The 72,089-nt window shown below is 41.1% G+C and overlaps 2 protein-coding genes across 2 annotated transcripts in view; both read left to right on the top strand.

Annotated features, from left to right (window-relative positions):
• LOC134573149 (red-sensitive opsin) overlaps window positions 1–9,009 on the top strand; it is a 9,892-nt gene extending 883 nt beyond the window's left edge. Inside the window, exons 2-6 of the mRNA XM_063432677.1 lie at window positions 2,180–2,476; window positions 4,181–4,349; window positions 5,925–6,090; window positions 6,554–6,793; window positions 8,020–9,009. Coding sequence (XP_063288747.1) covers window positions 2,180–2,476; window positions 4,181–4,349; window positions 5,925–6,090; window positions 6,554–6,793; window positions 8,020–8,136 — 989 coding nt within the window. The 3' untranslated portion in view covers window positions 8,137–9,009. The remainder of the gene's footprint in view (window positions 1–2,179; window positions 2,477–4,180; window positions 4,350–5,924; window positions 6,091–6,553; window positions 6,794–8,019) is intronic.
• Window positions 9,010–38,873: 29,864 nt separating this feature from the next.
• TKTL1 (transketolase like 1) lies at window positions 38,874–53,484 on the top strand. The gene is made up of 14 exons (XM_063432676.1): window positions 38,874–39,050; window positions 42,471–42,588; window positions 44,753–44,866; window positions 44,951–45,048; window positions 45,981–46,172; window positions 46,463–46,590; window positions 46,688–46,881; window positions 46,970–47,134; window positions 47,935–48,091; window positions 48,389–48,519; window positions 48,605–48,688; window positions 50,332–50,428; window positions 50,572–50,691; window positions 53,114–53,484. The coding sequence occupies exons 1-14, from the start codon at window positions 38,944–38,946 to the stop codon at window positions 53,284–53,286; spliced, it is 1,878 nt and encodes a 625-aa protein (XP_063288746.1). The 5' UTR covers window positions 38,874–38,943; the 3' UTR covers window positions 53,287–53,484.
• Window positions 53,485–72,089: the final 18,605 nt, after the last annotated feature.

Below are 72,089 nucleotides of genomic sequence, written 5' to 3'. Positions count from 1 at the left end.
GACAGTTCAGAGCAGACATTGCCTTACAGATCGATCTTGACAGTAAGTCAGTCGACATAATGTAATTGTGTATAATTATATCAAGTATTAATCTGGAGGAGGGTTTAATATATGGTAGCACTATAAAAATCAACATTTGTGAGCAACAAAGTGCGACTCTCTTAATAATATTTTCTCTCCAGATAATCATGGGAGAATCGGAGCAATTAGATACCACCATCATAACGACGTTGAAACGCATATATTTTACTGTTTAAGCAAAATGGGATAAATACAATGTATTTGAAAGGAGTTGGTTATCTTTACATAGATATTAAAATAATTACATTTAATAAGAATGAAAAAAATATCACTTGATAAATATACTTTTTTGTTATTTTCTGAAAGTTTTTTGATAATTTAATAAATTATAAATAAATGTTTTTTTTATATTGTATAATAAATAAAAGATTTTTAGTGAAAAATTATATATTTGAGGCTGTGTAGCTCAAATAAACTATATTTACACCGTGTTCTATGAATAGTTCCTCCAGTGATACGGTTTCATTTTGCCTGTAGAAATCAGCATGGACTAGAATATGCTCATAATCCGCACATAATATATACAATTATTGTAAGGAATATGAACATCAGAGCATCAGATGCGATAAGATAACATATAAAAGTTTTAGAAAAAAAAAGGAATGTATACAGAGACTGATCCCTGCTGCTCTCCACTGGACCCCAGGGATTAGGTACCACTCCAGATCTCTTCAAGGTAGGAAAAGGGAGGGTAGGTGGACCTCACTGTTAAAAAAAAATAAAAAAATAACAATCATAAAATAGAAATTAAGTGTGTATGTATGTATGTGTCGGTATGAGTCAGTGTGTGTATATGTGTGTATATGAGCCTGTATGTCTGTATATATGAATGTGTGTGTATGAATTTCCCTATTTACATGAATATGTGTTTGTGTAGACTATGTGTGTGTATGAGTCTGTGTGTGTGTACATGTACGTGTATGAATGTGTGTGTCTGTGTGTGTTTGTGTTTGTGTATATTTGAATGTATTTGCGTACACAAATGTAAGTGCATGTGAAAAAGAATGTGTATGTATGCGAATGTGTATGTGAATACCAGTATGGGTAATGAATTTTCCTAAATTAGCCCAGTGGGAGCTGGTGGATATAGAAAGACAGTTTTCTTCTACAGTTCTGGGGAAAGTTGCCAAAATACATCTGAGCACTGAGGCCATTCCTTCACTGCGTCAAATACAGTTATTGCTAATTTATAGTGAGTTCATTGTATAATTGTCAACATTTCAGTCCCATACTTTGACTTTTTTAAAAACAATTGAAAAAATGATAACATCCATTTAAATATCAAATAGTACACACAAGAATACTGGTGAATGAAAGTACAAAAAGTACCCAACACTCCTCTTCCCACTTAATATATATTAATGTATGTATGTACTGTATATGTGTATATACATATTCCTTTGAATTCACTAATGATTAAAAAAATTAATAAATTCATTTACCAGCAACATGTTACTGTGGGTTACTGTTCAAGGTACCATAAAGTGGTGTTCTCCAGTCTTTTAATGTGAATCTCATAAGTTATATTAGGTTTGGGGAGAGGACTCCATCAAATTAACACACCGTGTAGGTCAACCCTTCAGTATTACATGAAAGCCTTCGTGATTTAGGGGAAATATACCTTAGGCTTTTCATGGAAAATGGCGAGAAACCCCTTGTTGGCTCCATTAACCTATCAAGTAGGACCAGTAAGTGTAAATATCTGTAATTGAATTGTGAATTTTACTTTATGTTTAATTTTTAAAATGTGAAATCAAAGTGTCTTTCGAATCATAGGCTAAAATATCGAAAAACATAGCTTACTTTAATTTTTTTCCCCCATTTGTGTATTTTGATGTATAATTTGATCATTCACTTTGAATTCCTAACAAGTCACACTTTATTAAATAACAATTTGACAAACGGCAATGCTATGAGTTTTCTGTGTAGAATATGTTTCAATTGGAAAAATCGGATTCCATAAAATAACGTTACCACTTAATATAGTTACCCAAAGTCTTCACTATATTTATATAGTACACATCGGTTCATCTCCATTTTGGATTTCTTTTTGCGGGCACTGCTTGCAATATTGTAAATGTCTGTTTCTCAACCTCAGGTCCCTTTGATGGTCCAAATTACCACATCGCACCTCGATGGGTCTACAACCTCACTACACTATGGATGATCTTTGTGGTCATGGCCTCTGTTTTCACCAATGGCCTAGTCTTGGTTGCCACCTATAGATTTAAGAAGCTTCGACATCCTCTGAACTGGATCTTGGTCAACCTAGCAATCGCTGACATTGGAGAGACACTTATTGCCAGTGTCATCAGTGTCATTAACCAAATTTCTGGTTACTTTATCCTCGGCCATCCACTTTGTGTTCTGGAGGGTTTCACAGTTGCAACATGTGGTAAGATATTATAATAGTTATTATCAATTAAATGAAAACCTGACAAGTGACATAATCAAAGGGCTCACTTATAGAAATTTCAACTGGGTAACTCATATGGTAAAATAAAAGAAAACCAAGAAACTAAACAGAAACACCTGCTGTTTTTTTTTAATTCAACATTTTTTGTATTTTTTATTATTAATTTGTGCAGAATAGTTTACAAAATGGCAGATGTTTTTTGTAGAAAACATCTGATTACCTGCTGTTTTTTTATATAGATACTCTGGGCGAGTTAGCCTGTTTTGAAAGTTTGACCTTCTGATTGCTAGAACATTTCTCTTGGCCTAGACACGCAAAGCTCAGAGTAAATGTAACTCTACAGTAGAAGTGATGTTATCAGAAAACTACGCTATTAAATGATCAGACGGTTAAGGTTTTGTTTTAGGATTATTTAACCTTCAGGTCTCAAAAAGATCTCAGAACAGTACATTCCGTGCTTTTTAATGGTCAAATGAATCAAAATCTAATTTTTTACTTACTTCCGTTATTTGCATTTTACAATGTAAATCTTTGAGAGAAATTCTGAATAGCTCCTGTCATTGAGACTACTTTGTCTCAGTATTTTTCCAACACTTGACACTACTTGACACTCGGTAGAGCTACTAACCTCAAGAAATGTCCATTCCCCAGCCATCACGGCTGCAGGGAATTGGCTCTATCTATGGTGGATCCTGCGGTTTCGCCATATCCTCCATAGGCTTCAATGCTGTACACTCATGCATGTGCGAGAGTACAGCAGTGATGTCAGCTCCTGACGCTGAATAGCCAGATGCAGAGGAAGACCATCCAACAGAAGATGGGGGGCACCCATGAGGGACAGGTTCAGGTATGTTAAACTCACATTTGCCTGCCGCACTGGGCCACCGGTCTCCCAGCGGCCATGTTACCATCGGAGGTCTTTGCAAATTATACAAGGTCCCCAGATAGTGAAAGTTCTGCTTTAAACAGAACACGATTTATTCTACAAAGCACTAGTTTTTTTTCAAGGTACTTTTTACTTGATTGGTAGGAAAAGGCTAATCATGTTGATTAATCCCCAGGTAACACATAGCAAGTTATTTACTGCAACGGCATTGCTGTCCCCAATGCAACAAGGAAACCTTGGAAATTGTAAAAAGTCTAATTATGGTATTCTCCAGATTTTATTTTAAAATTAATTAATAAATTATACAATTTGATTTTCCAAAATTATAGGTTACTGAGAAAGTAACATTTTTGGTCCCTGACTATATATCAATCTACAAGACACATGCCACCAGTATCTAAGGATATAAGGCACGTATTGAATACAAATATATCCAACTAAACTGAATAACCTGACGAGGCAGACGTCATTCTGCATCATTGCGCATGTCATCACGGCTTCATTATGCAGTTCAAACAGTGCATTTTCCGCTTTGCTGCACATTGGAATGCTGGGAGCTAAAATCTAATGCAATTCAATGTTCAACCCCACCACGAAAAACTGTCAGCTCTTCAAATATAAATAACACTGTCACATGAATATTGTTTTAAACTGAATGAGGTTAAGAATCAAATATGTTGCAACTTTAAGACGTATCATCAAAATAAGCTACCCTACACATGTATGTGTATGTGTTCACTTTATGACTTTGTAGACCTTACTTCACAACAGTTACATTGTTTTATCTGTTTTGTCAGGAATCACTGCTCTTTGGTCTTTAACCGTCATTGCCTGGGAACGATGGTTTGTAGTCTGCAAGCCTTTTGGAAACATAAAGTTTGATGGAAAATTGGCAATTGGGGGCATAATATTTTCGTGGGTTTGGTCAGCTGGCTGGTGTGCACCTCCAATTTTTGGTTGGAGCAGGTAAGTTCCTTTGAATTTGTAATCCTTCTATGAAGTCAAACACTTTGAAACAGGGGTCGTCTAGGCTACTTTATTAGATAATCCCCAATATGCGTACTCACATAGTTTACAAATGTCAAAGATGTTTAAACCCATTGAAAACAGATATCACGTTATTAAACTGAGCCTACAAATTGCTATCCAGGGTTATTTTCTAAAACAACAATTGTTGGCAAATGATGAGATAATTGCAAATTGTATCCCAATTTAGCTGCGCTTGAAAAATAGCTGATCTGGAGAAATCTCTCAGTTTGGTTATTTTGATTCAAATTTTTGTCAATTCATAACAATGGTCAGATTCAGTGATTAACTGATTAACTCTTTATGGTTAAAATAGCAGAGGACTTGAATGTAACTCACAGGTGCGTGCAAGGCTTCGTGAAGTCACCATTCTCAGAGTAGGCTGGGGTTTTTTGAAGTTGCCCCCAGGGTATTTAGTTTGGGAGCACTGGTAACACTAAGATAGAGCAGTTTGGTCCCTTAAGAAGATACCCCACACATGTCACTTGTATGCACAAATTAGGTTACTTTTGGTTATGATAGGTGAATGTTTCTTTTTTTGTAAACTTATTTTTTTATTTTATATATTCTTTAAATTATAAATAATTTTAGTGTAAAGAGCTCTTGTGAGATATGGCATATATTCAACAATGCCGCAGAAATATATGGTATCCATAAGCCTGACCGAGCCCTATCCTGGTCTAGAGAGAACGTATTACATAAGTAGGAATTCCTAGGGATTTGCAGCAAATGTAGGTACGTCAGTTGTTGGTATTTTGGTTAATGCTTTTCGGGATCAATGACATGTAAAGGCCATCATAATTATTTGAGAGTTAACAAACATTACTTTATAATGTATGTATTTTAAAGGGAGCATGCAACCGCATCATCACCTGCATTAATAGCCTGCTAGAGCCTCTATATAATGCAGGAGAAAAGAGTGTGTGAACTCCAGACTGGAGTGTCCCTTAATGTATTTTAAAAGATCAGGGAATCCTTTTAAATGTACATATCAAGTATATAAAGAATTAAATGACAGCCAGTAAGAAAATGTCAGCAAATGCCAGCATTCTGAATCTATAGCTATCAGGAGCGTTCTATTCAAAATACTATGAATCCCCAACAAAGCAATGCTTTCAGGCATGGCAGAGTTCATATCGTTTGCATTACCTGCTGACTATATGAGTGTGCTGAGTGTGCTGATGCCATAGTGGCCCCCTAGAGCCCGTATCAAAATTATAAGGCACGGGTAGTTTATGATAAAAGGGCGCTGTGTAATAGCATCAAGCATTAGACTTGAGGTTTAAAAAAAATGCTGAGTAGGCAGAACAGAGCAGGTGTGCATAGGTACCTTCACATCACCTCAATACTTGCTCCACACTAGCTAGCCAGAAGAAGATCTGAAGTAAGGGCGGTACATCCATTATAATCTGTCCAGATATTCTGTTTTTGGGGGATAAAGTGACAAAAAACCATTCCATTTAACATCGTAACCTCAGAAATAAGACCTGCAAACACACTGATCTTCTCCTGCAGATATTGGCCTCATGGTTTGAAGACCTCCTGTGGTCCAGATGTGTTTAGTGGAAGCACGGACCCTGGCATTCAGTCTTACATGATGGTACTCATGGTTACGTGCTGTATAATTCCTCTGGGTATCATTGTCCTCTGTTATATTGCCGTTTGGTGGGCCATCCGGAAGGTGAGCGATGTTTTTTAAAATGCTACATTCATGGTTAAAGGGTTACCCTAACCACCACGACGACCTCTGCTTTTAGAAGTGGTAGGAAATGTGTGCGTAAAATACATCTTATTATTATTTGAAAAAGATTAGACTAACTCTTTAAGCAAATGGTTGGCTTAGTTCTGGCACTAAATGTAACAGTACACACAAAAAAAATCTTTACCTAAATCACTATAAAAAGTATAAAGCAATGTGCTTCGCTAAAAGGACACACAGTGCGCACTCTGGGCATCAACACAACTTAAATGAATTTGATAGAATTTTTCCATAGAAAATATTAGTCTTTCCGCATTTAAGGGTCTTACTTTTTAGCTCTGTGTCCGTTTTACTGTGTCTCTAACCCTGCTACAACTAACTAGATATATTTTTTTCTTATTGTGAATGTCCTACGAATTCTTTTGCTACTCTTTGAATCCCTCAGGTTGCCCAGCAGCAGAAAGAGTCAGAATCCACTCAGAAAGCCGAGAGAGAAGTGTCCAGGATGGTGGTAGTCATGATCTGTGCATATATATTTTGCTGGGGACCATATACATTTTTCGCTTGCTTTGCCTCTGCCAACCCAGGATACAGTTTCCACCCTCTGGCTGCCTCATTGCCCGCGTACTTTGCCAAGAGTGCTACCATTTACAATCCGATTATCTATGTGTTCATGAACAGACAGGTGAGCAATGCAATGAACACCGTGATGTCATACTTAAGGTTTGTAGGAATGCAAGGTTTAAAAACACTACTTTAAAGGGATTCTATAGTCACCAAGACCACTTTGTCTCAATGAATTGGTCTGGGTGCAATATAATCAATTGCAGTCTTTAGTTTTTTTTTAGAAATGGCAGTTTAACAGGAGATATGATAACATTATACAAATATATTCGGGGCCAGTACAAACCTTTATCTGGAAATCTATTCATAAACATACATAGGACAGAGGTCACACATTTAGGCTGGAAGAAAGGAGATTTCATCTAAGGCAAAGAAAAGTTTTTTTTACAGTAAGAGCAATAAGGATATGGAATTCTCTGCCTGAAGAGGTGGTTTTATCAGAGTCCATACAGATGTTTAAACTGCAATTGGATGAATACTTGCAAAAACATACAGGGATATAATTTCTAATTAGTGGGGTAATAGCTGTTTGATCCAAGGAGACATCTGACTGCTATTTTGGGATCAAGAGGGAATTTTTTCCTAGTTTGTTGCAAAATTAGAAGCGCTTCAGACTGAGTTTTTTGCCTTCTTTTGGATCAACAGCAAAAAACATATGTGAGGAAGGCTGAACTTGATGGACGCAAGTCTCTTTTCAGCTATGTAACTAATACAAAATCCAACTTTAGTGGCTGTCATGCTGATAACAACTAGAGGTGCTAAACAAATAAAACTTGTCACGTGATACAGAAGTCCATAAGGAAACTTGAATGTGTTCGTTGGATTGGACCATCATGGAGGAGGTGAGCAGAGCTGGGGGAGCTACGGCGCTGGAAAAAGATAAGTAAATCATTTGTTATATAAAATTTTTTTACAAACCTCGGCGCTGGAGAAAGTTAAGAAAAACATTTATTTTATTAATTTTTATGACAAACAATACAACTATGGACAGGGACACTATAACATTAAAAATATAGGTTGTGTATACCTAATTCTATAGTGTTCCTTTAATTGGAATTTGGGACATCGAAAAAACTAGACATAAGAACTATTTTTGTGCTGATACTGATTGTAGAAAGGTAAAAACAATGTATCAACTCATTCTCCTAACATATAAAATATATAATTATAGTATAATTTATGACATTTGTATTTGTGTATTTCATGGTTTTTACTTCTTATTCTTGGTTAGACTTTAAAGCCGATGTATTTATTAATGCATTTTTGTTTATTAAATTTCTCCCATAGTTCCGGAACTGCATTTATCAACTTTTTGGAAAAAAGGTCGATGATGGATCTGAGTTGTCCACTACTTCAAGGACTGAAGTGTCTTCCGTTTCGAATTCGTCAGTGTCGCCTGCCTAAGATACCCACGGCTCTTAAATTTTGTCCTTAATCTATTATCTTGTATTTATTTCTCTGTTTATTCTGTATATATTTGATTCCCGGGGCAGTTATAGACAGTTAATCACAACGTAAAATACTTTCTCTCTTACGTGTCCAGCCACAAGTGACATGAGGCTATGACGGCACTAATAACACATTATTTGGCAGTGTCAAAAGCACATTTTGCTTATTAATGACCTAATATCAAACATGCACCTACAACTAAATATTATTATATGGGCAGCCGGACTGTCCTGTTCTTAACATGCTAAATGCAACAATATAGCAATCTTTCAAATGTAGCTGGAACAAAGTGGACAGAAATTACCAAGAGTGGATGAATCTTGGTTTAATGTGTCCAAGCTATCACCAAGTCAAGACCTCTCGACTTGCACAAATAGCTTAGTCCGCCATGTTTGAAATCCGACTCTGCCTTCAGCAGGCTCTTCAGCTATTGGTGAATGAATGGCATATGATATGAAACAAGCCTGCACTTGGATGGGAATAAGCTGGGTGAGCACACTAAGAGTTGTAGCTCAACAAGTGCAAGAGAGTTACCTGTTACTTGTAGCCCCGTCCTAAAACATAACTTCAACACAGCATTGGGCTGTGATGCATTCACTTAAAAACACGAATGAAGGTTACAACACAGCATTGGGCTGTGACGCATTCACTTAAAAACACGAATGAAGGTTACAACACAGCATTGGGCTGTGACGCATTCACTTAAAAACACGAATGAAGGTTACAAATGTAAGAACTCACTTGATGCATGCCCCTCTTTTAAAATTGTATTGAAGGTGTAAAAATATGAATGTTAAAATGCAGAATACATATATGCTTGAGTCTTGTTTTGATTGCAGTGAGAGTTTTATTTTTATTTCGCTCTTGCAGTATTGAAATTGTCAGCATTCTATCATCACAGAACGATTAATATAAACCTGGTGGGTTGATCGATAGACAGGAACCACTAGTATTAACCATTTGGCCACTGCCAACTCCATACCAAATAAAAGGGGCTAGGGTCCAGAAACATCTTGGGTTTGAGCCCAAAGGAAAACTTGATGACCCGTACACTAACACAAAAACAGGTCATGACATACTCTATGATCTCAATCAAGGCATAGCCAAGTATTCAATGTGATCATATCAAGAGAAACATAAAAACAAAGAATGTGATGGCAGATAAGAACCATTTGGCCCATCTAGTCTGACCAATTTTCTAAATACTTTCATTATTCCCTGGCCTTATCTTATAGTTTGGATAGCCTTATGCCTATCCCACGCATGCTGAAACTCACTCACTGTGTTAACCTCTACTACTTCAGAAGGAGGGCTATTCCATGCATCCACTACCCTCTCAGTAAAGTAATACTTCCTGATATTATTTTTAAACCTTTGCCCCTCTAATTTAAGACTATGTCATCTTGTTGAGATAATTTTTCTTCTTTTAAAATATAGTCTCTTCCTTTACTGTGTTGATTCCCTTTATGTATTTAAATGTTTCTATCATTTCCCCCCGTCTCGTCTTTCCTCCAAGCTATACATGTTAAGATCCTTTAACCTTTCCTGGTAAGTTTTATCCTGCAATCCATGAACCAGTTTATTAGCCCTTCTCTGAACTCTCTCTAAGGTATCAATATCCTTCTGGAGATACGGTCTCCAGTACTGTGTACAATACTCCAAGTGAGGTCTCACCAGTGTTCTGTACAATGGCATGAGCACTTCCCTCTTTCTACTGCTAATACCTCTCCCTATACAACCAAGCATTCTGCTAGCATTTCCTGCTGCTCTATTACATTGTCTTCCTACCTTTAAGTCATCTGAAATAATTACTCCTAAATCCCTTTCCTCAGATGTTGAGGTTAGTAGGGTTTCAAATATTCTGTACTCTGCCCTTGGGTTTTTACGTCCAAGATGCATTATCTTGCACTTATCCACATAAAATGTCAGTTGCCACAGCTCTGACCATTTTTCCAAAATCATCTTGAGAGTTCCCCAGCACCCCTTCTTAGCAGCCACCGGAGGGGGCACCACCCTCTGCCCTTAAGTAGTCTGGAGGCACTATCTTCCTTCTTAGCAGCCACCTGAGGGGGCACCACCCTCTGCCCTTAAGTAGTCTGGAGGCACTATCTTACTGATCTTAAAAAAATAAAAATATAAAAATATAATGGGTGGCTGCTTTGACAAGCTGCTGCTTAATGTTACATGAAACAAAAAATGAATATCCACGTGCCCTCCTCCCCCCCCCCACCTACAACTGCCATATTTACTTAAAATAGGATTTATTGTGAAGATGACAATAGATAGTATTAATCAGTGATCATACAACTGTAACACAAAACATGCTTTAAAACATATCAGATTATAATTGCTATATCAAATCGAACAGTATAATCCTGATAATTAACAATTATGTTCCTGAGTCAAAGAATTTATAACCAACAACTATGCAACAAATTAGTAAAGAATATTGCATTAACATGAACTATTCTTCATGATGATATGATAGGGTATCACATTACAATATCTCCTGTAATAAAGAAGCATTAACCATTGTATTCTATGAGTTCAGAAGGAACATTAAGTTTGTGTTACTAGAGATTGATATCAAATCCCCCTCAAAAAACATTTATCGGTTGTGTAATAACAGAACAATAATTGATGTTAATTAAAGTGAAATATCCTGGTAAATCAGAGGTGTATTCACAGTATATGAATAGCATTTGCACATGCAGCTAGCATACATTTAAGGATGGGTTACAGCCAGGGGTGAAACTAAAGAAGACAGGGCCTTGGTGCAAGAATTTTGAACCCCCCCCAATCTGCGCCCCATCGCAAGGATGAACAAAAGGTAGTTTCCCATCTGTCGTGTTGTGTATTTCTCTGTACTGTTGTAAAAGTTTAGTAAAAGATACACAGATGCAGAAATTCACACACTGACACACATACAAATACTCAGACACACACACTAACACACATACAGATACACAGATACATACACTGACGCACATGTAGATACACACACACACACTCTGACGCCCATACAAATATGCACACACACACTAACACATACACAGATACAGATATACACACACTGACTCTAATGCAGATACAGAGACACACAGAATGACACACAGATACAAACACTGACACACATACTGATACACATACAGACACACCTATAGATATACAGACACACACACACACAGATTTATACACAGGCACACAAAAACAGACAGACACACACACACACACACACATATATACACAGACACACAGATACACACACTAACTCTAATGCAGACACACAGACTGACACACAGATACACAGAATGACACACAGATACAAACACTGACACACATACTGAAACACATACATACACACAGATAGATACACAGACACACAGATATATTCACAGACACACACATACAGACACACAGAGACACACAAACAAACACACAAAGAGATACACAGACACACACATACAGACACACATACAGACACACTTTTATATACACAGACACACACATACAGACACACACACAGATAGATACACAGACAGACAGACACACAGATACGCACAAACAGGCACACATGCAAAATGTAAATATTTTAGCCATCCTCCTGTTTCCTACCTTTAAGGTGCAGCAGGGGGCTTCCCAGGAGAGCAGTTAACTGCCTGAGGCTGTTGGGAGTCGCTCCCTCCTCTCTGCCTCTCCAATGTGTTGCTCTGTGTTAGCTGGCAGGAAGTGACCGGATGTTGCTTCCTTCTAGCGCTGACATCACTAAAGGGGCTCAATCAGCACTGCAGATATCACGCATAGCTGAGGAGGCCCCTGAAGACACATTGCCATCTGGTGGCCCTTTACTGAATGGCAGCCAAAATTCTTGTAAGCTTGATGATCTCAGCCATAGAGTCAGGGCTAGTCGAAGGGAGACCAGCACGCCGTGGGGGGGGGGGGGGGGGAAGGTGAGTAAAAACACACATACACACACACATACCATGACAGACACACACCATGACACAGACAGACTGTGACACAGACACACACCGTGACACAGACAGAAACACACACACCGTGACACAGACAGAAACACACACACCATGACAGACACACCATGACACAGACAGACACACACTCATACCATAAAAGACACACGCCTTAAAAAACACACACACACCTTGACACACACACACACCATAACACAGACAGACCGTGACAGACATACACCGTGACACAGACAGATACACATTACATGACACAGACAGGCACACACACCATGACACACAGACACACACACACACCACGACACAGAGAGACCGTGACACAGACACAGACAGACCGTGACACAGACACACATTACATGACACAGACAGACACACACACACACACACACCATGACAAACACACACACACCATGACACAGACAGACCGTGACATAGACAGACACACATTACATGACAGACACACGCACACAATGACACAGACACACATTGCATGACACAGACAGACAGACACACACACACACACCATGACACAGACAGATACACCATGACAGACAGACACACACACACACACAATGGCACAGACAGACACACACAATGACACAGACAGACACACCATGACAGACAGAGACACATACACACAATGACACAGACAGACACACACACCATGATACAGACACACACACATACACTCACACTGACACACACTGTGTGCTGGCGGCCGCATGGGTAGCTCAGTCTGATGGCGGCCTCATGGGGGAGCTGGCTCTTCTGGCGGCCACAGAGGGAGCTCTTTTGGCGGCCGCAGGGGGAGCTGGCTGTTCTGTCCCTGCTCCCCCGCCCCAGCGCGCTGCTTACTGAGACCGAGGCCGGTCTAGCGTGCGAGGGGGGGGAAAGCAGAGACAGAACAGCCAGCTCCCCCTGCAGCCACCAAAAGAGCTCCCTCTGCGGCCGCCAGAAGAGCCAGCTACCTGCTCGGCCCCAGGTGCCGACAGCCCACTGGGAAATTTCCAGGTATCCCGGTGGGCCAGTCCGGCCCTGGTATCAACTCAAATTAACTTTCTCCAATCCTCTCAGCAACCAAAAACATCTCATCTTGGAATTGCAAACTGACAATGTGCAAGCTAAACTATGAGATGGTCTGACCATTATATAGAGCATAGAGCAGAGACATTTTTCATCACAAAATCTGGCACGTTAGTATCACATTCTTTTTATCTACATCCACCCATGATTTTGGTTAAAAGAAGAAACACTTTTAGTTGAGGGCCAGGTTGTATGAAAATGTTATATTTCGAGGGCCACAATTTTTACTTTACACAATTGCACAATAAACAATGGAAATGTACTAAATGCAGTGTCAAGAATAGTCCTCCCAATCTAGGGGTCAGGACTCAGTAGTAGTTGCAGAAATTTTGGGGCCCCTAACACTGCTCAAGGCCTGGGCCCCCGGGGACCTGCCTCCAAGCCCGGCCCCAAATCCTGCCCCAGGGCCCGCCTCCAGAGCCCGCCAACAGGAAAATACACACACAGACACAAACACATGCACTGATACAAAAAGGACACAGATATACACACACACACACAAAGATACACACACACTGACAAACACACATACATACTAACAGAGACATCCTGAAACAGACACACACATACACATACACAGACAGAGACATATACAATATACATACACATACTGACATACATATACATACACATACTGACATACATACATACTGAAATACATACACATACATACATACATACACACACATACATAGACATATATACACACACACAGAGCTAATTTTTTCAGCCACCCTCCTGTTTTTTACCTTTTCTTTGCAGGAGAGTGGCTAGGGCTGATTGGAGTTAGCTGCCTCTCCCTTCCTCGCAGCCTGTCTCTCTTCCCTCCCACGCAGAGGGAGCTGGGAGGAAGTGGCCGTCCGTCACTTCCTCCCAGCACTTCCTCCCAGCAGTATTTGCGGCTGCATTTTAAAATATATGCTATATATGCTATATATGCTATATCTTCAGGGGCCCCAGTGCAGCTACACAAGTGGCCAGCCCCCCCCCCCCCCCCCCCGCACTGATGTGCCCAATGTGAAAGTGGATATAAGATATACAGTGGGATGAAACTTGACAAAAATTGTATATCTTCATGGCTCGCTCTAGGCAAAATGGCAAATTTCAGCCCTGATTTTATTTACTTTCAGAAACTGACACTGACAAAAAAAGAAAACGAGATACAAACTGTATTAAACAAATTACAACATGATAACTGGAGGACATCAGAGAACAGGGAGTGTGAACCACACGGTGCCACACTGGGTTACTGGGTCAGTTTGAGATTGATATGAGTACACCAAGTGTTAATTTGTGAGATGAGTATATCAGTTTTGGGTCACAGTCCATCTGGACCAAAGCCACAAAGCCGGCTCAAACACCTGACTACCACCATGTTATTTATACTGTACTATGCAAGTGAGTGCCAACTTCTAACTTGATATGCTGTGAGCTCATCATCTAGGCTGAATATCGCAGACCATTTAAATGCAGCACTGCTCGGGTTCACAATCTGCATCTTCGGTCACAGGACGAAGACTTCTAAATTGCCTTTGTATTACCATAAAAATAGAAGAAATAAAATATTCTGGAAAAAGCTCTATCCAAAAAAAAAAGCTCCTCATTTGTTGAGTGCACACTCTCGGTGAGACATCATGCTTAGTTTATTTCTTCATAAATATAACTTAATATAATTAAAATAAAGCGCCACTTGGAAAAAAGTGGATTTGACATTACCGATGCATTTGGGATTTTTCTAAACTACACAATAAACAATTTCCTTTTAAAAAAAAACAAAACATAAATTACAATAACCAAAAAGTGGACAGAGCTAGAATAAATCTCCACGATTTCCAATATATGTTTGTGTAACCCCTCCAGCAGCATTTACCCACACAGTGAATACAATCCAAAACCAGAAAACAGTGTTGTGCTGATACTTGATATAGAGAAAAATTCCAGAAAAAAATGCATACAAGAAAAAAGTCTAAAAAACACATAGTACAGACCATCGGTAATGAGTTAATTTAACTTAAAAAGTAGGCATGTGCATGGGGAAAATTTTCGGTTCGGTTTGGCATTCCAAAATTCGGGACTTTGGCAATTCGGGACTTCGGCAATTCGGCACTTCAACACTTCGGAACTTCGGCAACTTCGGCACTTCAGCACTTCGGAATTTCAGAACTTCAGCATTTTGGAATTTCGGGACTTCTCTTTCAGCCGCTTAGTAGATAACTCCCTAATTCCCACGGTATTAGGGAGCTATCTACCAAAAGACTGAAAGACCTAAATTGGTCTTTCAGCCAAATGTACTAATACTAAGTAAAGATTACTTAGTATTAGTAAATTTTGCCCCTACTCGCTATACCGCGAGTAGGGGCATGTCTATTAAACAGTGAGCAGCCTGTGGCAGCCTGTTACAAAAAATAAAAAATAGGGACCTTAGTTTAAAATGAAGTTTAAGTAACCAATCAGAGAGTAGTGAGTCAAATTACGTCCAAAGAACTTTCCCACGCTGTGTAAAATGACACAGAGCACTCTGATTGGTGGATTTCAAGCCAACCAATCAGAGTGCTGTGACAGGTAAATGAAGAGACTTACCTGTCAGTCTCTTCATTTACCTGTCAGAGCACTCTGATTGGATGGCTTAAACTCACCAATCAGAGTGCTCTGAGCCTAATTGCAGGGCGGGGCAAGGCTTTACAAGCCTTCCCCCGCCCTGCAGAGCTCAGTCTGCGAGGAGCCCTCCATGGATGAAGATGTATTTTTTTTAATTTATTTTTTTTAAGTGTGTCGGTTATATGGCTTTTTATTTGCCCTTTTTCTGAGGCTGAAAAAAGAAGATTTTAGAAGAAAGAAGACATCGAATGGTAATTTTTTTTACAGGTACTTAGTTAAAGGTCCCCCCCTCATTATTTTTAGGGTGAGTGGGGTAGGTAGGGGTTAATTATTTTTTTGGGGGGAGGGGGTGACTAGGGGTTTGGGGACCCCTAGTCACCTGGGGGGGGGAATTTTTATTTAGGGCCCCCACCAGCCGCTCAGGGGTGGAGGCCGGGGGCGAGGACAATAGGTCCCCCCCTCTTGGTATTTAGGGCCCAAACCCGCCGCTCAGGGGTGGGGGCCAGGGGGGAGGATATTAGGTCCCCCCTATTCCAATTTAGGGCCCCCAGCCGCCGCTCAGGGGTGGGGGCCAGGGGCGAGGACATTAGGTCCCCCCGCTTATTTTACTGTAGGGCCCCCACCTGCCGTTCAGGGGTGGGGGCCGGGGGGGGCAATAGGTCCCCCCTTCAGGTAAGAAGCCCCCACTCGCGCAGCACAGGTGGGGGCTCGGGAGGGGGGGACTTTTTTCTTTATAAAAGTGAGCAGACATAATCTGCTCACTGTTTAATAGACATGCCCCTACTCACAGTATAGCGAGTAGGGGCATAATTTACTAATACTAAGGAAACAGTGGGAATTAGGGAGTTATCTACTTATTCATTCCTGTCATTACACTGACTGGCTAAGTAACTTATATTTTATATGAATGTATGTTACTTGATTGTTGTAAGTGTTGCAAATGCTTACAGCTGAATCCTGGCTATGTTTGTATACTTTTTATTTAAAATTGTATACAGTGTAACATTCTTCATTCTTCCACTGGGTAAGTATATTAGTTCTTAGGCAATACTGTGCTTCGGAACTTTGGCAACTTCGGAACTCTGGCACTTCGGCAATTCGACACTTCGGAAATTCAGTAATTTCGGAATTTCGGGACTTCAACCATTCGGCAATTCATCTATTCGGACATTCGGAAGTACGAAATGAATTGCACATGTCTATTAAAAAGACTTATGTAGAATACACTCACATGTTGCAGAGCCTTATCAACCCTGGCTCTGGGGAACTGAGGCTTCATGGAAAGGGAACAGATCCCACAAATAGATATATCCAAAATTACACTGAAATCTTCTTACTAAGAATGCACTGTATAGGAGACAGAAGCAGGCACAGGAACCCCCAATGGCACAGTAAAACACATCTTTTATTTGCACACAGATAAAATTATGCTTACTTGCATAAAGGTAGGTATGCACAGCAGAAAACCCACACAAACACAAAAGTCTTAAAAAGTCTTAAAAACGTCCATAAACAAACAAAAAAAGTGCTCCCTGTATTTCAATCACTCTGGTTCCTGCCTGCGCCCCCCTCGTGACGTCACTCCAGGATTAATAAGTCTCTGTGACATGTGAGTGTATTCTACATACGTGTTTTTAAGTGTATACCCCTTACTGAAATCATATCAGATGCTCTGCACTATGTGTTTTTTTATATTTTTTCTTGTAGGCATTTTTTTCTGGAATTTGCTCTGTTTTGTTCAATCTCTGTCTGTGTACCTCTATCTCTGTTTGTCTGTCTATTCCTATTACTATCTGTCTGTGTATTTCTATCTCTGTTTGTCTGTCTCTTCCTATTACTATCTGTCTGTGTACCTCTATCTATGTTTGTCGATTCCTATTACTATCTGTCTGTGTATCTCTATCTCTGTTTCTCTGTCTATTCCTATCACTACCTGTCTGTGTATCTCTATTTCTGTCTGTCTATCTAGCTCTGTAACATCCCTACATGTTAACCTTCTATTGTCATCTTGTATTTATTTTGGAATGGTACCAAGCATTTAAACTTCAGTCTTCTAAGTCTGGAGGAGGCTGAGGCTGTCTCCATGGAGACGTGACAGGGGAAGGATGCAGCTACAATTACTGCAATGAAGGCAGCTGATTGGCTGAACCAGATTCTCATTCTCCCCTTCACTTTTGGGTTGCAGCAAAAAAAAAAAGATCAAGCACTTGGATGAAGGTAGCTATTAGAATAGGAGTTATATTTAGAAATCGATTGAGTATTGCATCTTGGGTAAGTGTAACTATTTTCCATTTATATCTACTACATATTAATGTTTAATATTTATATTTCATGCAGGTTACAGTTTGCATTGTTGTGTCTTTTTCTCTTATTAGGAAGTGCGTTTCTCCTGTGCAGTAAATATGATTCTGCCCTGTATATCTTACTATTCTGCATTTTTATTATATAAGGCTGCCTTATCCCAGGCTGTCTCCCAGTTAGAGTTACAGATTGCATAGATCTTGTTCACTTAGTCATTTAACTACGCATCAGGTCTGCATTGTATGTGATGGTTACAATTTTCCTGAATTCCTAGAAGCAGTGCTTGAATTGTCTGTCAAATGTTCCTTCCATTCAAAGTTTTAGATGTTAGGCTGTAAGTAACTCCCATTTGTTAATGTATTATATTCATAATTCGTTAATATAAATGCATAAAAATATATATAAAAATAAAAAAGATATCTACTTAATCATTTCTTTAGCTGTTGCTCTCACTCATTCAAGTTGCAGTTCAGACACTGCCTTCCCAAACCAGGGCTACATTTCACCAATCAAGAGCCTTTTATTCTGGTCCCTGGGGTCTGATCTTATCACAAAAACCTCTCATCACAGTTTCGTGAACAGCTCTAAGCACAGTGTTCCCCCTAAGCTGCTGACGTCCATGCAGTAAATTGAGATATCTTCTAGTAACAATGCAGGTTTTAGGATGCCTCTGCTCTGCTACTGAAATCTCAGGTGAACTATATCCAGTGAACATTGCATCATAATATAATTAGCCTAATTCCGATAATGGCATTGAGACAAATAACAGGAATCCTATACTTTACAGCCCTTTTTTCAGGACAGTCAGTGCATGTATTTTTGTCCACACAGACGAAAATGCATGTTGTCCTCCCCCCAAATGCATCTTCACCTATTTGTCTCTCCCCCCTTTTGAATTTATTATCCCATCTTTTGAATATCTTGCCCCCTTTAGTGTATCTTATCCTCATTTTTCCCCTTTGTATGTATCTTACTCCCCCCAGCCCCTTTGTGTGTCTTTGACTCCTCAGAGCACCTTTGTGTGTGTCTCTCCCCCCCAGCAACTCTGTGTGTGTCTCTTTCTGTCATGGTAAACTTAACCCCAAAACGCAGAGTGTAACTTCACACTAAATTAAAACGTATTACATTAGAATGGCCTTGCTTAACATGATACAAAAATAGAATAGTCGGGAGATAGACGGAAAATGGGAGAACGCAAATGAATAGCCACGTCAAGGGCAACAAAGGACAGGATAGTCAAAATACACAAGCCTAGTCAGAAACCAGAAATAGACACAGGGAATATAAAGCAATAGAGGGACCAAATATTTGAACCACAATAGGGCATTGAATGAGGCAAAAGTCGCTCTATTTACAAGTGAGCACCTTTTGCTTTAAATACACCTCCCAAAACATTAGAGGGTGCTGTAAATGATGCAAATCCGTGTCATTGATGTAATGACGTCATAAAAAGGGGCATGACTTAAGCATCCGGGATCAGAATTCCTGGGCACCCTAGGAGAGGAGTGTACTTCAAGGGTCTCTCCATGTGGTCACCCAGGAGCAAGGTAAGTAATCATGACACTTTCTCCCCCCCGCTCCTTTGTGTGTCTCTTTCTCCATCAGTCCCTTTGTCACTTTCTCCCTTTGTCTGTTTGTCCTCTTCTCCAGCCCCTCTGTGTTTCTCTTTTTCTCCTTTCCCAGCCCTTCTGTGTGTCTTTTTCCCCCAGTAACTTGTCTCTTTTCCCCCAGCCCCTTTGTGTGAATCTGCTTCTTACCAGGCCCTTTATCTCTTTCTCCCTTTCCCCAGCCCCTTGCTGTGTTTACCCCCCCATCATCTTTGTGTGTCTCTTTTTCCCCTTCTCCAGTCCCTCTATGTGTCTCTTTCTTCCTTTCTCTGCCCCTCTCTGTGTCTCTTTCCCCCAGTACCTTGTCTCTTTCCCCCAGCCACTTGTTGTATCCCTTTCTCTCCCCAGCCCCTCTGTGTTTCTCTTTGTCCTTCTAGACCCTTTTGTGTGTCTTTTCACCCCAGTTCCTTCTGTGTGTCTCTTTTTCTTTTTGATCTCAACAAGCAGCTTCCTCTCAGATCGTGTAGAGGATACAGAAGACCCTGTACATCGGTTCGCATGATCATGGCCATTCTATATTAAGTGAATGGCACTATGCATAAGATGAGGTAGAGGCATAGAATATGCCTGCACTATCTTGAATATAAAATGCACAAAAAAGTTAAGCCTGAGCTGCAGGAGCTCCTGACTGTAGTTCCAACAGTGTAGCCAGCAAAGAGAGAAAAAAAAGTTCTGCGCATCAAGTACGTTTATGCACAACCAGGTGCTACTGCAGTTTATTTGAGGACACAATACAAACAGACGTTTCGGGCACAAGCCCTTTTTCAGGACTTTAGCATTGAAAAAGGGCTTGTGCCCGGAAAAGTCTGTTTGTATTGTGTCCTCAAATAAACTACAGTAGCACCTGAGTGATGTACAGAACTCCATCTTTTTCTCTGTTTAGGTGAATGGCAGGAGGAGAGCGCTGTCCTGCCAGTAACACAGACCTTGCGCCCCCCAGGCCTGCGCAAGCTAAGGAGGCCACCTGTTCCGCTTTATGGTTGCGCAAGGCCCTGAATACACAAAGGGATATTACACTTTGCTTACTGCAATAAGGGACCTGGTGGCTGGGAAGTCTGGGTCGCAGTTGTTAGAGATGTTTTGTGACATGTTTTAGAAATACTTATGCTAGGGGCCGGTTGAGTGGGAAATGGGGAGTCACAAAGTAGTAAGGAAATCATGGGGGGACAAAATGGACTTGGTGGCATAGAAGACACAGGTGTAGGAGGTATGAAGAACATGACAGGTCCTAGAAAGAGGCATCAGGTGTGGAAATCATGGCAAGAGGCACAAAGTGTAGGGAGCATGAGAGGAATCACTGCGTAGAAGAATTCAGATACCAGTGGGGGCCTAGACAGGTTACCAGTCTCCCCCCCCCTTCATTCTTCATATAGGAATGGTTAATGGGGCAAAATAAATGTATGGTTCCAGGGCCCCTGTCTAACCCCTGGGCCATGCTAGTCTGTTCACAAAATCTCATTCTGTGTTACTGTATATTACTTTGGTTTCAAAGGGACCATTAAAGTTGTGAGATCAAATAAATGGCATATCAAATATCACTGCCTATTAAATAAATTACTCTCATAGGGAAACAAGGGGTACATCACGTACATGTTAGTATTGAAGAGGATTCGGCAAACCTTTGATTGCAGTAACCAAGATAAAACTACATAGAAATTCTAAAAATACCGAACTGTGCTGATGAAGTCATTCTTTAATTCTAATTAACGTCCCTCGTGTTCCTGCATGATAAAAATCCCCCCTTGTCTTTTTAAAAGCTGCTTAAGTGGAGGACTGTACTTGCTCTACATTTGACTGAAAGGAATGTGATAAACCTCTTCTCCTCACCCCAAACTGTCATTTAAAATGGATAGTGTAATTCTCTTACTGACACAACTGATAACGTCTTAGAAAGGGAAAATCTATAGTGACAATGACTGGTTGTTAACTCACATTGCTCATCTTCACGGTATCGGAACGAGAACATTTTACAGAAAAAAGGTTTACACAGGGACAAGAATAATACAAATATTGCTGCCTTAAGATGAATAAAATAGGACATTTATGGAAAATGTATGTTATGCCCTCATTTTAATTTGATTATTTTTGGTGAAGGAGGTGGGATACAGAATAAAAAGTATAAAAGTAAGTAATAACAATTCCGTTACACAGACTTCCATAATTATCCTGTACATATACTATGCAGAAAACACAAAGAACACAACAAACAATTTTAAAGAAATTGTAAAAAATAAATATCCAGTAGATCAGGGGTTCCAGCCAAAATCTATATCTATTTATATTTACTTTATTTTATATATAGTTTTTTTCTTAATGTTATTACCACAATAGGTTATTAACTTCAGTGTGCTTTGTGATAAAACATGAATGGCTAGGGGTATTAAGATAAATGTATAAATGTATAAAAGGTATAAATGTATATAGTAAAGAGACATGCCTCCATGTCTCATGTCTGTTCTTGTTGTTGATGTAAAAGAAGGCAACAAACTAGGGAAAAATTATTTATTGACCCCAGAATGGCAGTCAGATATCTCCTTGCATCAGGCAGCTATTAAAAAAAAAAAAAAAAAAAGTCCCTGAATATTGCGTTTTTACAAGTATTTATCCAGTTGCTGTTTAAATATCTAAACAGATTTTGATAAAAAAACCCTGTCTAGGCAGATAATTTCACATCCTTATTGATCTTACTGTAAACAACCCTTTCCTTTGCATTAGAGTAAAACTCCTTTCTTCCAGTCTAAATGGGTGAACGCATGTCCTATATATAGGCCTGTTTATGAATAGATTTCCAGATAATGGTTTGTAATGGCCCCAAATATGTTTGCATAATGCTCTCCTCTAAAGGTGTCATTTTTTTAAGCTGAGCAGATTTAAGTTTGTTAACCTTTTTTAATAACTAAATTCTCCCATTCATTTTGTATTCCTCCTCTAAGCTGTTTCTAATGACATAATATCCTTCTTTAGAACAAGTGCCCAAAATTGCACAGCATTTTAAAGGTGGTCTTACGATAGATTTCTATATGAAATTTTAAAATCCATGAAATACTCCAGGTTACAGATTTTAAAATCTGTACCTACCAAAATTTAAGGCTTTCATAATAGTAACCAAATAAATTAACCAAATTGACAAAATATTAATTATTATACTGAAGACCAGTGGGAGAAAGAGGGTTACTCACCCTGGATCTAAACCAGACATAGCCCCTTGTTAAAATCTGGTCCATTAACCATACCATATATCAATGCGGATTGTACTTATGCTTTTACAGCCATAATGTAGGCAAAGCATCAGGAGATATGTAGTCCATAACATCTGGAGTGCTAAGGGTTGCCTGCTCTTGGCATAGACCATCATTGGCACTTGTGGAGTTAAAATACCTTTATCACAAGGCTAGCTACTGAAGCAGTCTAAGAATGTAGTTTACAAACTTCTGGGCTGATACAGTGAGCTTTCGTTGGCCCATACAGTGAGATTTGTTGTTGAGTCACATATTACAATGTGCTATAACTCACATCATTTGATAGATATGTAATACACACGATAAGATCTTCTAATCATGCAGCTCCAAACTCTCAAATTGAGAGAGTTTTTATTGGTCCCCGTGACTTCCTTGCTAAACTTCAAAATCAGACAGGACCACTAGCAAACTTAGAAGCTCTAGAACAGGGGTGCCCAATAGGTAGATCCCCACATGTTTTAAAACTACAGCTTCCATGATACTTTGCCATTCTACAGCATTCTAAAGGCATGTCAAGCATAATGGTAGTTGAAGTACTACAACATCTGGGGATCTACCTATTGGGCACCCCTGCTCTAGATGAAGATATTACCAACCCCAAGGTAATCCCCAAAATTCACATACCAGTTGGTCTGGCTGAATTTCTGTTGAATTCCCTAAAATGTGTATCTATTTCTCTTTAAGGCAGGCTGGTGGTCAGCCTGTCCTTCTGACGATCAGTTACTCTGTGTAATTCTCTATCGTAAAAAGGATCTGATTAACATATCATAGCAACGAACAGTGTTTTACAGAAACAATTAATCATAGGGTTCTGGAGCCAACATATAGAGTCTCAATACCCAAAAGATTACCTTATTTCCCCATATCAAACTATTCACCAGTTGCAATTAATTTTATTACCTGTTGGATATTTTGTATTACTTTTAATAAGTTTCTTTGTTTCACAGCAGCAGATCTATGGGACATTATCCGTTCCTTCCCAATCCCTGCACTTTTAAATACGCATGCACACGCAAACAGACTGACTATCGCGATTCACGTACAACCAGGCTAACTGGGGTCAACCCAAACCGACCCACATGGCTGACATAAACTGACACACACAAACGCACAGACTGACATATAAAAATAGACCTGCTCTAGAAGACTGGCAAAAGGCGCACAAACTGATATAGATCTTACCCCAGACTGACACATACAGACATATATAAACTGATACATGGACACATACATAGATTGACAGTTTGACAAACACGCACTAAAACCACACAGACAGGCATAGACTTTACAAACATCCTATACTGACACACACAGTTCGGTGGTTCGGTAATGGATCTTTGGACGGCATCACGTCATGGATCAATACATCCAATGTACAGAACGTATTGAAGCTCTTTGTATTGAAGCTCTTTGTAAAGTTTAGATCCATATAGTCACAATATGATCTCTGTAAATTGTAGGTTTATAAACCACAATGTGCCTTTCGAAATAACAAACTTTTTGGGTGTAATAATCAGCTATTTCACCCAAACATTTGATATTTTATACTATTCAGTTGTTGGCAAACAGCAAACTGTAGCTACAAATATTTAGTAATTTTTCGTAAATTTAGCTATTTACAAACTGCCAAATAGCAACTTTATGGCAACCAAGTTCCCTTAGTTTTTTAATTCAATTCTTTTGATAGACAAAGGAAATTTTACCAGTAACTCTAAACTCCCGAACCCTATGATGATATCCAACCTTTATCTTGCCATAGTTCTGTCTTTTATTTTTTTCATGTTAGGGTCACTTGGTCTGACCCATTGGACTCAATGTGACTTTATTTGGTCGGTAGACAGAGTACAGTGACATTAAATCCGTCCAATTTAAATTAAATGAAGAATATAGAGTTAGAAATACAAAACTGTTTTACTAGTGACTAGCGTCCTGATTGCAGATTAGTTTTAATTCCCCGTCTCTGTTTTTTTCTTGTGTGGAAAAACAATAATTCATTTTTTGTCCAAGACTCCATCTATGCAGCTGGCTGCTCAGCCTCCCATGACATCATCTATCTTTTCTGCAGATTGTCCAATCCAACGCTCCTGGTAGCATTGAGAACTGATGAGCATGCGCAGTTAGTGCCAAAAGCAACTCCAAATGCTTCTCATTGAATGAAATGCTTTCTTATGAACTTTAAAGTCGCATGACCGAGTTTAGTTGTTGTAGAGAATGCACCTCTGGTGGCTGTCAATATGACAGCCACTAGTGGAGTGTTTTACCCTGCAATGGAAACATCACAGTCTCTACAAAATGACAATGTTTTACATTGCAGGGCTAAAATGACAGGACCACTGCCCCCAGACCTCTACACTGAGATAGTGCATTGCAGATCTTAGCTCCGACAGAGAGCAACAAATCTCTCTGATAAGTAATTGTGGAGGCGTGTAGCAGGGCCCAGTGGATAGCAGGTAAGAAGACTATAAAACTATATAGAGATGGTACCCGGCGTATAGTGGAGGGGCCCCAAGGCTCTCCAGGCACCATAAGTACTACACTGAGCCGCAGTGGTTATGGTTCATGGAGTGTTATGTTACCACTATACCATAATTTCCCTCTGTTAAACTCATTATAAACCTTCCTTATGTCACTGTGTATTGATATCCACCTCTTTTTCACAGCTCCACAGCTGAGACGCTCTGCTTGTCAATTTTGATATCCTGTAGCATCACATACAGTGTCAGGGAAATAGTGACAGAATTAAAACAGCTGTGATCACATACTGATATGTAACGCTTTTTACTGGCTTACAACATTATCCACTGAACCAGGAATTGTCCAGGATTCAACAGTGAATCTCATACTAATAGCTAAACTGCAACATTCTACAACTCCACCATATATTTTCACTATTCACTATTTTGACCTAAGGTTATAACATCTCAGGTTACTTCTCACCTGCTTCAGGTTTAGTGAACAAACCTTTTAGTATTTATAATATTCAGTCAGTGTCTCACAGGGTTTTAAACAGCAGATCTAAAAAACATCTAAAAACACACCTTATCTCGCTGAAGTGCTTTATGTATGAAGAGTGTGTTTTATTTTTATAATTTTACAAAAAGTGCAGATTTCAATAGAAATTGGAATTTGTTTTACAAATTAACCTTGTTACACCACCCTGGCTGTCGTCCAGGAAGTGGCCCTGTTACTGGTTGTTTGGTTCAGGGGAGCTACAGTAATTACCCTGATACCACGGGCAGTGATACCCCGGCCATTCCCAGAGGCAAGCATCTTCTCATAAAAAATAAATTGGGAATAGTGCAGCGCCTCCTTACTGACTCAGGAAGCACCTCTAGTGGCCGTCTAAGTGACTGCCACTGGAGGTGTCCCTAGGGAGCTGTGTAAACACTGCCTTTTCTCTGAAGAGACCCCAGCCCTTCTGTGGGGCCTCTGTGTGTCTGTTTCCCCCCCTTTATTGTCTCTTTGTGCCCCCCAGCCCTTCAGTGTGTCTCTGAGTGTCTCGTTTGTATGTCTATTTTCCCCCAGCCCTTCTGAGGGGCTTCTGGTGTCTCTTTGTTCCCCCCAACCCCTTTGTGTGTCTCTTTGTGTCTCTCAGTATTTCTTTTTATGCTTCTTAGTGTGTCTCTTTGTCCCCCCTCAACCTCTCTGTGTGTCTTTTTGCCACCTCTCAGCCACACCCCTGTTTCTCTTTTTGCCCGGCAGCCCCTCTGTGTGTGTGTCTTTGTCCCCCCTCAGCATCTTTGTGTGTCTCTTTGTGCCCCTAGCCCCTCTGTGTGCCTCTTTGTGCCCCAACTAATTCTTCTGTATGTATTTTTCCCCACAGCCCCTTTGTGTGTCTTTTTGTGCCCCCTTCTCCTGTTTCGTTCTTTGCCCCCTCTTTCATGTGCCCTTCTTTTGTCCCCCTCCCACCCCACTCCTCTCCTGTGCCCTTCTTTTGTCCCCTCATAAGCTGTGCCCCTCTTTTGCCTCCCTCCCCTCCTGTGTCACTTGGAGATCGTGCCCCTACCAGGCACCCCTAATGAGCGGCACCAAAGGCAGTCCTCCCCGTTCGTATGCCACCAAATGCAGTAATAAAACTGACCCTAGCAGGGTCAAACATTTGGTGCAGTATTTTTCCATCTGAGATTAAAAAGACTATAATTTTCTCTTTCTGCCCGAAAGACTTTGATCCAAAATTATAGCTACAAGCATGAGAAACGAGTAGTTTGATTAAGTCAAGTTATTTGACATGAATGAGCAGTCACCCGTATATATATATATATATGTGTACGATTTTTGGTAGATCTGAAGAACTTGCTGTCACATTATGGGGCTCATAACGGCTTGACAGATTGTCAGATGAGATGCAAGTCACTGTGTGAGTCGTACTATGACAGTTAGGAAGGTAGGGAGAATAACTTATGTGACATTTGAACAAATGCTATTAAGCGTGGATAATTAATTAGTGATAGGGCAGCAAAACAAAGGTTAGTTTGTAAGTTTACCGGCACGAGTTCAGCACATTTTCTAACTCTGTGAAATTCTGTATCGCTGAAAAGGAAGGACATTCTGGATTTTTTAAGGAATTCTAAGGCAAGTTTTTAAAAGTGCTTGTACAATGTATGATTCAGGCAAAAATATTTAGGAGAAACAGTCTCGATTTAATATTTTTGGATAAGCTTTTTAAATTATTTGATATTTTTGGCTATACTATTAAAATGGTTTATTTACAATAGTAAAATATTAAAATATTTTTCAAAATATAACATTTTACAGGGGTGTCAGATTGCGACCTTCAGCCGTTGTAGGACCAGAAATCCCATCGTTTTCTATTAGCTTATCACTATGGCAATGAATTATTATTACCCCAGTACAAATCTGATTAAATCAGACATACATAGCATTCCGGGGTAAATCTGATTATTTGCAGGAAATAAAGACACTTTTATCAATCTGTCCCATTGAGTATTGTATGCAATTAATTATTTTTACCCGCAGTGAATTAAAGATGAAGGCTTTTGTACCATCATGCTCACTTTTGCTCCTTGGCTTGTTACTTTGTGGACTTGGTTCTGGTACTGGTGAGAGAGGCATAGACAGTCCGGCACAGAGCGCAGAGCCATTAATTCGGGAGAAGAGAGATGAAGAGCCACAATATGCAGGTAATCAAAACATATGCAAAAGAAAACAAATTAAGTATGTATTATTATTACCATAAACACACCCACACACAGTGGTACTTAACTTATATAAATTATGCAACTTCCCAGGTGTTTGTTTCCAATTTACTACCCCTTATTGAACAACGAGATACACACAATATTTGGGATTCAGCTATGCATCTGTAAAGGGATACAAACAAACCATATAGTAAAGTACAGTAAAATCACAGTTAGCCCTGGGCTCCAGAAATGCACTCAAAGGAAATATAAGAGTCTGGCGCGTTGGGGGGCCTCCCCTGGTCAAGGCTGGGGGTCTATCACCTTCTTGACCTCCTTCTTCCAATGATATGGTTCAGAAAAATCGGTGTAAAATGTAAAATCTTTTTCTCCAAAATGATTTATTGTATACAAAATAACAAAACACAAACAATGTAAATCAAACAAATAAAATGTCCTACGCGTTTCCTCCACAGGGACAGTAAAATATAATTTTAAAAAGCTGTATTTTTATCTGAGGGTGTTTGCAGTATGGTTTTGTATGGTTTACTTTTATCCCTTTACAGATGTAAAGCTAAATCCCAAATAAAAACATATATACATGCCCAAAGTTTAATGTCCAAAATGCATGTTACCATAGGGGTGCTCAGAACATTACCAGGTCTCCCAACTATCCAGTATTCAGTGGCACAGTCCACACTTTCCTGCTGTCTCAATTTTGTTCCCTGGCCCGAGACAGTTGTTTGGTGACCCGTGATGCAGGACATTAGGGAACTAAAGCAGGACTTGACCCGGAAGTGGTAACAGTTGGGAGGCACGCATTAGATCAACTTGTGTGGCCGGCACTAGGTCCATGCAGAGAGCAGATTAGTAGCCTTCTGTGTTGTGGGCCTGGACACAGAGGCTGTCAGTGAGTCTGGCGTCCTTGCTCCCTGGCTGCTACGCTCCAATCCCATACTGCTTAATGTTGGGAGGTGTGCATTAAACTAGAGTGTGCATCCAATTAAAATCACCATCTAAACTTTACTTAAAAATACAAATTTGAAAAATCAGGAACAAAATGCTGATATTGTACTGCAGTGATAATGAGTTTTATACTATAAACATATAAAATAAATATTAACAGGGAGCAGAAAAATGTGTAGCAATATGATCCCTTATACGATCCTATGCATGTCTTAGTTAGAGATCAAATGGAATGGGGTATTGGTGTTACTGAACATGTGCAGACACACATACATGTACAATATCAATCCATTTCACATGGAGATAACTTGTTAAAACCTCTGCCGACACTGCCTATTGCCCAGCAAAAAGCTTTTACAGAAAGTGTACTTGTCACTGGGAGGCAGGGTCCCAGCTATATTTAGACATGTGCAATTAGTTTAGTTCCAAATGTCTATTCGGACGAATTTCGTGAAATTCGGACATTCGGTTACTTATGAATGTCCAAAGTTCCGAAGTCCTGAAGTTCCGAAGTGCTGAAGTGCCAAAGTTCAGTAGTACAGAAGTGCCGAACTGAATTGCCAAAGTTCCGAATTGCCAAAGTTCCGAATTGCCAAAGTTCCGAAGTGCTTCGGATTTCTGAAAAGTGGCAAAACAAGAGAGAGGGAGGGAAAATTACATGAATGATGATGGGAATCTTGACCAATAAGCTAATTCCTGGCACTGGGAGCCCTATAGACGTGTAAGTGGTTGTGGTAGCAATCCTGGCACTGGCAGCCCTACAGATGTGTAAGTGTTTGTGGTGGCAGTCCGGGCACTGAGAGCCCTATAGATGTGTAAGTGGCTGTGGTGGCAGTCCAGGCACTGGGAGCCCCCTGCCCGCTCCCAGTGCCAGAATTGCCACCACAACCACTTACACATCTGTAGGGCTCCCAGTGCCAGGAGTGCCACCACAACCACTTACACATCTATAGGGCTCCCAGTACCTGGACCACAACCACTTACTAGACATGTGAAATTCGTTTCCTGCAATTCGGACATTCAGATGCTTACGAAGTTCCGAAGTGCCGAATTAACGAAGTTCGGAATTGCCGAAGTTCGGTAGTTCGTAAGTGCCGAACCGAATGCCATTGGTCCGAATTGCCAAAACAGGCGATTTTATTTACTTACCCGAATTTCCAAACTAAACCAAATTTTTGGCCCATGCACATCGCTAGCTATATTACATGACTGCTGACCACTTCACCTCCATGTACCTCATCTTCTCTTTAAATAAATAGTCAAACCCAAATTTCCATAGGTGGATAGGGCAATGGCCACTGCTTTTATTTAAACTTATTTAAAACTTAAGCCAGTAAAATGTAATACCAACTGCTGGAAGCCGGCCGGATAACCAGCAGGCAGAGAACTTTAACTTTATAAAAAGTTACTTTCAGTCTGCATCCTTTCTTCAATCAAAGGCAGATTGTGACTCCGCCAGCCCGTTCTGGGCAATGCTTCATCAAAAGTGGCAAAGCTGGCAAAGTCTAAAACCTAGAGCTGAGACAAAAAAAAAACAATGAACAAAACTCTACAAATTCAATAACACTTTTTAAACAAGTAGAGGGCATGTGGGAAACTCTGCTAACCTCCCTCAGCAGGTTCTCAAATCAACTGTCAAACCTTTCCAGTGTGACCGGACCAGGTACATTTCTCTACATTGTAACTACGGGCCATGACTACTCCACATGGCAGCAGTCATGTTCCCCCCTTTACATCCACTCGGAGGTATGTCTTTCTCCCATGTAGCCACTGCACATGGCCTGCCTTGATTGACTGTAGGGGATATCCATCAGGGACAGTTTCTTGGTTAGCTAACGCCTCATATTCTTGGACTCAGCTCTGTCCAGAGGTTATTTTGCAGTCTACTCCCCAGGGTACAATTTTAACCAATTATTGGGGGGTTTATAATGCAACAGTTTGGATGTATGCACTTTTTATGGCATCACATGTGATTTTTATTTATTCATCTTAATTATTTTTAGGCACCAAAATGGTTTTATCAATAAATATGTCTTCTTAACTTTTTTTTATACATTCTTACCTCCAACATTGAGAGGTTTGTAATTGGGAAAGGGGGGGGGGGATAGGGTCTGAGAGGCGTTGCCGCTAGTGACGTGACTCTCATCACTGGCGATGCCCATAATGGGCTGGCCTGCCCCCTTACTTATAGGACCATGCAGGGAGGGGAAGTTCTCTCCGTATGGTCCTAGTGCATGGTCCTAGTCCTAGAAGGTTTTTTTTTGCTCTTTCCTTGCTGCAAATCATGTATTTGTTTTTATTTTATTTTTTTTAAGATGAAAATTATTGGTCTGGTGAACAAGACCGATGGCCAATATTTGATGAGAGGTCAAAGTATTCAACTAAAAAGAAGCGACTTCTTGGAAAGAGAGATGACTTGGAGGGAAAGGTGATCTATGGAACAAATCAAATGGAATTGAGAAAACGAACACCAGAAAATGACAACGACATTTCCAGTAGAGTAAACTTGGAAAAGAGCTTATTTGATTTTCTTTCAACAAGATCGCAAAGTCCTTCCAACAGGGGGGACAAAGACAATCTAAATGACTTGTACTTGGCAGCAGAATTGTTGAAAAGACATCGGGTGCCAAGAGGCTTAGATAATAACAATGGCAAAGTTGAGTCAGGTCATGATATGAATGCCTACAACCCATCTGAAGAAAGTGTTCAGTTTGATAGTATCGACAGAGGGGCTAAATTAGTTAAATCAGTAATTTGAGATTGTTAAGGCAATCAGAGTCAGATTGATCTACAGTAAAATTAAAACAATATTTAGAACACAGAAAGTATACTGAATTAAACAACAATTAAAAAAAATCTATATAGCATTAGTTTAGGTTTGTAGTTGCTTAATCCTATCAAATTTGATTCCTCATCGTACTGCCAAACACAACTGCCAAACACCTGAGGCCAAATTATAATAATTCAAAGATTTTTTGGCTACAGATCCCATATTTGAACTCTGGTATGTGTGAGTTGTATTAAAAAAGAAAGCAAGTGATGTGTTGGTCTCCCTTGACCTTGAAACACCCCCCAAAATATTGGAAATTCCAAGCTAATGAGAAGATTGATAAAGACATCTAACATTTCTTATAATTCTTGAACCTTTTTTTTTCCACCAGTGTAGAGACAGACCTGGCAAAGACTTATGTATTGTTACCTTAACACTGGGCAAATAAACCATCTTAATCAAAGTTATTATTATTATTACTGGTATTTATATAGCGCCAGCATATTCCGTAGCACTTTACAATATTATCAAAGGGGGAGATTTAACAATAAATGAGACAATTACAAAAACATACAGGAACAGTAGGTTGAAGAGAGCCCTGCTCAAACGAGCTTACAGTCTATAGGTAGGATGGTATCGCTATAGAGGCACAGAAATTATACTACATTCACAAGAATAAGAACGCCATGGCATTACACCACAGTTTCTAGAAGTTACGTTTATGGAGGAGTTTACGTTATTTTTAAGGTACGGGGCAAACAGAGTAAACTTTGTTTTTAGGGGGATTGTAAGGGTTCTGAAGCATTAGCGATAATCCCCCTGAAGCTACTGCAAGTAAAAAATAATAGGAGGGACTGTAGCACCTTTGCATTTATTTTGTCTATATTTTGTCTATATTCCCTACAATTCACAGTTTAGTGAATACAAACCTTAGAGTTTACGTGCAGATTAAAAAAAAAAAAAGCATTGCAGTTTGCTTTTAATTTAATATATTTTTTGTAAAACTCTTTTTAAGTAACAGTCTTCCGTGGACCTTCATGGTAGCCTATGTCGTCACATGAAACTTTAGTGGGTTTTGCGAAATAAAAGGAAAGGTGGTTTACTTAAAGATGTCTGTTGAATTATAATGTCTGTTCAATTATAAAGTATTCCTATTTAAACTAAGCGGGTCGTTTTCAGACTCAGTTTCAGGAGCCAACGTCACGACTGCTGTACTTACGCGCATGCGTGAGAGCAGAGCACTGAGGTCTACGGAGGCTCCCACAAGACCGTCGGTTTTTCCGAAGACACATACAATTCCCCGCAGCCATCATTGGTGACAGCTTATGGGATTAACACTGTAGCTCCGTGCAGAAGTGTCAGGGGTAGGAAATATACAGAGAGAAATTAGTCCCTATTTTGTGTCAGTATATCTCTAGACTGGGTTGGTATTTTAGTGAAATTCCAACACAGTCCAAACGAGTATTTCATAAACAATATTACAAAACATACCTTGAAAAATTTAATATAGTGTTTTTTCTTCTTGATTATATTTACATTGCTAGATAGGCAGTTTCCACAAGCAGAGTATATGTTTTTTTGTTTGTTTTGTTTTTAGTGTTGAGTATGTAGTGTAGATCGTTATATCATGTGATAGCAAAAAAAAATTGCTTTCTTGCTTTTAATATAATTAGGATATAAATAGGGTTATTCAATAAAAGTGAAAATTCAAAGTGAATCTTAAATTTAAGGCTAAAGTAACTGAGAATTTTTCCGGTTTGGTTATTTTGACCTTAAATTTAAAATTCAGTAGTGAATATCCCCGTAAATGTAAATTTTAAAAGAAGAAAGTGTGTTACATGAAAATAAGAAAGATTTACCTATTTCCATAGAACAGACGGTTACTCTTTAAGTGGGCCTGTTTGTGTTTAGTTTCCTTACATTTAAATATTGTCCCGATTCCCCAAAGCTTTGAATTATCACCGTAACGTGCTGTAGAATACGTTAATGCTGTATGATAGATGTTTCTGGGTCTAAATAATAATACATCATGTCATAATAAATATTAGACATTTCGGATTATAGTTCTCTCCGTTCAAGTGAATTGTGCGTAAAATATCCCTGTGCTGGAATTATGTTGTCAGTGTATCTGTGATATTTTATTTAATGTTGTTGGTTATATATTTTGTAATGTTTGGAAAATATGTTGCCTTGCATAACCTGTTAAATAGCATGACATAATAAAGTATTTGCTTCAAGAATACGATTTCCTGTTCACTGAATAGAAAACGATTTAAAGTGAATTTTTAAATATTATATTTACTGATTTACGGAAAAGCCAGAGGGCACGGGAGAACCAGGTAAATGTCAAACCATATATAAGCAGTCTGACAGCTTGCAATGAGACAGCGCCAGGAGACTGCAGGCACAATAACCACTACAGTGCACATAGAGTGACCGTTTAACAACAAGGAATGACACAGAGCACAAATAGTAGAAAAATGAACAGAACAGCAGTAGTTGGAGTCAGTGGCGTACTAAGGGTAGACGGGGGGGGGGGCGGTCAGCCCCTGGTGTCACCAGGTAGGGGGGTGCCATGACCCTGGTCTGGAGGAGAATGTGTGAACTGTGCGGCTGCACAGTGCCCCATGGCAGCTGGGGTGCCGCACAGCTCTCAAGTGCAGAGACCAGCAATTACCAGCTGAACTCGCTGCACGGAAGGAAAGTAGGGGTGGAGCTAATAAAAGGCATGGCGAAGCCCTTACCCGCTGTTACTGCTGCACATGGAGGTGAAGCAAGAAGGAATCCCTGCTGCTTCTCCAACTAACAGGCTCCAGGGAAGGACTTCAGTGAATCCACTCCTCCTCCAGCTCACACTGTCTGTAAGTAAGAGTGTTTGTGTGTGTGTGACTGTCTGCCTATGACTGTGTGTGACTATATATGTGACTGTCTACCTGTAACTGTGTGCGTGACTGCCTGGCTACGACTGTGTGTGACTACCTGTAACTGACTGTGTGTGTAACTGTCTGCCTATAACTGTGTGTATGACTGTCTGCATGTGGGTCTTCTATAAGGGGGGCTGAGCAGGGGATTTGTGGAAGGGGAGTGCAGGGGTTTTGTATAAGGGGCAATACAGGGGTTTGTAGAAGGGGGGCGGGACAGGGGTTTTACAAAATTTACAAATCAAATGTGTGCAATACATTAAAAATACATTAAAAAAACATGATGTAGTTATTTTTTTTTACAAAATTGAAGGGGGAGGTGAGGGGGTTCTAAACACAGGATGCGTTCGGGTGCCAAATGCTCTAGGCACGCCCCAGGTTGGGGTTACACATGCTGTCAATAGGAAATCAGTGTCATATTGGGGCGAGGGTGAAGGAGGACTCCCGGAAAAGCCACAATGGGTGCAACTGTTACACAACTGGGATGTGACCTACCAGCATTGTTTCAGCATACAGAGGTGTCAGCCAAGATTCTGTACAGAAAGGTATAGTAAGGTAAGTTAACGTGAACTTCAGCACATCTAACCATATTTCATTCTACTTATTTTCACTGTCTGCTCTAAGATCATCTGCCAGTTCACCCTTTGCAATGTTAATAAATATAATATTTTTGTACATTAGACATTTTGGCACCGACAGACTTCTTTTCAATATCAGAAACTACTTCGGTTTTAAAATATTCTTTTGTTATACCTAACTCACTGGTGTGGGAAGTGTTTGAAGAATAAATACTGACATCTGAGTTATACAATAGGTAAAAAAAAACACAAAAAAAACCCAAGAAGACATCATGTACAGAAGTGACAATTCCACCGAACTGAGGATTTTTGTATGTGTCATAGAGCAATTATTAATATTGACGTGCCAGTCGTTGGCGGTTAAAATAAGAGTTGGCACACTATAGCTTGACATATAAGTTAAAGAAACAACTAACGTGTCATACTGGGGATACTAATGATCCAGAAAAATAACCTTAACCACAGGCCTCCTGCTTGTTATGGACCAAAAAAAAGGGAAATTAGAATTATAAACTGTAGCTAAGAGGCAGAGAACCATAAGGAAATTACGCCTCAAAGCCAATTAAAGCCTTAGTATCCATGTAAAGTGGATTTGAGGTTTTGGACACTCCGCATCAGCGTATTTCACTAAAAACAAAAATATTAAGCTTACGAAAATAAAACAAGCAATTAATCTACAATATTGACACATCAACCATTCTTGGCTAATTAATGTGTAGCTTCAGGTAGTAGCTGCAGCAAATGCGTCTGAAGAGGCAGTTGAGGAATAAATGGAGTAATATACGTGGATCCCGTCTGTGAACCGATTTCGTTGCCTGTCGCAGCCCAGTCTGCCACAAAGAGTCCCATGGAAAGCCAAGGGTCTCCAGGAGTGCCACCACTCCTTGTAAATCTTGAATTGGATGTGAACAGTTCCCACGCAGTACTACAAGAGTGCAGAATAGGCACCTTCTATAGCAGATAAAGGGTTGGAGAGAACTTCTCCACACCAGTGTGCAACCGCAGAGGTTCGCATAAAAGGTTGGCCCCATATTCTCAAAAGCACAAGGATACTGCCACATTTTGTCTACTGGTTTGAAAGCGCACCACCAAGACTCTCACTATTGCATCTTGGGCCTTCAGTGGCCTGGGGAGATGGAAGTAACCATCAAACATGATGGATTTGGCCTGTTTAGGTGACAGTAAGGCCACAAGCAAACAACCTCAGGAAATGAGGAAGCTCTGCAGCTGGTATGTCTTCTGATATTCCCCTAATCTTTAAATGATTGCGGTGCCTCATGTCTTTTAGGATTGCAATAGAAAGTCAAGTGTATTTTGTTGTTGCTGTAATGCTTGAACTGCTTTTACAAATTAGGTAATTTTCTGGTCTTGGACGACAGACGAGGGTTCCATAGAAGCCAGTCAGCCGATAAGCTCAGTGTGAAGCGAGGCCACATAGACTAGGATGTTTTCCTGTAGACCAGCTGGTAGCTCCTTCAGGGCTGCTGTCATCACTGGCCTGGAATCTGTGCTGCATGCAATTGGCTAGAGTTCTAGGTAAGCAGGTAGATCACATTCTCTGTGCCGAAGGACAACTTAGAGGAGTCGGAGCATTTATCAATATAGGTGGCCACCTTGGACCCAGATGGGCCATGTGCCTGTCGGAGAAGATCTCCGATATTCATTCCCGGTCTGGTTTTGTCAGACTCGGTCTTCTTACCCATATCATCCAGGGCGTCTTGGCACTGCCTATGCAGTTCCTATATATTTGAAATAAGCTTATACTTGGAAAGCCTCTTGGCGCAGCGGGAAGCCCCCTGTTTATATCAAATCCTTGCTAAATGGTTTAATATTAACAGGGTCTGCAGTAGGAGCCGCATAATCAGTACAGCAAGCTGGAGTGTTTATGTTTCATCAAGCGCCCCTTTCACTCACTGGGGTATATTCACTAAACCAGAAATTGTTAAGAAATGACAAGTGATTATCAGATTTTAGAATAAAATAATCAAGCTGAACTGAAGATCCTTTTCCAATCTGGTTACTTTGCCAACATTTTGTAATTCTCAGTTTAGCAAATAAACCTGAGTATTTACAAATACAAAAAAAAACCAAGTCCCGCGCTCACTCCCATCACTCCTGGGAGGCAGCAACGACCACAGTACACATCAGCCCCAATACATACAGTAAAAAACAAAGAAAAAGTTACCTGCGCTCTCTCCTTAATCCCTATGTATATTTAAACAAATGGAGGTAATTTAGTTACTCCAATGGCCACTGGAGGGAATGCCCGCCTGCCAACGTCAAAGACTCTGACCCTCCATCTTGCTTCCTTGAGCTTCTGGCAAAGATATCTCTAATGAGACAGAGAGGGGTATTTTTCTATATATATCCCTATATACTTATTAACCCTTAATAGGGAGCACATGTGAAAACCTCAGTGTTTCCAGCATGGCTGAATTTTCCTAAACTATATAAATAAAAATAAGATTAAAAATGTATTCCATTATTGCAGGCTTCTACTATCCACCGCCGCCGCCGTAAATAGCGATGGAATATGGCCAACATCACACTGTATAACGTGTTACTAGGCATTTTCACAGCTGCTGTGCCAACTATGCAGAACAGGGGCACTCCCAATAACATAGATAGTGATACGTTTGGCAGTGCATGAATGAAATGTAATATTGGGCACACAATCGCATTCCTACCCAAGAAGACTGGTACTATCAAATGTTTGAGTCATGAATGGGTGAAAAACATAGTGATGTCGTCTTCAATTTATTAAGCCATGAATAAAATGATTAATTTAGCACTTAAATAAAAACACTGGTTTAAGCTTGTTCCTTGTATCGCTCACACACTTTAATATTTTAATTGACAGAACTATTAGTTTTGGCAAATATTTTCGAAAAAAAAAGACACTCAGAAATGTTTTAAATATTGATCCATATACCCACGATCAAATTTAGGGCAAAGTTCTAAACGTTTTGCAATCAGCAGGAACATTCCACTGGTTTCCATGGAGATTGTGATCTTTTCATTTAGGATATAAATACTATACAGTGATTTTTTTTTTTAAATTTTTGCACTGGAATGTCAATTTAAGAACTTTTCCTTTTCAGTATATACATATATTTATTTTATGAGGTAAATAGGTTACTTATTTGACTAGTAGCTAGAAAGTGACCCTTTGGATGCTAAAATGAGCACATTTATGGCACTCAAATAGTTAATTAACTATGCATCAGTAATTATTAAGTATCCTTGCCTTGGTGCATGTTTTTTTTAATTTTTTTTAATAAAATGGGTTTTGGTAATATGAGAGGTGATTTGTTTACCTTTCCATCTACTAGTGATTAAAACAGTGAGGCATTTTAAAATGAACTATTAATAATGAGATTTAATGATATGCCTGCATCCCTAATGGGGTGATCATTGCACCACTATACACTCCCCCCAATAATCGCAGCTCCCCTCCTCCCCTCCTGATGTGAGATCATTTCCTTCCAGGGGGAGGGTCAGTGACAGCTCTTTAAAGCCCTTCCCATTCTGTCTCAGGCCCCAGCACTGCACGCCTTGTAGCATCCTCAGCTATGGACACCTACCAACAGCCAGAAGACAAAGACCTACAGGCCCTGAGGGACCTGGCCAACCGCCTGAGGATCCACTCTATCAGGGCTACATGTGCCTCCAACTCAGGGTGAGTGGTGGAGGGGTGCAGGGGCCCTGAGGCATGCCCCCCACGTGTTATTCTGCACCCCGGATTCACTGTCAGCTCCCCAGGTTTCCTGTCTAATCTGTACTCCTGTATTTAATCACTCAGATACTGATTTCTGTAGTTCTTCTTCTCCTTTTTGCCCCTTTCTGTAACGTTGGTATCTGCCCCCCACGTGGTGCTCTGCAGCTCACTGCTTTCACCTGCCCCACGTGTTTATTAAAGTCATCTCCAGCCTATTCATCCTCTCCTGGCAGTACAGAGTGTGACTGTCACTTTAAATAGGAACTCGGAGGCTTAAACGACTACAAATCGTCAGTATTTCATTTTACTTTTCATAATGTTTTGTTGCCAAGAGCTAGACTTTGTTTTCCAGCTTTCAGCAGGTGTAACAAATCAAGTGTAGTTTCTGAACTATAATTCCTATAATGCTTAGCCAGACTTCCTTCTCTCATAGAGCCTTGGTTTTCACTAAGCCTGACTCTTCTGGTGTCTGTCTTCTGATTTATTTATTCCATTGGCACTGACCTAAAATTCTGCATGTGTTTGTGGGTTTTATCTTTATTTCTATTTCCCCGCCTCTGGACTTGCATCACTTATCTTAATTTTGGTAGGTAATGAATGGTAACGTTATCAGGGCTAAAATGTGGTTAAATGACTGCTTATTTTGGAGCATTACAACAATGGCACATGTGCATAAGACCACTCTTTTTATACATGGCCCTTGTTGCAGCACAGAAAGGGTTAAAAACCCTTCATTCATTCTTGCCTGAATCCAGCACCGATGTCCCTCAGTGCTGTCTGACACTTCACTGATGTCGGGGACCTAACGCGCATGCATTTGAGCTTCCCAATTGCATTTGGACAACACAATAGGAAAGCATTGAATCAGTACTTTCCTATGGGGTTTTAGCTGATGCTTGGTATCCTCGTGCAGAGCGTGAGACTGTCCAACATCAAGTAGGCAACCAGGTCTCCAAGCAAGCCGGAAGTACCTCTAGTGCCTAATTGCCACTAAATGCAGTCTTGTCCGTGCAGCGTAATTATTGCCGTTTATCAAACTGCTATAAGTAACATGACCAGGACACTGCATCCAGACCGCTTTAATGAGCTGAAGTGGGATGGGTGACTATAGTGAGCCAGTTTGACCATACATTTTAATATTAGTCGACCTCTACATGATGATATGACTTACTGGATCTCCACAAAATCGATCGGTCTTAAAGTAAAGCTGTCTATCTCTCTAGGGATAACTTGCATTTACCACTGATGGTGACATCACTTCTTGGTGGCACAGTATATCTTTTGACTGGAATGGCTATGCAATCAAACGGAGTGTTTCCTAATGATTCTATCTTTATGAAATATTAATGGTGGGGGCAGAGCTACTTCAATGTAACACTGTAGTCACCAAAACAACAACCGCTACAGTAATTGTTCTGGTGAGGTATAATCATTCCCTGTAGGCATTTTCAGAAAACATGCAGTGTTTATATTACAGCCTAGGGACTCCTTAGATGGCTACTTGAGGGGCTTCCTGGGACACCACTGCCTTTTATCGTCTCCATGGAGACACTGCATTTTTGTGTTTTTGGCAAGGATGGCTAGATAATCTAAATAAAATCCCAGTATCTGAATAGGTATAGCTTAGTTTGCAGTACTTCCTGCAGAGGCATTATGGGTTGCATTTGCTAGAGTGCTATAGAAACGAGTGGTTTATTTGTCCAGTCTTCCTGTTCCACTTGTCTATTGGTGATCTAAACGACTTCAAATGTCGTGCAAAACACAAAGTCTAAGCACCAAAATGGCGCCCTGAAATATATAAAAAATAACTTCACTTGCCCTTTCTCTCGCTGCTGCCCACTCATCATGTGATGGACCTCCTCCAGGATGACTTTCCAATCCAAATCTCTTGTAGAGTAACTTAAGGGGCCGTAGACACATGCCCAGCGTTAAGAATTTTCCACCATTGATTCTCTTGCTGTAGAGAATCACTGAATACAAATATTCTGATGGCACTGTGCATGACATCACAGTATCCCTGGGTAAGAGCTGGGAGGTAACAGTTCCTGCTCTATCCAGAGGCCTTGGAGTTGTGGCTTAAAGCTGCAATTCCGAGCCTTATTATTTAAGTAAATAATGACCACTGATTGGGTCCCCTCCTCCTGCAACGACATGCGGACGTTGTATTGCTTGTGCATTAAAGCTTCCCCAAAGGAAAGCATCCAATTTGTAGATGTTTGTCCTCATGCAGGGTTAAAGGGACACTATAGTCACCAGAACTACAGCTTAATGTAGTTATGGTAGCTATAGTATGTTCCTGCAGGCATTTTAACAAAAAACACTGCATTTTCAGAGAAAGGACAGTGTTTACACTACTGCATAGGGACACCTCTAGTGGCAGCTGACACTGAACGTTTCCCATAGAGATTAATTGATTCTCTGAGGAGATGCTGATTGGTGCAGCGTGGCATTTTGCCGCACATGCGCAATAGCCTCCCAGTGTTTTCATATGGGAAGACATTGGATTGGTTGATCAATTCTGGTGATCTCCACCAAGGAGGTGGAGTGGGGGCAGAGCCGTCACCACGAGACCCGCACAACACTGGTATAAGGGTAGAAAATATATTTTTATTTTATGGGTTGCTGGCAACAAACAATGTTCCTGACACTATAGTCTTCCTTTAAGGGGACCGGGGCACTGCATTCACACCACTTGATTGAGATCAAGTGGTCTTGGTACCTAGTGTCCCTTTAATCTTTATATTCTATTAGCTGAGGGTTTCCAACTTGCCTTCTTGTCACCTATATAATTCTCATTCCATGCCGATTTGCTGCATTTCTATAGTGTTATATCCTTTTCCGGACCAGAGCTAAAACTCTTACAGAAGCCATGTGTCATTCTCTGTGGCACTTTACCGTGCTTTCAGATTAACCCCTGAAGGACCAAACTTCTGGAATAAAAGGGAATCATGGCATGTCATGTGTCCTTAAGGGGTTAATGAATTGTTCAAGGCTACAGACACTCGCAGCTCTGCCCTTCATCCTCCCCTGTGTATGTCCCACATAATAGGCTGGAAGAAGATGATCCCATTGTGGGTGGGAGGTGTTAAAGCCTGCGTGTCTGCTAGCAAGGCCTCCGCAGACATCTAATGGCTACAAAGGTTGTTTGACCTGTTTAAAGCCATTAATATCTCTCAAATATAACAACGAACCCTCACTGCTGGTCACTGAACTTGTATGAGTTATCGTCTAACATTTCTTGTTCTAGTTAACCTGAAGTTGTCCAATAGAGCTACACATGCTGGTGACAACTTGAGTTTTAAGATGTGCAGAAATTAAATAACTGTACTGTGTATGCATTAAAATGTTTAATTTGTCATGTTATCTGGTGACTCTCTGCAGACATCCCACTTCCTGCTGCAGTGCTGCCGAAGTCTTGTCTGTTCTTTTCTTCAACACCATGAAATATGAAGCGGCTGACCCTGGCAACATTAACAATGACCGCTTTGTCCTGTCTAAGGTGAGGAGCGTGCAGGAACATGCGATGGTAGCATGTTTAAAACTAAGCCATTTAAAATGCACATCGTGGCAAAATAACATGGTGGCATTGGAGAGGGCATAGACCTTCCTAGTGATGGCACAATCTGACACTGCGCAGTGACTTGGCACACCATCAGAATCCAAATGATGTCTAATGGAACACTTTAAAAGCTTCTATATCATTGTAGTGGTTATGGTGCAAAGCACTTTGATTGAAGGTATCGCAATCTTTAACAAAAACCTGTGCCTCTTGGCAGCTAAAACAAAGAATTGGCAGGGAGTCTGTTAATGCAGAGCGCTGCTCAGACTGCATTGGAATTTCAGACGTGCCATGAGCTAAAGATGGTGACATGTACAGGGATAAATATAACTCGCCTCTGCTGCGCCCCAAGTGGCAAAATATGCCAGTGGGGAGTATATCTTCCACCTGCCCCTCCATATATATTAACCTGTAAGGTAACAGAACCGCTTTAACTGTCGGCTCGATCATACTTGTGCTTGTTAGGTTAACGTTAAATTGACACTATAGGCACCCAGACCAACTTAATCTCACTGAATTGGTCTGGGTGCAGTGTCCCAGTCCCCCTTAGTCCTGCAATGTTAATCACTACTGTTTTAGAGAAACTGCAATAATTACAGTGCAGGATTAAGACTGCCTCTAGTGGCAGTGGCAACTGATGCTGGACGTACTCGCGCTCTGCATGACTAAATCCAGCGTCAGTAAAAAAATTTCCCTAGGAAAGCATTGAAGCAATGCCTGCCCTACATGTGAATTGGCCCCCTCCCCCTAATCAGGTGATGTCAGAGGAGGCGGAGTGCCGAGGGAGATCAGCACTGAAATGGGGTAAATGGTTTTGTTTAACACTTTCAATGATGTGTGGGGGCAGAAGGAGCTTTAGTGTAAGGAACAAACTTTGTATCCCTTTAATTTGCCATATCAAAAATCACACTTGGGACTGTCAATGCAGAGTACCATGCAGGTGATTTGCAGAAAATACGGGAACTATAAGCCCATACTCAGACTGTAGAAGGGATGTTCCTTTTCCCACAGTATTGATGGATGCTAGTCTATCAAACTTTTGTCCAACAAGTCTGTGGCAGAAGTTAAGCAGTTTATCCCTCAGGAGCCATAAAACTCAATCACTGGGCTGTGGACAAAGTGATGGCTGAGTTTGTGGGTGTGTTTGGCCATCTGCTTCCTGTGGCGTGCAAGCTCTGCATGCACTTTAACAAAACGATCTAGGCAGCCTGGGACAATTCTTAGAGGTCCATTCTGACAGCTAGCCTAGATCTGTAGTTTTTTTTTGTATGTCTTTTACTGCAATTCTAAGCTGAAAGCAGGCTGTGTGCTTGATGCACCATCTTTGAAATCATGCAAGGTTGTTATGGTGCTAGATTGCCTCCCCATCGAATATCACTGCAATGGTCAATGTGTAAACTTGCATTGTCAAGGCAGGTGTTGGAGAGTACAATCAATTCCCCTTGGTGCTTTTAGCTAAAAGGCAATATATCTCCAATGGGAATCTGTAGCTTAAAGGGAGGCAATAGGTGCCCAGACCACTTCAGCTCATTGAATTGGTCTGGGTGCACTGTCCCAGTCCCCTTAACCCTGCAACTGTAATTATTGCAGTTATTGAGAAACTCCTCCTTTTACAGACAGCCACTAAACGCACTCCTGGGTGGTTAGGTGACTTCTGGTCGCCTAACTGATGCTGGACATCATCACACTCTACCAGATGACATCAAATGTCCTCTAAAACATCCCTTGGAGAAAGCAAACTGCATTAAGCCCTGTGCTCAAACATGCGCTACACTTGAGCATCAGCAGTGGCTGTAGTATTCATCCCAAATACATGAAGCAAAGCCAAAGTTATCTGCACTCTATCGGAAATCCCTATACCCATTTTAAACAGAACACCGTTGCTGTTTGCTAACGGATGACTGGCCCAGCAGAACTGCAGTGTCTGGAAACAGTCAGGAATTGTGTTGGGACTCTACATTAACCCATGCAGTACTAAGCTGGCAATGTTATGCTTGAGCTGGTGGCTCATAATATAAATGTAGAATTGACCACATTTTGGACAGAGCCTTTTTCCATATTCTGTCCATCTGCCCCACCTCTAAAACCATTTCTTTGTTCCCAGGGACATGCTGCACCCATTCTCTATGCTGCTTGGGCTGAGGCAGGCTTTCTGAAAGAATCCGACCTCCTGAACTTGCGGAAAATAGACTGTGACCTGGAAGGACACCCAACACCTGTGAGTGTATACAGAGAGAATTTCATTCTCAGATAATGGTGAGAGCTGGAACCTGATTGACCTAAATCCCTTCTTTCTCCGCAGAAACTCCCATTTGTTGATGTAGCAACTGGCTCACTGGGACAAGGCTTGGGTGCTTCCTGTGGTATGGCCTATACTGGCAAATACTTTGACAAGGCCAGGTAATCCATCTTTGTCTGATATAACCATTTTTGCAATATTAAGGAAACCCTTTAAGTCATGGTACCAATAGATCCTTGGAGACGGCTTACTTTTTGAAGTCAAAACGTTCATGCTTCTGACATGGTTGAAAGAGGAAACCCCTGAGTGGGACTTCTTGGAGTGTCTGGTGAGCATAGCTAACTGACACTGAACTTTTGACTTTAGATTAAACTGGTCATGAATGACTTGCCAGCAATGGGGACCTCCTGGTACCAGAACCACTCCATACCAATTACGTAAAGATTGTGCCCACAATGTTGCTTTATACTGTTTGGTTTTTTTGTTTTGTTTTTTTAATTACTTTTAGGCATCTGCAAACTTGATGCTTGTGAATCAAAGTACTGTCACTTTAAGAATTAAAAAAATCTATTTTTTGCATTGGTACTGACATTAAAGGGACACTATAGTCACCAGAACTGCAGCTTAATGTAGTTCTGCGCTCAGTATAATTTTCATGCAAACACTGCCTTTTCAGAGAAAAGACCGTGTTTACATTGGGCCCCCTAGGGACGCCTCCAGTGGCCACTCCTCAGATGGAGATGCTGAACTTTCCTCATATATGCATTGATTCAATGCATCTCTGAAGAGGTGCTCATGTCCTGCATCCACACCCATTTCATACAGTCCAATGCTTTTCCCTATGGGAAACTATTAGTCTGAAATCATAAATTCTGTCAGCAAGGAGGCAGAGCTGTCCAATGCTTGAAAGAAGGGAAGTTTTTTTTTTTTTTTTTTTTTTATTATTTTTTTGGGGGGGTGTATGCAAACCTAAATGGTTAACACTACAGGGTCAGGAATACATGTTTGGTGTTCCTGACCCTATAGTGTACATTTGAGCTAGAATGTATGAGAACTGATTCTAAATCTTGACCTTCTGTCTCAACTATCCTAGTTACCGAGTCTACTGCCTGATGGGTGATGGTGAATCCTCTGAGGGTGCTGTCTGGGAAGCTATGGCATTTGCATCCCATTACAAGCTGGACAACTTGGTGGCAATCTTCGATGTAAACCGACTGGGTCAAAGTGAGGCAGCTCCTCTTCAACACAAGACTGAGATCTACCAAAAGAGATGTGAAGCTTTTGGGTAAAAAGAAAAATCCTTCCTTAATTTCTCCTGTGTAGCTTCACTGAGTGTGTGTGTGTGTGGGGTGTCTACCTCTTATTCCAACCTTGAGTATCACTTGTGGGCGTGACTGGTTTCCCTGCTCAGACTGATGCTTGTGACTTAATTCTTTTAATAGCAGTCAACCTGCAGATTCTGACAGGTTAAAACCTTGACTGCAATACTGATGAAACAAAGCCACATGTATAAAGTTCTTCAGCTGTCATGACATCACTTCTGCATGTGCTAACTACATGTGTACTTCTGTTCAGGTGGAACACATGTGTTGTAGATGGACACAATGTGGCTGAGCTTTGCTATGCACTATGGCAGGCAGCCCAAGTCAAGGATAAACCCACAGCCATCATTGCAAAGACTTACAAAGGGAAGGGCATTACAGGTAAAATGGACCACCCTATTTACTGAATACCATAATCTGATAAAATGGTGGTACTCCTAGAATTGTCACTTATTTTAACCATATCCTGTCGTTCCAGGAGTTGAAAATGAAGACAACTGGCATGGAAAGCCAATGCCTAAAGACAGGGTTGAGTCCATAATTAATGAGATACAAAATCAAATCCAGACCAACAAAAAGCTGAGTCCTTCTGCTCCAACTATGGATGCTCCAGCTGTGGACATTTCTGGCATTAAGATGCCTTCTCCTCCAAGCTACAAACTTGGTGATAAGGTGACTAGCAGTAAAAACTGACTGGCATGTCTAATATTTCTGCTGCCACACACCTATTTACCGTGCATTTTTACATCCTTTGTTCTAGATCGCAACTCGTAAGGCATATGGATTGGCTCTTGCTAAACTAGGACATGCCAACAATCGTGTCATTGCCCTTGATGGTGATACCAAAAACTCCACCTTCTCTGAGATCTTCAAGCAAGCACACCCAGACCGCTATATTGAGTGTTTTATTGCTGAGCAGAATATGGTGCGTAATACTGACTTCAGTCTTTTTGTGGGGGAACCCTAAGAATGCCAATGAAGTATCTTCAACAAGCATTATGGGTTTATTCAATAAATTAAGAGCTGGCAGGAATGCAAAGTAAATTTCCTGATTTAGGCCAAACTAGAAATTCTCCAAGAAGTTTCTTCAGTTTGAAATTTGCGTTTAAAATGCTTATTGAATCAACTTTAAATTGCTGAAAACCAGGTCTCCAACTAGGTGGCGTTACATGGACTTGTCACTCATATTCTACTTAGTATGACTTCCTGCTTGTTAAATACTGGCATTGCATCCTTGATCCTACTTGTCACCGCTCCCCACAACCTAACAGGCTCCATTTTTCTCTGAGCCTTTGCTATGACTTCATGAAACACATGGTGCAGTATTTATTCTGTTACTGGCTAGCACAGGTGCCTTCTAAAAGTGCTGAATCTCCCACAGATCTTATGCTTTTCTTCTTGTCTCCTCTGGCCAGTTATGCCACTTCCTGGTCCGATAACTCTCTGCCAATTTTCCCATTTGGTGTTCCTGCCCCTATCGAGGCTCAAGGAGAGCTTTAGGAGGTAGCTCTGCACTCCAACTTTGAAGACTATCTCTCTATTAACCCCTTAAGGACCAAACTTCTGGAATAAAAGGGAATTATGACATGTCAGACATGTCATGTGTCCTTAAGGGGTTAATAATGTCTGAAACACATTGATGTTCTATGTCTGTCCCATTTGATACATGGCTTAATATGTAAGAAACCTGGATTGTGCTAAACCACTTTTCTTCTTTCTCTAAAGGTCAGCGTTGCGATGGGCTGTGCCACCAGGAATCGCACTGTTGCTTTTGCAAGCACATTCGCTGCCTTCTTCAGTAGGGCCTATGATCACATTCGTATGGGAGCCATTTCTCAATCAAATGTCAATCTCTGTGGTTCTCACTGCGGTGTATCTATTGGTGAGTAGTCTTACTCCGCACAAATCTACAGTGACTCTATGTAGCCACTCCAAATACTGGCCAAAAAACTAACCAAACCTGTATTAGATACAGGTAAGAGTCAGATCTAGGTTATTTATCAATGCTAGAATTATCTGGAGGCTGTTAAGCCTATATCAAATACTAGATGGGCTTTCCACAAGGATCTTTAAATCAGCTGTTATAAAGCTAAGATATAAAACAATTATAAAAAGTGTTTAAAAGAAACGCCTATGTGGAGTAAGGAAAAAGTGACTTGGTTTTTATACATGTCTTTAGGTGAGGATGGTCCTTCTCAGATGGCTTTAGAAGACATTGCAATGTTCCGTGCTATTCCAACATGCACAGTCTTCTATCCCAGTGATGGCGTCTCCACTGAACATGCAGTGTTTCTTGCTGCGAATACTCAAGTAAGATGTACACCTTGGATATGCTTTTGTGTAATGAACCGATGCTGGATTTCGGTTGTAATCTGTAACCTTGTTGTTCACTTAGGGAATCTGTTTCATCCGGACCAGTCGGCCTGACACAGCTGTCATTTATTCTCCTGAAGAGAAATTTGAGATTGGGCAAGCAAAGGTAAAAAACACAAATTTAAGTTATTTGAGAACTTGTGCCAGTCAGATGCATTCTGTCTGCAAAACTTTTCCTTTTTTCTTTAAAGGAAACATGGAGTGTCGGCAGATAAGAACCATTCGGCCCATCTAGTCTGCCCAAATGAAAACACCGTAACAGTATTATTGCCCTTTATATAGCACCAACAGATTCCATAGAACTTTACAATATTATTAGAGGGGTGATTTAACTAGAAATAGGACAATTACAAGAGAACTTACAGGAACGATAGGTTGAAGAGGACCCTGCTCAAACGAGCTTGGTCTATAGGAGGAGGGGTATAAAACATATTGGGACAGGAAATGGCAATCAAAGAAGGTGGAAGAGAAGCAGAGCTGGAGGAGAGAGTAGAATGCTGCCCTTTAGGAAAGAGCAAGAGACAGGTATGCAAGGTAGAGGTTTCTCTGAGAGGCCATAAGCTTTCCTAAAAGATGGGTTTTAAGGTACTTCTTAAATGATTGAAGGGGAGAGTCTGGCGGTAGGCAGGCTATTCCATAGGAAGGGAGCTGCCGTGAGAAGTCCTGGAAACGTGAGTTGGCCGTATGGGTGCGGACAGGAGGTCACTGGAGCGCAGAGACTGAGAAGGGGCATACCTATAGATTTGTGAAGAGATAAGTGGGGCTAGAATTGTTCGGTGCTTTTAAATGTATGTGTTCGCACTTTGAATTGACTCTTCGTATTCATGAAGCCAATGTAAGGACTGACAGAGGGGTGAGGTGTGAGAGGACCGACTAGAGAGGAAAATCAGTCTGGCGGCAGCATTCATTAGACTGTAGCGGGGCAATATGGCTTTTGGGAAGACCCCCCCTCAGGAGAGAGTTACAATCAATAAGGGACATTACTAGAGCATGGACAAGCTCCTTGGTAGCATCTTGTGTAAGCAAGGGGCAGATGCAGGCCATGGTTTTTTAACATGGCATCTACAGGATTTGGAATCATGCTGGATGTAAGGCTAGCCTCAAATATGGCACCAATACAGCGCGCCCAGTACAGCCCCTTAAGTGGTTATTATGCCCAGCATGTCTTGGTATGGCTTGACCACTTACCTGGGTCCGCAGGTCTTGCTATCTGGGAGCTGCTCCATGACTTCACTACTTCAGTCAGAGCTTGAAGCTGTCTGGGCAAAGCCAGGCTATTGGGCTATCCCTGCATTCTATGTAGTGGTGAACAGTTGACCCATTTGTAAAGTCAAATATTCTAAAATGGCATACAAAAAAGGGGAGAGGTACAGCGGTAACGCTAAAGGTACAAGTCTGTAGCATTGATACCCTAACAATCCAAAATGTAAAGGCAACAGGCTGTGCAAAATATTAACGTTGACTAAACCAGTCAGTAGAGTGAAGGTGTTTTCTTAGTTATACCATATGAAATCGAAACAAAGACTTGATTATTTACTCCACAAGGAAAACAAATTGACCTCCAAGAACCATTTTCAGCAGGTTTTTATATTGATACAATAGGGACTCTTGTACCATATTCTTAAGCTATTTTACATTGATCTAGAGTGTTACTACACTTTGACAAACATTCACTTTTTTTTTTGTTTATGGTGTAACTTCCCAAGAAGTGCCAATTTGCCTTTTAAACAAGTGTTCCTTATCTACCAGGTGGTGCGGCAAAGCGATTCTGACCGGGTAACTGTAATTGGTGCAGGAGTTACTCTACATGAAGCTCTCGCGGCTGCCGATGAACTTTCCAAACAAGGTAACAATCTTCTGACTCCTCACCTATCTTAAAGTGCACTTTGCTGTGTTTGACCACACGGCGCAACTTATCGTAAACCCCCCACCCACAAACTGCTATATGCAGAATAACGGACTAACTTGCTGTTTAACCCCCCTCCACAGGCATAAATATCCGCGTGATCGACCCGTTCACAATCAAGCCATTGGATGCAGCAACCATTATATCAAGTGGAAGAGCTACAGGCGGCCATATAATTACTGTTGAGGACCACTACAGAGAAGGTAACTGGTAGCAAACACGGTCTTGATCCAGATATAAGTAGCTCAGTGGCAAGAGAAAGGAACACTTGTCTGCAATTTAGACTGCAGTCACATGTGGGTTTTTCAAAAACCTGCATCACGCTATTTTAGAATGGTCACTTGTCCACACTTTCAGCCAGGAGTCTCTTTGTACTTTATTTCAAAGGATTTTGCTAAGCTTTGAAAGGCTCAATATAATGTGTGCTGTAGTGGTTATGGTGCTAACATGGTTTGACCTTTTACATAATGCAATCTACAAAATCTGCCACTGTCTGTGATTTCAACATGGTAGTCTCCCGGTAGGCACAACACTATAGAGTTCTAAAGGGGTGCAATTGTTGGTAAATGGTCCCCTAAATATATCCATACTTCCAATCAGCAAGCAACCTCAGACTGGACGTGATGTAGTCGTGTCCAATCATCCAAGATAATGGGATATAATATACTACAAGAATACCCAAAGACTAACTTGTGTCAGGGCAACAATATGCTGTTAGCCAGGGCTGGATCTTCCTTTAGGCTAACTAGGCTTCAGCCTGGGGCCTCAAGATCAAGAGGGGCCTACATTCAAATTGTTAGCAAAATTAAAATTACACTATTCTAAAAAAGGTGAACACTGAACCCCAAATAAGGAGAAATTCTACGCATATAATATGACCAGTGGCGTACTAAGGGGGGCAGTCCGCCACAGGTGCCACTTACTAGGGGGGTGCCTGGGGCAGACTGCAATGCCCCTCCTGCCGCAATCGCAATGTGCAGAGCTGCAGTCCATGTATCTCGCGTGCACTGCCCAATCAGAGTGTTGCCGTGGGTTACCACGGCAACGCTCTGATTTGGGTCTCGCGAGATCCATGGTCTGTGGACCAGAAATGACGGCCACCAGGGACCCCACCGGACCACCAGGCAGCCCCCACTGGACCACCAGGGATTTAAGGTAATGTTTTTCATCCCCCTCCCTCTCCTCATCACCCCCCTCCCTCATTCATTATCAGTGTTTTTTTTCTTCTTTTTTTTCTTTGTGATAATTTTTATTTATTCGTTGCGTCAGTATCAAGGAGCAATGAGACTCGCAGGTCTCCAAGATATGTTATGGTAAAGAATAACAGGTCGGGCTTGCAGGCACACAGCGTGAACGGACTCGCAGGTCCTCATGCTCTGGTGTTATGTTCATATAATACAAGTTTTCATGCATGTTATACACGGGATGAACCACATGTACAGAAACCGTTTTTAGTCTAGGTTAGTTAGCATTTTACACTGTCGGTATTTGTGATGTGAGCACCGTTGTTGGTGTAATTCGTCTATTCAAGAACCTCGGTGCGTTCGCTATGTCTCAACTAACTTCTATAAGTGTCGTTTGTATGTCAGTGTTCCCACGCTATCATTCGGTTCATTCATTGTATTAGAGGCTCGTAAACCTCTCTTCTGACCTCGATTGTCAGGCCTGCCATAGGGCCCTCTGTCTTGCGGTATTACCCTTGTTGCGTTTGTGTTTTCCCCCACCGTTACTGTAGTATTTCATATGTTTATGTAGGGTTGTGGTGTTGTGGGCATGAGATTCCCCCTTGCTGAGTGGGTGGTTGCGACTTTAGTCATGTCGCATCCGGGCCCGTCTAAAGTTATCATGTTCGTCAGGTGTGTCCTAGAGGCATTAACCCCGACTGATCGGGGGAGTTCGTGTGGATCTATGAGTGTTTCCGTTCGGGGTACGGCTATCCCTTGTCGTGGTGAGTTCGGGCAGTGGTATAACTCGGGTTGTTAGGGAGAGGGGGGTTCTGTCCCTGTCGGTCTTCTGTCTGGTGTGTTTTTTTTTATTTTTTTTTTAAATGTCAGTACCAATCAACACGTTTCATTTAACAGATTGATATATATCACAGTAATGATGTATTTTATTGTCTCTCGTAATTTACAAACTTAAAAATGGGAGGTGAAAGGGCCCCATAAGTGGAATAGCCTAGGGCCTCTCCATCTAAATCCAGCCATGCTGTTAGCCCATCACTGAAGATCACGCATAAGAGAATTTCTTGCACAGATTGCTTCTGCCATTATCTGGTGGCCTCCTAACTACAGGTTCTGTCTATATATAAAACTACGCTGTGAAAGAATCAGCATAATATGAGCAGGATATTATGTAGAGCAATTCATCCAGTACTGGTTTAATTTAAGTCTGTCTGCAGCTGTAGAGCCACAGAATTCTAATGCGATTCAGTATTTAGAATGTCTGGCATATCACTCCTTTTCTAGAATAGCCATAGTTAACTTCCATATGTTGAAGGCAATACTTAGTGCTGTACACATGTGAATCTGCTATGCTTAAACATTGCATTACCTTCAGGCCATTTATTGTGCAAGCTTTTGTTCTGTTGGCTCCTAGCGGTATAACACTGGTTTTATTTTTCACCAGGGGGAATTGGAGAAGCGGTGTCTGCCGCTGTAGCAGGACAGCCGGGGTTCATCGTTCAGAGCCTCGCGGTTAATGGGGTACCTCGAAGCGGGAAGCCTACTGAGCTTTTGGACCTGTTTGGCATCAGTGCTAAACATATAGTTGCCGCTGTTAAATCTACCTTTGCAAATTAAACTCATCTCCATTGCAGGTTGCTAACTCTGTAACAGTTCCTGTAGCGTTTAATTCATTTAATGGTTACTATGCTACCTCAGTGTTCTCAAGCTTCTTGTTACCAGTTAACTCTGTTTGCTGTAGCACATCATGGGTGTGAATGTTCTAACTGTCTAGTTTATCTCTGTACTTACTACAATAAAGAACATCAACCGTAACACTGTCAAGTCTGTGTGGTTTCTTGTCATTTTTTTTTTTTGTGTGTGGGATCTGTAGCTTGTGAGTGTTCCTACCTATTAGAAATTCATCACAAACATAAATGTCTGAATTAACATTCCTGTGGGTTCAAATGGATTTTATGAAGTATCCACGTCTAACTTCCATTTATATCTGCACGGAGAGTTAATTGAAGTCGTGTGGTGTGTTTTTATTATTTTTTTCTCACCACATGGGGGCAGAATTGTCATTGCTGAGATTTTCAATAACTAGCCAAACTCCCACACTCCGGTCAACTATGCCAGAGTGGGTAGTCTTCATATGACGAGGTGTTGTATGAGACAAATTGATGTAAGATTTGTCATCCCTTCCTCCTTCCAAAGAAACTGCATTCTGGCTCTAGACAAGTGGTCGTATCGGTACTGATGCTGAAATACAGTACACCAAAACTCTACTGGATGGCTTGTGAGCAGTCTCCATAGCCACACTACTGTGCTTTATAATCACTACACTTACAGGTAACATAATTGGGCAATCAACAGTTTAGCAGGGTGTGCGTTTGTCTAAGTCCCATGAATAGAGTCTGTAATGTCGCACCATGAAATTGGGATTTGGCACACTCCTAATGATTCTAATTAGTTTAGCGTTGCATTTAATATCCACTCTATATATAAACCTCTCAAACTGAATTGGCATGACACAAATAGGGCTTGTCTTTGGGTGGGGGCGATTTCAAGAAAATCCTAAACAATAATATAAACTAGACTCGGTTATAGTAAACTGAAATCGAAAAAATTAAAATGACAAATGTGAGGGATGTGTTCAGTACTGCTGGACTGCAGTAGAAATGCCAGTCTGGGTCCTCAGCAAAGTCCCTACAATGACAGATCTGTTTTTAACACTGCCAGTGGAAACCTTGGGGTAACTTGAGCCAATTTGAGAATTTAATGTTCACAAATTGTAGGTTGTGAATTTCTTCCAATTCATCTGTAACTAACTTTACTGCATTCTATATACTCTGCTTTCTTTTAAGGTGGTACTCGTGCAGGAAAAAAATAGAACTCTCGGACACCATCACTAGACATCAAATGTCTCTCCTGCAAAGAACACAATATGGTTTAATGTCGTGAGAAAGGTGTCTTTTCACAAATTCCAAAAAACGTATTTTTATTTATATAATTTTTTTTAAATTGGGAGTAGGAAAATCTAAGGTTAATGCTAAAATTGGCACGGTGAGCCTATAGCGAAGTTGGGAAATTTCCAATGCAGTTGTCACTTTGAATTGACATTGAATTCCCTATAACTTTATACGTTCTTGCAGTACCCATGATTGCTTAGCTGTAGTATGAAGCTATGCCTGTAGATGTCACTAATGCCGTAATATTACTTACCTGCTCCAGAGAAGCTTAGTCTGGTGAAAACGAGAGTACACAAATGGTTCAACTACTCGGCCATAGACTGCACGGCTACATTCCTTCCAAGTGACTTGTGTTCTCTGGGCTGTGCCTGTGTTTTTCTCTTAATAACCGTATATGCAAGTTAAGTCTATATTTTCAAATGCATGGCTAGTCGCTAAAGTGTGAACTGCTGAATATTTAAAGTGGATTTAAAATAAAATTAATATTAAAGATTTGCAAAATTGGAAGTGTTATCCAAGCAGGCTATCACAGGCAAACAAAATGTGTTTTCCCCCTCAGTAAAAAGTAGCACATATCCTGTATGAGAAACAAAACACACACTACAGTCTTTTCCTCTGTGCATAAAAAAAAAAAATTAAACCATCCCTAATCATGAAGTTATTTTCTGCATGAATAAGATTTATTTAATGAACTGTGATTGATGGGGAAATTCAAAGTGATTTTTAATTGTATTCCAGACAAACTGGAAAAATCCACAATTTGGAGTTCTGTAGTTCTGGCCTTGCATGTGATGTTCACTTTAAATTATTCACAATTAAAGGGACACTGTAGGCACCCAGACCACTTCAGCTCATTGAAGTGGTCTGGGTGCAGTGACCCATCACCCTGAACATGTAGTTATTGCAGTTTTTATAAACTGCAATAATTACCTGCTAGGGTTTTCTCCCCTTCTCTACTGGGATTCGGGTTTGAAGGTGACTTCTAGTCGTCTAAACGGTGCTGGACGTCCTCACACTATGCATGAGGACTTATAGTGTCACCGGAATCCCCATAGAAAAGCATTGAATAATGCTTTCCTATGGGGAGATCTTAATGTGAGCGTGGCCTTACCGCACATGCGCATTAAGTTTCCCCTGACTTCTGCGTGGGTGGAGCCGAGCCAGTGCCGAGGGATATCGGCGCTGGACCCCGGTAAGTGATAGAAGAGGTTGACAGTGGGGGAAGCTATTGTGCCAGGAAAAAGTTTGTTTTTCCTGGAACTATAGTTTCCCTATAATGCTGACAAAACACAAGCAATCGTAGTATATGCATAGAATAGCATTGTAGGACTAGTACGTTTAAACCTGCCTGGAATGTACATTTAAGACTCTTTAGTAAGAATGTAAATGAATAGTCGGAAAATCTAAGGTTGGATCACCCAGAAAAGATCCTAAGGATATACACACCAGAGCCAGGTTCAGTATATGGCTCTATTTTTGTGAGTGTGCTTTATAGAGATCCACATATGTGTATGTTTCAATAAGGATAATCTGCACTATTGTGTACCCCTCTATCTCTGTTTCAGCATTGCTGGTTGTACTAAGAAGAGAGGGAAGTATATTCTTTTCTCCACTTTATATATATATATATATGTGTGTGTACACTATATGTCTTAAGGTGTAGGGGATACATCACAGGTGTATAGAGCTCACCATTACTGAACGATATACTATTTAATTTTGTTAAATCTACGTTTAATGCTAAAATTGACAAGCTGCGTCTATAGCGAATTCGGGAATTCTCCAAAGCAGCTCTCTTTGAAGTGACATTAAGTTTCCTATAATTTACACTTTAGCGAGTAACTTTGTGAGGATTTTTTTTTACTTTGATTTAAAAACTCACTTTGACTTCCCAGCCATTCTACATTAAATTGACAAGCTGCAGCCTAAGTAATTAGAGAATTTAAAAAACGTTACTATTTTATTCTAAGTTTTCAGTTTGTATTTTAATTTCCTGCAGGTCACTGTTTAGTGCCTAACCCCCATGGGATTGACGCTCGCCGTCTCCCCCCACAAAGAAGAGGAAAATGTTGTTCTTGCAGTACTGGGGCAGTCAGACATGGGGAAACTAATGATTGCTTAGCTGTAGTAAGAAGCTATGCCTGTAGATGTCACTGTAACACCTCAGTGTCACTTCCCTGCTCCAGAGAAGCTCAGTCTGCTGAAGACGAGTGTCCACGAATGGGTCCACTACTCGGCCATAGACTGCACAGCGTCATTCCTTCCAAGTGATGCGTGTTCTCTGGGCTGTGCCTGTCTTTCCCTAAATAACAGTATGTGCAAGTTAAGTCTATATTTTCAAATGCGTGGCTAGTCGCTAAAGTGGGAATTTCTGGAAATTTAATGTGAATTTAAAAAAAAATTAAAAAATTCAGATGGGTCAAGATTAGCAGAATTGGAAAAAGTAGCCAATCAGGCTATCGCAGGCGCCATAACCATTTTTTGTTTCTCAGTGCTGTGATCACAAATAGGAGAGAGAGGGTGAAAGTTCGGGGGGTGCAACTTTGAAGTTGAACTCTTCGAAAATGGTTTAACCCTGAAAGATAAGAAAGCACATAGGAACTGAACCCCCATTGCAACATCATTTAGATGTTATAAGGGTGGAGTAGGGCCAGATAGTCTCTTTAGTACTTATTACTTTAAAAAAAAAAATGAAGTTTATTGAGAAATCTCCCAAAGTGTTAGCGGGATTTCTTGCACATCTTTATTACTCTAAGGATGGACAGAAATGCTTGATTTTGTGCATATATAGTAAAGATAAAAGTCTTGCTGTTTCTGAGAAAAATTTAGTGTTGTAGACACATTAATTGATATCTGAAGAAATTCCAGCGAGCGGTAAAGAGCAGCACATTTCATGTATCACAAACAAAACAAACACAAAATACTACATTATTTTCCTCTGTGCATGCAAAAAAATAAATACAAATCAACCAGTCCTAATCATAAAACAAAAGTGTGTTTATTTTTATGCATGAACATGAATACAAATAAGACAGATTCATTCAATGAACGGTGAATGATGGAAAATGCGAAGTGAATTTTTATGTGTAGGCCGGAAGAATTGGAAAAATTCACAATGTTATCTATGTTTGGAGTTCTGGCATTGCATGTGATATTCACTTTAAATTACTGACAATTACTGCAGACAAGACAAGCAAACAGGCTGAAAAGAGACATGTGTCTATCAAGTTCAGCCTTCCTCACATTTGGTTTTTGCTGTTGATCCAAAAGAAGGCAAAGAAAACCCAGTCTGAAGAACTTAAAATTTTGCAACAAACTAGGAAAAAAATCCCAGAAGGGCAGTCAGATTAATCTTTGGATCAAGAAGCGATTACCCTACATTGAAAGATTATATCCATGAATATTCTGTTTTTGCAAGTATGCATCTAGTTGCTGTTTAAACATATGTATGGACTCTGATAAAACCACTTCTTGAGGCAGAGAATTCCACATCCTTATTGTTCTTACAGTAAAAAAACCTTTCCTTTGCCTTAGACGAAATCTTCTTTCTTCCAGTCTAAACGCATGGCCTCGTGTCCTCTGTAAAGTCCGGTTTGTGAATAGATTTCCACACAATGGTTTGTATTGGCCCCGAATATATTTGTATAATGTATCATATCCCCTCTCAGGCGACGTTTTTTTCTAAACTAAATAGGTTTAAATTTGTTAACCTTTCTTCATAGCTAAAATGTTTCATTCCGGGGGGGCGGGGCGGGGCCGGGCCGCCAAGCCGAGCGGTCACCGGGAAGAACAGCTCCTGCACAATAAGCCCCATATACGCTATAATCTGCAATTTATAAAGCACCCAGCGACCAACAACCCTGACCCGCAACGTATGCGGGCTACCGGAGCCGGGGAGAGGCTCGCTCTTGAAGTTCCAGTCCCCCGGAGGTGGGATCCCTGCAGTACCCAGCGGGACCCGACCTGGCGGTGAGCGAGGCGGACGGCCGCCACTTCGCTATCCCGCCCGAAGGAGCCGAACATGCCAGTGGTACATCAGCTGGCCCGGTCCTGTTCCCCCCCCACCGGACCGGGGGGGTGATCCCGGTCCATGTCCCACGACCACACTCAGAGACATCACTCGACCACCAAGCAGGCCTGAGACCCGCGGTCAAGATGGCGGCGGCCACGTGTGCGGAGACAGAACCGCAGACCCCGGGGCAGACAGCAGACAGGTCCTGGCATGGAGCACAAGGCTGCCGACATATGGTGACCCACAACATACAGCGGCCCCTGAGTCTGGTGACATACCGAAACCAAGACCCTGCACATCGCTCTACTCCCGTGGACGGAGCTACCCGTGGGACCGCACGCCCTTCTTCTGGGCTGGGCGCTCACCGAGAGGAACTCCTCTACAGCCTGCCATACTCCCTGGGAAAAGACCGCGATCCGGCGGACCCCGGGGCCCACGATCCTGCTGATGGGATCAATGGCGACAGGGCACGAGCGCCTGCTAAGGCCTCAGGCCGAAGGCCGGTGACCCATGGCAGTGGTACTGCCACAATGCCGGGAAATCTTCAGACCAAGCAACTGAGACACAACAGCATACCCGGGGGGAGTTGCAGAAGAGCACTAAGAGTATCACCGGACACACTGGCCGCCACCAGCCGGACTTCCCACTCGCTTACCCGTGTCATGGGCCGCAAACCCCGGATACCGCCGACAGGCACATGTCTGTGGACTGCTTCGGACTGCCGGACTGCCTGGCCACACTAAACTCAGGTTTCAGCAGGTGGAACCTGTACACACCAGAGCACGGCAAGCAAACTCCTCTGGGCAACATACAGTAACAGGCGGGACATTTTTCATCTAAGTATTTGACGTGCACACTGTTTTCTGCCTAAACTACTTAATATATGTCTCCTCAATGTGTCCAGTCATTCATGAACACCCTTTAGCCAGTACTGAACAGCTGTATTTTAATGTTGTCTATTGTCTATTGTTATTGGTTAGGCCCATAGCCCACATGCATCCCACTGTTAAATATCATCATATGTTAACATAACTATAGGCTACTCGAGCTGCCACCTTGAAGGCGAACCAACCTGTTAATCTGCCGTTGATAATTATTTATGCACTCGACCCCAGTCTGGCTGACATAGGCTGACGTTGAACGACATACCATGACCTAGCTACTCGAGACACTAAATTATAAATTATACACTGTACACTGTATTGACCGGCCTGACATCTGTTAGCGTTACCAAACAGTATAACACCGCTGATATAGTCTGCATCGCTGCTATCTTGGCCTGCACGGTTCAGCCTTAACTTAAATTACTTACCTAAAGATGCCCCACATTATAATCTCTAATGGAAAGCTCTTACTCACGGTATTGCATCCTACCCTAGCTTGCTTAAAGCTCGTTTCCACTAAGCGACTCGCAAAATATAAAATCAAGGCATTACATTCCTGGAAATGTACCCAACTATGTTTTCAATGTTATTTATGTACTACCTATGCATTTCCCTCTCTTTATTTTGTATCCCTCATATATGCCTTAATAAAAGAAAGATTTAAAAAAAAAAAAATGTTTCATTCCCTTTATTAATTTTTAGCGCTCCTAGGCACTTTTTCTAGAGTCATGATATCCTTCTTTTGAACAGGTGCCCAAAATTGCACAGCATATTCAAGATGTGGTCTTAGCAGTAATTTAAAAAGAGGCAAAATGATATTCTCATCCGGGGAATTAATGGCTTTTATCATGCATGGCAATACCTTACTGGCCTTAGCCACTGCTGATTGACATTGTGCATTGTTGCATAGTTTGTTGTCTATAACAATTCCCAGTAGTAAATGCATAGAATAGTTTCCCAACATGGGTGGTAGGACTATTATATTTAGACATGCCTGGAATGTATATTTAAGGCTCTTGAGTAAGAATGTAAATGAATATTAGAAAAATCTAAGGTTAAGGCTAAAATTGACAAGCTGAGCCTATAAGTTAGGAATTCTCCAAAGCAGCTGTCACTTTGAAGTGACATTGAATTCCCTATCAATTACACTTTTATAATTTCCCTATTATTTTTATCCTTTTTTACATTTTTACTTTGATTGAAAAACTCACAGAAACTCACTTTGATTTCCCAGCCAAGTAATTAGAGGATTTAAAAAAACAAAAAACTTTACTATTTTATCCTAAGTTTTGCAGTTTGTATTTCAATTTCCTGCAGGTCACTGTTTCGTGCCTAACCCTCATAGGATTGACCCTCGCCGTCTTCCCCCCATTTCTGTGATCATTCTAAATATGAGTTGGGCTTTGGGTATCACAGAGCAGAGAAGAGGAAAATGTCCTTCTTGCAGTACTAGGGCAGTCAGACTGGGGGGAACAAAATGATTGCTTAGCTGTAGTATGAAGCTATGCCTGTAGATGTCACTGTAACACCTTACCTGCTCCACAGAAGCTCAGTCAGCTGAAGACGAGTGTCCACGAATGGTTCATCTACTCGGCCATCGACTGCACAGCGTCATTCCTTCCAAGTGATGCGTGTTCTCTGAGCTGTGCCTTTTTTCCCCTAAATAACAGTATGTGCAAGTTAAGTCTATATTGTCAAATGCGTGGCTAGTCACTAAAGTAGGAATTTCTGGAAATTTAATGTGAATTCAAAAAAAAAATAAAAAAATTCAGATGGGTCAAGATTAGCAGAATTGGAAAAAGTATCCAGGCAGGCTATCGCAGGCGCCCAAACCATTTTTTCCCTTAGTGCTGTGATTTACAAGTAGGAGACAGGAGGCAAGAGAGGATGAACGTTCGTGGGACACAACTTCGGGGTTGAACTGTTAGAAAACGGTTTAACCTTGAAAGGTAAGAAAGCACCCAGGGACTGCACCCCCATTGCAACTTCATTTAGATGTTATAGGGGTGAAGTGGGGTCAGCTTAAGTAGTTAATTACTTTATAATAATAAATAAAATTTAAGTTTATTGAGAAAACTACCAAAGTGTTAGAGTAATGAAGATGTACAAGAAACCCAACTAAGGATGGACACAAATGCTTGATTTTGTGCATATATAGTAAAGATAAAAGTCTTGCTGTTTCTAAATAAAAAAAATAAAAAATGTAGTGAGCAACTTTCGACCCAGTTTTGACTGTTGTAAACACATTAGTTGACACCTGAAGAAATTTCAGTGAGCGGTAAAAAGCAGCACATTTCATTTACCATGAACAAAACACACAATTCTTTTTAAAAAAATACTGCATTCAATTCCTCTGTGCCTGACAAAACAATCAACCATTCGTAATCAAACAAAGGTGTGTTTATTTTTCTGCATGAATATGATATACCTTTAAGACAACTTTATTCAATGAATGATGGGAAATTCAAAATAAATTCAAAGTGAATTTTAAATTGCAGGCCAGAAGAATCAGAAAGATTCACAATGTCATCTATGCTTGGAGTTCTGGGACTGTATATGATATTCACTTTGAATTACAGACAATTTATGCTGACAAAACACAAGCAAGCATATTGAATGCATAGAATAGCATCCCGACATGGGTGATAGGGCTATTATATTTAGACATGCCTGGAATGTACATTTAAGACTCTTAGTATGAATGTAAATTAATAAATAAAGGTCAGATAACTTTTAAAGAACACAGATGTATGTATGTTGTGCTGCTTCCTTCAGCTGTTCGGAGTCTCAGAATATCACTCTAAATTATATGCAGCAACAAAGCTATTTCAAAGACCTTTTTTTTATTTTGAGGTAAACGTTTGGGAATATTGTGGAGAAGAGCTTCCTTCAGACTAGCTTCATCCTTCAACTCTCCAGATTCTATGGCCTTAGCAATTGGGGGTAACTAGGTTAACCGAAGCAAAGAGACAATGTAGAAGAGAGAGGAATTGGGTATGTACAGGGCTGGGCCAAGACATTGTGCTGCCTGGGTCCAAGAATGAAATGCTGCCCCCCGCACCAAAACAACGACCAGCAAAACACTCAGCGTGTGTAGTGGATTTAATGTCTGTGTGTATTGAATGCAATGTCTGTGTTTGTGTATTGTATGCAATGTGTTTAGTGGATGCAGTGTTTTGTAGTAGATGTGTGTACTTGTGTAGTGGATGCAGTATTTGTGTAGTGGATGTAGTGTGTGTGTAGTGGATGCAGAGTGTGTGAGAGCAGTTTTTTGTTTTTTTTTGGTTTAATTAAGTTTATTCATCCCTCCCATATCTCTTATCTGTGGTCAGGGAGGGGGGCACTGGATTCCCTGGCGGTCCCATGGCACACCTCGTTGTGTTGTCCCAGAAGTCTGTTAACATCTCCAGCAGCATTACTTCCTCTCTTCTTGCGAGCCGCAAGAGCACGGCCTTGAGTTGCTATGGCAACGCTCCGCAGGTCACACAGTGCATGCCAGGTCGTTGCCATAGCAACCGGTCACGCTCTTGCGGCTCGCGAGAAGAGGGGAGGTAATGCTGCAGACTCTCGGGCCCCTTTTTTATAGTGTAAAACAGGGGCCCGGGACTGCATGTAAATATAGCGATATTCGCGATATATGTATGCAATGAGGCGGCCAGGTTAGAGTGGTCGGGCGCATTTTGTCCCTTTGGAGGACAGGCCTTGGCTGTTTTTACTATGTCCTCCAGAAGTTCTTATTCCCATCCCCTTAATTTGGGAGAAGAATTAACTACATATAACTAAATTGCATTATTGGATTCAGGGGCAGCTGAATGTTTTTTGGATATACCCTTTGCCAGTAGTCATTCTATTGTCAAGTTAAAAAGAAAATGGTGGGGGCGGGGCCTGACTGCCAAACGGAATGGTCGCAGGCAGAGTGAGCTCCGATCGAGAATCTACGAAATCGCACTAATACCGACACTTACAAGCAAAACAAGTGTAATCTGAGGACGGGACACAGCCTGCAAACAGCTCCGCTTAAATCTAAGGCTTCCCTGACACAACCCAAGCAGATTAAGCCCACAACACTACTGCGGCCTACCTGGAGGCGACGGCGTGAGAGAGGCGGCCGCTCTCCCCGCCTGATCCCCTGCTGAACACAAGATGAGGCAGCACAGAAACCTGTTCCCCCCCCCTGCCGGTGGGGGTTATCCCGGCATCATTTCATCCACGGGTGTAACTGTGGCCTCGCACAAGCTGCAACTGCAACTTAGCTCTGACCACCTCAAGCAATACAAGATGGCGGACGCCAGGCCTCACACCAAACCACGAGGCACCACAGAGTCAACACTAGCAAAGCTAGACAAGATCTTAGAGGAATTTTGGCGAAAAATTGAGGAGAGGCAACAGAGAGCAAACTCACACCACCATTCATCCCTGGCAATCCAGCGGTCCATGCCGACCCCACAGAGGCGGAACAGCTTCACACCCAGGCGCCGGAGGAGAACACGACCCAGGCGGTCGACTCCAGGGGGTAAGTCGGCTCATAGAGTCCCCCCACAGAGACCCCCTTCCAAAAAAGGACCTACCCAGGACCACCGAGAAGGGCAAAACCCAGGCCCATGTGGCACACGGAGCCTCCCGGAACCACCAGGAGCTAGCCGTCAGGCATGATCACCTGGGCCCCAAGAGACAACCGCAAAGGGCTGGAGAGGAGCTCCATGCTACGCCCCACCGGCGGCAGTTCTGCAACGCCTCAGCTGCTACACAACAAGACCCCAAAGGGCACCTCAGCAAGAACTCGCATGGAGCCCAGAGACGAAACAACACTGCACCGGGAATACAGCAACAAGAGACTCCCCCCCTGAGCCTCCAAGCGGTGTGGGCTGATAACCACCATTAGACGCTACGATACCTGCTCTCGTACACAGGATTAATTAGAGTTCTCTAGTGTCTAACAACTGACCAAGTAATTCACCCAGTGGTACCCTTAAGCATTTAATCATAATAGCATAAAGCATAATACACTAATTTACTAAGCTTAATCGTTTTGCTATGTTTAGTAGTTTTAAAAGGCTATGACACACCACATATCTGTATAGCATGAGTTAAAAAATAATATAATTGTGCAAGTTTTTTCAACGCCATGTTCCTGTTATAAAATGTATGAAAAAGCATTGTTTGCCCCGCTGTTGTGGCGATGCAAGCATCTTCTGTAAACTCTCTGCGCAACAAAAATAAAGAATTAAAAAAAAAAAAAAGAAAATGGTGAGAGCACTCAAATAAATAAAAAATATACTACCCAGACAAAGTCAGAGTCTGAAAATAAACACAAATAGAAAAAACATAGGGTAATAACGTTGATATTAAAACTTAAAACTCTATACTGGTCTCACTCACATAAATGGAGCCACTTAGAAAGCTGGCTCAAACTGCATGCCTTGAATAAATCACCATTTGGACTTCAGCTGGGTCCTTTCCAAAATTGTATCCAGTGTACCACCAGAGAACGCAGGTTCAGGGGGTTACAACAATTTTTATTAATCCAATCACAGGAAATAAATTAAAATAATACAAAATATAAAAGAAAGTCCCTTAAATAGAAAGTCCAATAGCACCTGACACGTTTCGGCAATATGCCTTCATCGGAGGTGATGCTTGTGATCCTGGCATGCTGTCTTTTAAATCCATTCTTCGCGCCCTTTTCACCACATTCGCGGCTCTTCACTTCCGGGTTTGGCGCCGGGACGCCTCCTGCGTCATCACGTCCCAACGTCTATTATTATTTCCGGTTCAAATTTGTATTAGGACGTGTCATAATAAATAAATAAACGTCATAATAAAGAAGTCCGCACATATAGAAGTTGTAAAAACTAGAAACTTGCTGCTTAAGTCAGAAATAATACAAACAAATCCATAATAACATTAAAATCCTGTTAAAAAGGTGAATACATTCCTAATTCAAAGGTAATTAACAGTAATTAACACCTTATAATAATGAACAGAATTTATTTAATTTTAAAGATGCAAATCTTAAAAAGATCAGTAAAAATATTAGAAGAGAAAAAAAATATAAATATAGATACCATCCTAAAAACTTTTGGTATATATATTAAAAAGAACACTTAATTAATAATAGAATATGTATAGACATTTAGAATTTAGACAATAAATACTCAAATAAAATAAAAACTCATAAAAATAATGGTATTATAAAATTTAAAAAAAATTCCATAGTATATAAAAAATATATATAAAGTTATACATCTAAAAATAAAATTAAAGAGGGAAGAAAAAAGCAGGAAATTATAAAAAAAAGTCCTTCATACATATTTATTAATTTTAAAATCAACATTAAGTCCACGTGGTGTCATAGTATCAAGTTCAAACATCCACTTAATCTCTGCTAAACCTAGAATATGATCTAGATGAAGTGGATGTTTGAAGAGCCGCGAATGTGGCGAAAAGGGCGCGAAGAATGGATTTAAAAGACAGCATGCCAGGATCACAAGCATCACCTCCGATGAAGGCATATTGCCGAAACGTGTCAGGTGCTATTGGACTTTCTATTTAAGGGACTTTCTTTTATATTTTGTATTATTTTAATTTATTCCCTGTGATTGGATTAATAAAGATTGTTGTAACCCCCTGAACCTGCGTTCTCTGGTGGTACACTGGATACAATTTTGGAAAGGACCCAGCTGAAGTCCAAATGGTGATTTATTCAAGGCATGCAGTTTGAGCCAGCTTTCTAAGTGGCTCCATTTATGTGAGTGAGACCAGTATAGAGTTTTAAGTTTACCCTATGTTTTTTCTATTTGTGTTTATTTTTAGACTCTGACTTTGTCTGGGTAATATAATTTTTATTTATTTGAGTGCTCTCACCATTTTTTTATTTATTTTTTTTTAAATTCTTTATTTTATTTGCGCATGAAATGACAGCAAGCGTGCAGCGCCACGACAGCTGCTGCAAGCAGTTTCGTATACATTACAAATCGTGACAGGTTAAACAGCGCAGTTTTTTTTTTTTTTTAAGATAACAAGCTATAATACAATCATGGTAAATGCGTGCATATTAAGATTAATCTCGCTCAATGTTATAAAGCTATTAAAACATATAATGACATTCAGACTAAGTTGGTGATGTCTACAGTGTAAAACAATATACATGTAGTGGCAAACAAGAAATTGCTCTATTATTACAAGTTTACTTCGCTAGTTATGTGAGCAGGCTAGAACATTCTCTAGAATAACATACAGGCTGGAGCAAGATATATCGCTTCAAAAACATAGGGACATGGTTGATCTAACTGTGCCAACAATAGGAGGAGCAGGCAATAGAGGTGCAGGAACAGGTATGTTAGTAATGATGTATGCCCAATTTTGACATTAACACTGTCAATTATAACAGGCTGAAACTTACTGTTTGTGTTAGGATATGCTTGACATCAATTTTTAGAGTACATCATGCTAGGCTATACGTGTATAAAACATTGCTAGTTGGGCTTAGGTTTAGGTAGGGCTAGCTAGTAACATAGTACGGTCACAGTATACATATGTGGGCAAGAACGTTAAAAGCTTAAAGCAGGGTAGCGTATAGCATGGTAGAAGTGCTCAGTAGAATTAAAATATAAATCTGGACACATGCGGGAAGGAAACCTCCCAAGCAAAGAGTGGGTGAGTGCTGATAGTGACCCTGACCCCTAGGGGAATCTATGTGGAGACCCCCCATAAATGCCTGCCCATTGTCCCTTTAGCCTATGCCCTCTGGGTATACATCACAGTCCAGCAAGTTGGCAGTTCGCCAGCAGGGTCGACGCTTCGTCGAGATATCATCTCCGCTGGGCTCTGGGAGGGTTTTCTGGCTGCGTCCGACGTATGTTGGGAGCCTTGCTACCTCCCGGGGGGCTGCGGTGCCCCTAGTTTGAGTCCCTGATGTTCGGGTAGGATTTCGCTGGTCGGCTGGCTCCGCCGCTGCTGGGCAGTGAGTGGGTCGTGCTTGCCCGGCGGTCCTGCTCTGTTTTGCAAGCGTGTAAGTGGTAACTCTTTGGCGTGAAGTCCTTCGGGGGGTCGCTTTGGGAGCTTTTGGCGTGTACCCACTTATTTGGCGTCTGGTCGCCGGTCGAATCCATGCTGCCGCCGCTTGCACTGCCAATCGGTAGGCTCTGTCTCGGTTTCGGTATTTTATCCAAAGGTTGATGCAGAGTCTATTAAAAAACTCTTAAGTACGCCTGGGTGGGGTGGCATGGGTATTGCTCTTTACAGGTTGTGCCTGTATCGCTGACGTCTTCAGTTTTACCGTGTGGCTTTCTGCGCCGGGTTGCCGTTTATTCCGGCCATGTGTGTGAAGGCCAGGCGTGTCCGCCATCTTGGGCATTGCTGTCTCTGTGCCTCTGGGGGTTTCCCCAGCATTTGCTGTGCAGTCAGTGTTTGAGGCCGCCTGTGCTGGCGGGGACCGGGATAACCCCCTCCGGTCCTTGGGGGGGGGGAGGCGATATACAAGTGCCCCCTCTTCAGCCTGAGAACCGGGAGAGCGGCCGCCTCTCCGCGGCTCCCACCGGTGCAGGCCGCAGGTTGCAGAGTAGATGATTTGACGGCGGGGAGCCCAGAGTCAGGTATCCCTGGACTCGGCGTCTCCTCCGGAGCTGGGGGGTAGTCGTCCGCAGCCGGTACGATCCGGTGGTCGGGCATTATGCCCAGAATCAGAGCTTTGGATGCGGGAGCTCCCGCCATGGACGTCTGGCTCGCTCGGCAGGTCACCCATTTTCTTTTTAACTTGACACTTGTATTTTTTTTAGTGATTTTTGTGGCTCCACTAAGGTGATTGTAGCACCATCACATTCTTTTAGGAATTTATCACTATTGTACTGTATTTTAGTCATTCTATTGCTTCGAATTAAGGAATACACCCTTGGCCATTGAGGCCATAGATGGTAGACCTCTTCAGATTCCTAAGATTTCACACGAGACAGAACCCATGCAAATGAACGGAGGGGTCCTGCATGAGACTATTGTACTACAATTAATCTTTTTCTCCAGCTTGTCCAGTTGGTTTAGGGTTTCCCTGGATAAAAAAGTATAACCCCAATATTTATTCTGAAAAGGGAGATGTAGTGTCCTGGAGCAGAAATTGTCTTCAGAGGTGTATTACGAGGGTAATATCGGTTATCCTAATAAATGTTCCTACCATGTCTCCCTTTACCTGAACAATACATAGAGCTAAAATAAGTTTTTTGGTAAGGGTAAAGCCGAGTCGTTACCACCACATAGGTCCTATGATTGTGCCATTGACCTTTTACCAGGTACTATGCCTCCTAGAGGTACTGTGTACCTGTAGCGTTACTTACCTTGTCCGGGGGCCGGCCAAGGTCCTCTGTTCCCGGCACGCTCAGAGCGCCGATGAAGGCGGGCGCTGACCGCAGAATGCGGTCACGTGTCCCGCCTAGCTTTGAGAGCGCACCGTGTGTCACGAGCACGCTCTTAAAGGGGAAGTGGGAGCCGAAAATCAAAACGGTCTCCCATTGGCCCCTGTCACCCCACACTCCCCATACTCTCACATATTGGGGGCGTGGATATGACAGGGGCCAATCAAGAATAAGTTGAAGGTATTTAAACTTACCTCTCCCTTTACTCCCTGCCCTATCGTGGTTTCTGTTTCAGTTCCCTTTAGCGCTTGTTGTGTTCAGTTGTGTTCCTTCGTATTGACCTTGGCTTTGTTTCTGACTACGTTATCTCTTTATCCTTATCTGTTCTGTTTGCCGGCTTGCTGTTTACTGTGTGCCAGACCCCGGCTAGTCCTAGTTTACGCTGTCTTTCTGTGCCCTTGACCTCGGATCGTTCCTGACTCTGTCTCCTCTCATATACGTCGAGTCCGGCCATTCTAAGGTCCGGTAGATGTATCTCTCCTCTGTGTTGTCTTTTGTCGAGTTGAATATTGCGAGTTTGGGTATATTTTCGTTACAGTACCTCTCTCAGACCTTGCATATATTATCGAGGCTTGAATATCATTACTGTAAGGAATGCCAATCCCATACCCTTGATAACTTAGTTGTTTGACAAACCAAAGGGTTCCAAGGTGTTCTGCAAATTAGTTTTTAGAGGGAAATGAAAGCTGATCAGAGTTTGCAAAGGAGATGAATGGAAGACAGCCTTTAACACCCGATATGGACACTACGAGTACACTGTAATGTCTTTTAGGATATGTAAAGCTCCGGCTGTCTTCCAAGATCTGATTAATGATCTGTTAAGGGACTTTCAACATGAGTGTGTAATCGTATATCTTGATGATATCTTGTTATAGTCCAAGGTCATAGAGACACATCATAAACATGTGAAAAGGGTTCTGGCCAGACTTACAAAACAGTTTACATTGTATGCTGGAGAAGTGTCTTTTTGACTTATCGCAAATCAGCTTTCTTGGATATATTATATCTGGAAATGGTTTTGCTATGGATCCTGCTAAACTAGAATCCATATTCAAATGGCCATTACCCAATGGACTTAACGCTATAGAAATATTTATAGGGTTTTCAAACTATTATAGACTGGTTATAAATACATTTTTGTCCATAGATTGACAACCTTTTTTTTTTTGTAACAAAAAGGTTGTCAATCCGATCTCTGATGCTTTAACTGCTTTTGAAACCCTAAATAAAATTTGTTTGCATCAGCCTCATATTGGTTCATCCTGACACTAATCTACCTTTTCTACTAGAGGTAGATGCTTCTGAGACAGGTATAGGAGTGATACTGTCTATAAGAAAAAGTCCAAATCAACCATTGCATTCCTATGGATTTTATTATAAAATCTTTTCTGACACATAAAAGAGATATGACATTGGATACAGGGAAATGCTTGCGATTATTCTGGCTTTGAAATAATGACGACACCTGTTGGAAGGGACTTTACATTCCATAGTGATTTTTTATAGATTATAAAAACTTGTCTTATATTGGGGAAGCTAAAAAGTTATCAGCTAGACAAGCACATTGGTTCCTTTTTTTTTTTACTAGATTCAATTATGTGTTAACCTACAGACCTGGGTCAAAAAACTCTGAAGCAGATGCTTTGTCTCGTTAATACAAACCTCATGTCTGTCCAGAAACCAAAGTTCTTCTGTTGTTCCTAAACAACCTATCATAGGCAATACTAGGATCAAAATACAATCCCCTCTCATTTCTGAGATAGAGGGTAAACAATGTCAAGCATCTAAACCACCTTCTGATGGGAAAAACATATGTTCCTCCTGAACTACAAAATATGTTCCTCCTGAACTACATCTCATAGCTAATGAATTCTGGTGGCCATCCTTACATAAGGACACCAGAAATTACGCTTATGGCTTGTGAAACATATGCTCAGATCAAATGACCTCACACACTTCCCTACGGCCTGCTTCAACCTTCATACCAAACAAACCATGGGTTAGTATAGCAATAAACTTTATTGTTGATTTACCTATGTCGGAGAAGAAGACTGTAAGCTTAACCATTATAGACAGATTTACTAAAATGGCTCATTTTATTCCTTTTCCTAAATCACTTTCATCACCATAATTGTCTGAAGTCTTTGAAAAAGATATCTGTCGTTTACATAGTATCCCCACGGAAATAATATCTGACAGGGGTACCCAGTTCTATACTCAGATGTGTATTAAGCTTAATTTATCGGCTTATCATCCTCAATTAAATGGAGCAGCAAAACGTACTAATCGGAAAGTGGAACAATATTTGAGATGTTTCATTACTGAGCACCAGGACAATTGGGTTGGCTTGATTCCCTGGGCTGAGTTTGCACATAAGAACATAAATAACATACATTTCATATTTCATATGTCCTTTTTATTTAAATTATGGATTTTATCCTACTGTTCTTCCATCTGCATTCCATTCACATGGTACCCCGATGGTTGAGGAACCTACTGATAACCTGAAAAGGATATGGGAACATGCTCAACACATGCGGACAGATAAATCCAGTCTATACAAAAAACATGCTGATAGACATAGAAGTGCTGTTTCTGTGTACCACCCAGATTTGTGGGTCCTTTCAAGGTCTTAAGACAGGTAAATCCTGTTGCTTATCGTCTTGCTCTTCCTCCTGCATTCCTAATACATTGAATGTGTCCTTGTTGAAGTCTCTAACATGTAATAGGTTCACCAGGCATTTAGAGCCTCCCTTTTCTATTTAGCTGGAGGGCCAGGAAGACTATGAGGTGCATTCCATTCTTGATTCCCGTGTATCTCATGGTAAATTGCAATACCTGGTGGATTGGAAGGGGTATGGTCATGAGGAAAGGTTTTGGATTGATTATTCTAATATTCATGCTCCTCTTCTTCTTACATTATTCCATTCTCATTTTCCTTCTCAGCCTGGTCCCTTCAACCCGGTGGGCAGTTCTCGCTCATGTCATGGTACCTGTTTCTGTTGCCAGCCTTGGGACATACGCCATGTAGAGGGAGACCATCCTCATGGTCCTCCCTCTCTCCTCAGCGGTTCCGATGCCAGCCGCTGTAGCTCCACTCTTTTTTATGACATGGTGCATGCACGCCGACGTCATGACGTTGCCTGCCAAAACTGTCAGATTCAGAAAT

Source organism: Pelobates fuscus, chromosome 9 (assembly GCF_036172605.1).
Source record: "Pelobates fuscus isolate aPelFus1 chromosome 9, aPelFus1.pri, whole genome shotgun sequence".
Lineage (NCBI taxonomy): Eukaryota > Metazoa > Chordata > Amphibia > Anura > Pelobatidae > Pelobates > Pelobates fuscus.
The sequence above is the reverse complement of the archived record's forward strand: the minus strand, read 5'-3'. Positions and strand labels throughout refer to the sequence as shown.

Excerpts from the sequence above, each read along its gene's own strand:
- TKTL1 (XM_063432676.1), top strand. The coding sequence starts at position 38,944 with ATGGACACCTACCAACAGCCAGAAGACAAAGACCTACAGGCCCTGAGG. Across the intron at positions 46,591-46,687 it reads CAAAGGGAAGGGCATTACAG|GAGTTGAAAATGAAGACAAC; the intron begins GTAAAATGGACC and ends CTGTCGTTCCAG. Across the intron at positions 48,092-48,388 it reads TCACTGCGGTGTATCTATTG|GTGAGGATGGTCCTTCTCAG; the intron begins GTGAGTAGTCTT and ends ACATGTCTTTAG.